Below are 62,039 nucleotides of genomic sequence, written 5' to 3' on the forward strand. Positions count from 1 at the left end.
TAAATAAAGTATTGACTTACATCAATTTACTTATGCACACAGATTCATAATGAAAAACATCAGGTTTAGTCTTAAAAATGAATTTAGAAACCAGGCCTGAAGTATATGTTGTTCATTTAAATTAAATACCTTTAACAAAAACATATAACCTGGTTATGCAGAGTAAGTGCCGGATATTGCTCTTAAATTTCCTTCGTTGAAGCTCTTTCGGAGATGATAAGCTTCCTTCCGTCAGCAAACGTGGCATTTAACCTATGCTGCAATGATTCAAAGTTAAAATTGAGCTTCTTTGATTCATTAATCATCATTCCTTGTGCATTTGAATGGAATGGTCTTCTCTTATTGGGGTCTTTCTAGCAGATATTTAGTTAAACCCCACATCAGAGAACTTTTCATCGGAATTTTAGTACTGGAGGATGTTTGGTCTGTCTTTTTTTCTTTTTCTTGCCTGTTCTTCTGGTAGATTGTCGTCAATCCTCCTCCTGCTGTTGTCAAATTTTGTTGTTATTATATCTTTTCCAATAAACCTGCAAAAAATGGTTAAAATAATAATGCATGTATATAAATATGTATATATATGTGGATTGCATTTCATAAAATAACCATTTTATTCTCAAATTTATTTATACTGAGAGTCAAAATGTTTCAAGCAATCATAGAATTTTTATACATGCATGATTATGAAAACGTTACTTTCTATGTATATCATACAAGTGAGAGGTTTAGCACTGTAAAACGAGGTTAAGTCCACTATTTTCAACATTCAAAAATGCCTGACTATGAATATGATAGTTGTTGTCCATTCATTTTTAATGTATTATGTCACTTTGATTTTGCCATGTGATTACAGATTTTCCGATTTAATTTTCCTGAGTTCAGTAATTTTGTGATTTTACTTTTTTTCTATAGACAGCGGGAGAGTGAACAAATGTTATACATAATGTGTAACTCTACCTGTAGTGCAGTAGGGTCATTAAATTTAAACAAGAGTGGAGCATCCCAGCTGTGTGATACTGATAATGCTCAGTATAGTTTTGTGAGTGATTGTTCTTCAGTATTTGTTTTGGCTTTTTTTTTTTAAAATATTTAGTACTTACCCTGACAGATGATGAAGACAAACATGTTTGAGAAGCCAAGTGCGGGTATTCTCTCAGGAGACCATCCACAATATGATTACATCATAATACATACTTGGTGAAGAGTACCTAAGAAAACAGTTCATTAATTAAAAGCAGATTAGGAGAGTATGCCAAGACTGTAGAAATTAAAAGGCTATACAGTAACCTTTAACATTGTGTATGGATGGAAAGTTGTATCATTGGCACAAGAACATCATCTTTTTACTTTTATATTTGTCACTTAATTAGTTTGTGTTACTCATTTATTTTGAATGATTTGATCCATTTACGTTTTATTTGACCATAACGTCATGTTAGGCTATTTTTTTATTTGGGATGTACAAGGTGGAAGACAATTAAAATTATCATGAGTAACACTTTTGCATTTGTTTTGATCAAGGTAACAGAGTTATATGACCAAACTAATAGTTTGAGGGGACGGGATATTTAAGTGGTAATTTACCTTTTTTAATTGTTGTATGTGTTTAATCATAACTTGTAAATTGTGAAAATGACTTTGAAAATGGAAAACCAAAACTGACACAAATGTCAAAAATCTGGCACACAGGAAATGTGCAACTAGATAGAACAAAGACTAAATACACGTAATGTACGTGAATTATTGTGATGTTTTCCAATTCGCATAATGCATTCTGCAACCACATTCATTCGTTTTTATTTTCATGGTTTGTTGTTTGTGTTGTGCACGTAGACTGGAACATCTGGATATGTGAGCGTTACAGATAAAGTACAGAGAACCAGTCTATGTAAATTCTTTATTGTCTTCTTTTTCGTATTTCCTCGCAATAAGGAACACCATAGCATATGACGTATCTATCGATAATCAAACATCGCGTGTTGGTTTTGTTCCGTGGGTTAGCGCACTTAATTTGTATAATTATTTGAAAAATATCAAATATTAGTTTACTTCATTTTTTGTTGTTTATTTTTGTTTTCAGAAAATAGGCTGATGCATTGTAAAATGTCAATTAATCTACTTATAATCATCAAGTTTACATTACGCAAATCCGACGAAGTCTGCGATTGTAATTTTCCTCTATTGCTATCTTTTGGGCCTTTCATAAAAAGTTTTATGTTAACAGTGCGATAATATTTATAAAAAATATACTTACTTTCTGTGTTTTATTTATGTTTGGTTCTTATATATTCGTCTTGTTTCGTGCATCTATTTCATGATCGTTGCGACTTCATCATGTCTGGAAATGCACGTGTGATGATGAAACTTGGGATAACAAAAAAAAAGCGATGTGGACGCGGGAATTTTCTTATCTCTGGTAACCTGGTTTTTTTATTCATTTACAAACTTGTTAGTCAATCCAACAAGCCTTATCAGTAAATTAATCGTTGACTGGTTTGGAGAACTGGTTGACGAGGCTAATTAGTCAAAATGACAAGTTATTTTTTCAGTGTACATTTAGGGAACCCAATTAAAATCAGCTGTTTAAACTTAATTGCAAACGAAATGTGACTTTCAAGATTAGCTTTAATTTAATATATTAAACGGATTCAAATGCAAAATTAGACTGTAGTTTATAAATATTTAATTCATTATGATATCCATTGTTATTTGTTTGTAGGGAAACGAATAAGTTATGTAAATACATGATAAGAAATCAATGGATCACATCAATCAGTAAGAGGAGATTAAAATTTTAAATTATAGGTCGTCATTTAAAATCCTTTTCCAAATAATTGTTCATTTTGTGAAAATTTGATACTCTTCGGGATTTCAGCTTACAGATAAAGTTGACAATGTATCCGGATGCACTTTGTTTTAAGAGAACAGACAATTGTCAACATTAATCGGTTCAGGCAACATCGAGTTATCACTACAACTTAATTACCGGTTTAACATAACAACTGAGTAATGAAAATAAGTAAATATATGAAGTCAACTAAACAAATGAAATCACCACATATATGAAAATTCATTTTAATTATTATTATACATGAAATGTGATTTTGTAGATTGATATTTAATAATCAAAACTCACTTAAATATCGATTTCGACTGACATTATACGATAATTCCAACTGGATATCAATATTTATTTCCTTAAAAATGCAATGCATTGTTTGCTTAGCATTCAATTTTGTACCACTATCAGAATTACTTCAAATGTTCCAAAATGATAACCCATTGTAAATATTGTTAACTTGTTCTCGTCCAGGACATGCATGACATATTTGCCACTGGACGTTAAGCAACCATCAATCAATCAATTCAAAATGTTTAGCCGTATCGTAGCGTTCAAACTGATTTAAATATAACTAAGACTGATTTATAAATGATTAATTCTTTAAATTTTAAAGCATTGTATGCTCAACATTCAATTTTGTATCACCACAAGATCCATTTCTAGTTTTCAAAAATGCTTAGCCGTTTTTAAGGCTTAAAAAATAACATGATGACAATATATTTCAATTGTTATTTGTTTCTAAAAAAAAACCGCATAAGTTACTATGGAACTACATGGAAATAATACATGGGTCCAATAGATTGGTAAGACGGGATTTGATTATTTGATGAATGGTGAAATTTGAGGTCAACAATATAAAAGCCGTGTTAAAGAAAGCTATTGTTCATTTTGTGAAAATTTTATACTCTTCGGGATTTCAGCTTACAGATGAAGTTGACAAGGTATCCGGATGCACTATTTTAATAGAACAGTCAATTGTCAACATTATTTGGTTCAGGCAACATCGAGTTGTCACTACAACTTAATGACCGGTTTAACATAACAACTGAGTAATGGAAATATTATTAAGTAAATATATGTAGTCAACAAAACAAATAAAATCACCACATATATGAAACAATATTAAAGCCGTGTTTCAAAAAGCAATTGTTCATTTTGAAAAACATTTGATACTCTTTGGGATTTCAGCTGAAGTTAAAGTTGACAACTTTCCTGTATCTGGACGGAAGTACATTGTATAAAATAAGTCAATAGTCAACATTATTCCGTTCAGGTAACATCTAGCTACGCCATAAATTTATAAACAATTCAACATTATATTCATTAATGACAAGCAGAACATTTGTATTGGTATAATATGTCAAAGATAATTACAAATGGAATGTGACTTTAAACATGTTCAAGTTTATTATACAATAATTAAAATGCACTTAAAATATCGATTTAAAGCGATTTTACACGATAAATTCCAACTACTTAATTACTTAATTCCGTAAAATATTGCATTGTCTGCTCAGCAATGAATTTAGTGTCACTATTAGATCCATTTTTAACGTCCCAAAATGTTAAGCCGTATCGGTGCGTTCACGACATAAACAGAGACATAGGTCACGACATAAAAAAAACCATAGTTCAGTTAAGTTTTCATGGGGAGCGTTCACGTCAAACAAAGACATAGTTCAGGTAGTATGTTTTCAGGGGGGAAACAAAAATCACTGTAATAACATGGATTTAAACTATGGATCACATAAATTAATTAGACGAGATTAAGATATTTTATATGTGATAATTGAGGTCAACAATATAAAATCTTGTATTCAGCAAAACAATCGTCATTTTGAGAAAATTTGATACTCTTCAGGATTGCACCTTAAGTTTAAGTTGGCAACTTTCCTGTATCCGGGCGGAAGTACATTGTATTAAAATAAGTCAATAGTCAACAGTTGTTCCGTTCAGATAACATCGATTTGCACTACACATTTATTAACAACTCGACTTTACAACTGAGTAATGACAATCTGTAAATACATTTAGGGAACCCAATTAAAATTAGTTGTTTAAACTTAATTACAAACAAAATGTGACTTTCAAGATTAGCTTTAATATAATATATCAAACGGATTTAAATGCAAAATTAAACTGTAATTTATAAATGTTTAATTCATTATGATATCCATTGTTATTTGTTTGTAGGGAAACGAATAAGTTATTATGTAAATACATGATAAAAATCAACGGATGGCATCAATTAGTTAAGAGGAGATTTAAATATGAAATTTTAGGTCGCGATATAAAATCCTTTTTCAAATATTTGTTCATGTTGTGAAAATTTGATACTCTTCGGGATTTCAGCTTACAGATTAAGTTGGCAATGTATCCGGATCTACTTTGTTTATAGTACAGTCACTAGTCGACAGTTTTCGGTTTAGGCAACATCGAGTTATCACTACAAATTAATAAGCGGTTTAACTTAACAACTGAGTAATGAAAAACAGTAAATATATGTAGTCAACACAACAAATGGAATATGATTTTCGAGATAGATATGTTATCATCAAAACTCACTTAAATATCGATTTCAACTGACGTTATACGATCAAGTGATAACCTATTATAAATAGTGTGAACTTGTACTCGTCCTGAACATGTACGACTTATTTGCCACTGGACATTAAGCAACCAGCAATCAATCTATCCAAATGGTTTAGCCGTATCGTAGCGTTCAAACTGATTTAAATATAAATAAAGATTAATTTATAAATGTTTAATTCTTTAAATTTTAAAGCATCTTCTGATCAGCATTCAGTTTTGTATCACTATAAGATCCATTTCTATATTTCAAAAAAGCTTAGCCGTTAACACTTAAAAAAACATGATAATAATATATTTCAATTATTATTTGTTTCTAGCAAAACGCATCAGTTATTATGCAAATACAGGGAATAAATACATGGGTCCCATAAATTAATACGACGAGATTTGGTTATGTGACGAAAAGTGAAATCTGAGGTCAACAATATTAAATCCGTGTTAAACAAAAGCATTTGTTAATTTTGAGAAAATTTGATACTCTTCAGGATTTCATCTTAAGTTTAAGTTGACAACTTTCCTGTATCCGGGCGGAAGTACATTATATTAACATAAGTCAAAAGTCAACATTATTCCGTTCAGATAACATCGAGCTACACTATTAAATAATAAACATTATTATATTCATTACTGACAAGCAGAAGATATATTTTGGTATCATATCAAATAAATCACAATATGTCAAAGATAATTACAAATGAAATGTGACTTTATACATGTTCAAGTTTATCATTTAATTAATAAAATGCACTTAAATATAGATTTTAAGTGATTTTAGACGATAAATGTCAACTACTTAATTCGGTAAAATTTCGATGCATTGTCTGCTCAGCATTCAATTTATTTCAACTATAAGTTCTATTTTATTAAAGTTCCCAACATGTTAAGCCGTATCTGAGAGTCCACGACTGAAACAAAGACATATTTCAGTTATTATGTTTTAAGGGGGAGAAACAAAAATTACTTCGTAATAACATGGTTTGAAACTACGGATCAAATAAATTAATTAGACGAGGTTGGGATAGTTTATGATATGTGATATTTGAGGTAAACAATATAAAATCTGTGTTAAAATCAATTAGATATAGGAAGATGTTCATTTTGAGAAAATTTGATACTCTTCAGGATTTCAGCTTAAATTTTAGTTGACAACTTTACTGTATCCGGGCGGAAGTATTGTCTATACAATAAGTCAATGTTATTCGATTCAGATAACAGCGAGCAACACTATATATTTATAAACAATTCAACATTATAGTCAGTAATGACAAGCAGAAAATATATTTTGGTATCACAAATAATAAATCACAATATTTCAAAAATAATAACAAATGAAATGTGACTTTAAACATATTCAAGTTTATCATTTAATAATTAAATGCACTTGAATATCGATTGTTCAAGTGATTTTATACGACAAATTCCATCAGTTGAATTGATAACTACTCAATTCCGTAAAATGTCAATGCATTAGATCTATTTTAATACTTCCCAAAATGTGAAGCCGTATCGGAGCGTTACATATTTCAGTTATTATGTTTTCATGGAGAGAAACATAAGTTACTATAAAATACATGGAATATGTCTATAGCTTCCATCAATTAATATGCCGAGATTGAGATATTTATGATATGTGACTTTCGCTGTCATCAATTAAAAATCCTTTTAAAATCTTTTGCATCTTTGAGAAAATTTTATGCTCTTCAGGATTTTAGCTTTCAGATTAAGTTCGACAATTTGCCAGTATCCGGATGGAAGTACACTGTTGAAAAAAATCAATAATCCAAATCGTCACGTACTGAGAACATCGAGTTACAATACAAATTTAATAGTTTTTGTCGAGCCTGCAACTTTTGTTGCAGAAAGCTCGACTTAGGGATAGTGATCCGGCGGCGGCGTTAGCTAACTTCTCAAAAGCTTTAAATTTTAGAAAGTGGAAGACCTGGATGCTCTTTACTTTGTATATAGATGCCTCATGTTCCGAAGTTTCCGTCAGTCACATGTCCAATGTCGTTGACCTCATTTTCATGGTTCAGTGACCACTTGAAAAAAAAGTTCAGATTTTTTGTAATGTTGAATTCTCTCTTATTATAAGTAATATGATAATTATATTTGGTATGTGCGTACCTTGCAAGGTCCTCATGCCCGTCAGACAGTTTTCACTTGACCTCGACCTCATTTCATGGATCAGTGAACAATGTTAAGTTTTGGTGGTCAAGTCCATATCTCAGATACTAAGCAATAGGGCTAGTATATTCAGTGTATGGAAGGACTGTAAGGTGTACATGTCTAACTGGCAAGTGTCATATGACCTTGACCTCATTTTCATGGTTCAGTGGTCAAAGTTTTTGAGTTTTGGTCTCTTTATATAATACTATAAGCCATAGGTCAACTATATTAGGTGTATAGAAATATTTTATGATCTATATGTTAGTGGCGCAGGTTTTCTTTGACCTTGATATCATTTTCACGGTTCATTGATCATGCAGTGTTAAGTTTTTGTGATTTGGTTTATTTTTCTTAAACTCTAAGTAATAGGTCAACTATAATTGTTGTATAGAAGCATTGTTAGCTGTATATGTCTGCCTGGCATGGATCATCTGACATTGACCTCATTCTCATGGTTCGTTGGTCTTTATTTAGTTATCTTGATTAATGTGAAGATTATGTGACAGTTGTAATAAAGCTTTATACTTGGGACTATCAACATAAAATCAATGATTAGTAAAGAAGGCGAGACATTTCAGCGTGTGCACTCTTGTTTAGATTTACAAATGTGACAGGCAATAAATATATATTAAGGGAAAACAATCTAAATCAAAACATATATCGTACTTTTTACAAATGAATTGAAATTTTCAAGTTTAACATTAAACAATTGAAACGCACTTAAGTATAAATATGTGTCTGTAGTTATACAAACAGCTAAAACTAGAATTAATATGTTATTCCTTAAAATGACATTACAATGTTTAATGGGCATTTTATTTTGTATCGCTTTAACATGTATAGTTTAAAATATTACAGCATCTTGTGAAAAGACAAATGCTTATTTGTCAAAACATCAATTAATTACCGGTAATTAAAACCGATAAGTCAACATAAAATAACAAAAAACGTGTAATTAAAAAGCTTTTATAATTTTGGATATAAATATCGATAGGAGTAGACGAAGAGTTTTTAATGACAGTTTTGAAAGATGGAATTTAAGATAATTAAGGAATGACTGCAATATTTTTTCTGTTTATTGTATCACTATAAGATCCATTTCTAGTTTTCAAAAATGCTTATCCGTTAAGACGTTTACAAAAACATGATAATGATACATTTCAATTTGTTTCTAGGAAAACGCATCAGTTATTATGTAAATACAAGGAATTAGTACATGGGTCCCATAAATTGATAAGACGAGATTTGATTATTTGATGAATAGTGAAATGTGAGGTCAACTTTATAAAATCCGTGTTAAAAAAAAGCAATTGTTCATTTTGAGAAAATTGATACTCTTCAGGATTTCAGCTGAAGTTAAAGTAGACACAACTGTCCTGTATCCGGGCGGAAGTACATTGTATGAAACAAGTCAATAGTCAACATTATTCCGTTCATATAACATCGAGCTACACTATAAATTTATAAACAATTCAACATTATATTCATTAATGAAAAGCAGAAAATATACTTTGGTATCACAATAGTTATCAAAGGTACCAGGACAAATAACAAATAAATCACAATATGTCAAAGATAATTACAAATGAAATAAACTCATCATATGTGAAATCTGACTTAATACATGTTCAAGTTTATCATTTAATGATTAAAATGCACTTAAATATCGATTTCAAGTGATTTTATATGATAAATTTCAACTACTTAATTCCGTAAAATATTTCAGTTATAATGTTTTCAGGGGGAAAACATAAGATTCAATAAAATACATGGAATATATCTATATTCCCATAAATTTATAAGACGAGATTTAGATATTAATAAATTGTGACTTTTGCTGTCAACAAATTAAAATCCTTTTAAAAATCTATTTCATCTTTTAGAAAGTTGATGCTCTTCAGGATTTTAGCTTTCAGATTAAGTTGGACAATTTCCTGTATCCGAACGGAAGTATTTTGTATTAAAATAAGTCAATAGTCAACATGATTCTGTTCAGATAACATCGAGTTACACTATGAATTTATAAATAATTCAACATTACAACTGAGTAATGACAACTCAATTAAAATCAGTTATTTTCAACTTAATAACAAATAAATTGTGACTTTCAAGGTTATCTTTTAATAATTCAAACAGATTTAAATGTAAATTTAGGTTGTAAAATTTATCAATTTTTAACTCATTAAATTGCAATGCATTGTCTGCTTAGCAATCAATTTAGTTCCACTATTAAATCTATTTTAAATGTCCCAAAATGTTAAGTCGTATCGGAGAGTTCACGACATAAACAAAAACATAGTTCAGTTATTATCTTTTCAGGGGGAGAAACAAAAATCACTATGTAATAACATGTATATAAACTATGGATCAAATAAATTACTTAGACGAGATTAAGATATTTTATGATATGAGATATTTGAGGTCAACAATATAAAATCTGTGTTAAAAAAACCAATTGTTCATTTTGAGGAAATTTGATACTCTTCAGGATTTCAGCTTAAGTTAAATATTTAAAAAGATTTTAGTATCAAAATTTGTCAAAGATAATTACAAATGAAATGTGGCTTTAAATATGTTCAAGTTTATTATATAATAATTAAAATGCACTTAAAATTTCGATTTCAAGTGATTTTATACAATAAATAAATAATGAATTGATAACGTCTGAATTCCGTAAAATTTCAATGCATTGTCTGCTCAGCATTCAATATAGTTCCACTATTAGATCCATTTTAAACTTCCCCAAATGTTAAGTCGTATCGGAGCGTTCACGACATATTTCAGTTATTCTGTTTTCACGGGGAGAAACATAAGTAACTATAAAATAAATGGAATATATCTATAATTTCCTTAAATTTATATGACGAGATAAAGATATTTATGATTTGTGACTTTCGCAGTCGTCTATTTAAAATCCTTTAAATATTTATTTCAACTTCGAGAACATTTGATGCTATTCAGGATTTAAGCTTTTAGATTAAGTTCGACAATTTGCCATTATCCGGACGGAAGTATACTGTTCAAAGTAATAATTCAATAATCAAAAGCATTACGTTTAGAGAACATCGAGTTACACTACACATGTGCTATGAGCGAAGCCTCTAGATGGTATATTCTGTCTCTGAGCTTTTCCACTTCTTCACGTAAGCTTATTGGACTTGAGTCACTTGTAATTTCCACTACTGTTTCCCACTCAATTTGCTATAGAGAGAAAATATAAAGAAAAACAATTACCCTAAATAAATTATTAAAAAAATATGAAACAAAAGGATTGGCTTGTGGATGGATAGCCGACGACTGAGAAAATGCTTGGTCGTAGTCCACGTACGAAATCGGCAACTGGGTGTGGACCTGGATAGCCCTTCTTGCTTGAATGGTTAGAAATCCCAACTGTGTCACGAGCAACGATTTATTAGGACAAGCTATTGACAGAAGACAGTTCGGGTACAAACTCACCCATCACACTAGCAGTGTCCTTCAATTTGTTGTATTTGGTGGGTCTCAAACAAATTCCGTTTTTGGTCGGTATGAAATCAGTTTTATTGTCCAAGGTCTACGCAGATTGAGTTATCTTGAACACGTGCATAGACGTTTCTTCCCAGGTGAGATTTATATTCCTTCTTTTTGGTTAGGGCCTGATCAATAAATTCGAGACTGTCGACCTACATGTTCCATTGAGTAAAGATGAGACTAATTACTTCTTTCGCTCTTGGAATCATACTCTCTGATGTCGATTCGTAGTAGTATTTCATTTTCCCACTCTTTGGCTTGGACGAATGCTATTTCCTAACTCAATATTGCAACGTACTGCCATGTCTACATATTTCGTTGCAAGTGAAAAGTTTGGGGATGTGCCTAGCTTTATATATATATGCAGAACGATGGGTCAAAATAAAAAGCAATAAACTGCAAACGTTTGCCTCATAATCTGAATAAGTAATAAACATGTCCTGAGAGTCCTGAAAGTGGTGTACGGTATCACAACCTAATATGAGAGTACATATACGTCTATTGTTGGAGTCTGGGTCTATTTTGAATTTTTTAACAATATATTGTGTATGTATAACGGTAAATTCATCAAGATTGAATTATATGTGATGAGTAAACCTTGAAAATATTAAATGTATTTCATTTGAATTGTCTTAAGTTATCATTTTCAGACCGTAATCTGTTTACACAACTTCAATTCAGTTGTGTACGTCATATCAATCACAGACGAAACTTTAAACATGACAGCACTTTTCTGATAATCCCTATATAAGAACGATTCAGTGAGAGATTTTTTTAAGTACCACTTACCCTGGTACAGTAATTGATAAATAATTACAATCCAATCGATCAATAATAAAAACAACATCACTAGAATCTCATGTTTTATATATATTTGATAAACCATATAACAAATGTCCCGCGTTATATTTACACACAAATTCAATTAACTTTTTGCATTCGCATTCATGTGCTATTAGCATAGCCTCCTGGTGGTATATTCTGTCTTATAGCTTTTCCACTTCTTCACGTAAGCTTATTGAACTAACGTCACTTGTATCCCACTTGTTATCTACTGTTTGCCACCCAATGCTCTATAGAAAGATATAATAAAGTTAAACAAATACCCTTATTACAAATAAAGACGAATAAAAATATTACAGCTTTTTTGTCAAAACAATAATTAAAATATTAATATACAAAATTATTCAAACGCATATGTAATTTTAGTAATTCATATGTTTTTCCATGTCTTCTTTTACTTATGAAACTTGGTATTTTAGGTTTCCTTTTTTAACACCAGTCAAATCGATTAGGTTAATTTCTAAAATTATACTTACATTTTTTTCTTGTTCATCCAGGCGGGTAACTTTTTGTCTATTTTCATTATCGAAGACAGGTCTCAGGCTGTCTAAAAAGAGCAGACTCTTACTTATTTCGGTTTTGAACTGATGAAGAGGCAAAAAGAATTTCATTTCGAGAATAAATGTGCAGATATTTCGATGATTAGATGAGGAGATATTACGAATTAAATTCGAGGTATACAATGTGTATTTTTCCCCAAGGGTGACTGTGGTATAGAAATATGGTCACTTGGTCTTCTCCCGACCGACAGTAAAACGCTTGCCGAAGTGGGGCGTCCGTTTGGCTGTGCGGGATGTATCAAGTTCGCAGTCACGTCCGGTCAGAAGGGGGACGTTAAATCCGATGCCTCATGTCAAGAGAGTGCCACGCTCTTTGCACGTTGAGGACCCTTGCAACAATTCTTTTTTTTTTTTTTATCTTTACCGGAAAAAATATATACACAACGAAAAATTCCACATCAATATACAAATTTATTCAATGAAATCTACATATATTTACACAAAATCCAATATTACTGTGTGAAACGTCCTTCAAGTTTTAATTTCCTTTCCATTAAATTATAAACACTCACTTTCATTTTTTCCCTTTAACAACAAGCTGTATTCGAGTATGTTTTCCTCTTTTCTTCACCACCACTTTTGCTGTTTCATCAGTTAAACACTCAATCTGTTTCTTGAATAACTCAGTATGCAAGTGAGCAAAGTCACGATCTCTGCTTTTGGTACATTCTGTCCGAAAAAACACCACTTTGTTTGAAGGTTTTCTGTGTTCATCCTCTCTGACATCTTAACTGTAATGTAACATCTGTACACTAATTCGACCGCAAGCTAATGCTGACATGAAAAGAGAACAAAATAAAGAATTACATTTTGGTATGAGATGGATAGACGGTCAACTGACACTCAGCTGGTTCAACACTACTAATAATGAACACCAAGTGAATGGACTCACCATCCTGTCCTAAGTTCAATGCTGACTATTATGAACAGAAAAAGTGGGGAACTTGCTGGCAGTTTACCTTAAAATGCATAGAAGAGGGACGAAAGAGGGTTTTATTGGAGACGGAATGAAATTGTACAAGGAAATAGCTAATGGCAAACCAGGACCCAACCCAGGACAAACAAATGTAGCCCTAGCATCTGCCTTGCAGGACTGCCCAATTGGAAATACGACAGTGCAGCAACTACATTTTGTACTTGCGGGAATGGACACACCACCACCATGTAGAAGCAATATGATCAGGAGGCGAGGTGTCCCAGAAAATAAAATTAACATAACTGTAGATGCACGATACAACATCAACACAATAGTTAGTAAAAAGAACCCTGGTCAGAATGCGACTCAAGTTTTTGCACTGGGAATAGAAACAATAACAGATAAAATGTTTATTGTAGCGGCTGTTGTACAGAATAAGATGTGTTGGAAAGGGGCTTGGCTTAGATGGACAGGCTTTCCAATAGAATGTCCTGGTCATGAGAATGCAGGTCATTGCCCTGCAAATGGTTAAAACAGACAATTTGTTACTTCAAGAAATCCTGAAAATGAATTTAACTACAGCAGCTATTTAAAGCATGAAACTTTATTACAATACCAACAAAAAGAAGGAGTTCATAGAGCACTTAGTGTTAATTTGCCTAAAAATGTAATTTACTCCAAAAATATGGAAGGATGACTTGTTTCAGGAATACACAGAAACAACAACAAAAAAAGGAGATAACAGCAAAATGCAGAAAAGCTGGCAGGGCACAAGACATAGAGAGAAATAAACAAAAAGCATGACTACTAGTACAATGTCAAGGCTACGCAATAAGTGCAGTGCACTTAGCGCAGGTTTAAACAAGGCCAATTTAGTACATGATGCATAAAATAAACTCTTTTTCTTGTTCATAATATTTTTTAAAAAAATGGGCCAATACTGATACATTTACAGTTGTGGTCTTGGAAATCTGGGATTCCCTAGAAAGGTATGTGTGTTTGAGTGCATAATTTCTGGTTCACGTTCCTTAAAATGGTTTACGAAAGGGACGAAAAGCATTTACATTTTGATTGTCATAATTTGTAGTTTGCTCATTATTTGTAGATAAAAAAAGATGTGGTATGACTGCCAATGAGACAACTATCCACAAAAGACCAAAATGACACAGACATTAACAACTAAAGGTCACCGTACGGCCTTCAACAATGAGCATAGCCCATACCGCATAGTCAGCTAAAAAGGGCACCGATGAGACAATGTAAAACAAGTCAAACGAGAAAACAAACGGCCTTATTTATGTAAAAAAATGAAAGAAATAAAAATATGTTAATTATACATCCGCTTTAACCAGGCTCGCCATGAACATTCAAAAAAGATTTTGACCCAAAGGTGCCGGCCTCTGATCTATTCTCCTCAATTGCCTCAGTTTTCTCGATGCATACTTTAAAATTTGTTGTGAAGTTTACAGGTTTTTTGGGGTTTCTGGTTGTTAAAAATCTGCAAGGCAAGTGAAAAACAATAACCATGTGGAATGTGGTCATTAGCAGTGTTATAACGCCTCTGAGATTGATAATCAACTTCACTCTGAACATCTGACTTTTTTGCATTGCCTTCAATCACAGTTCCTGATGCATGTTAGCCCAAGATACTCGTAGATGACATTAATATTTTTCTGAATAATTTATCATACTCCGGCCATTGCTACTCCAAAGGTGATTGGGGAAACGAAATATGGTCACTTGGTCTTCTCCTGGGCAGTAAAACGCTTGGGTGTCCGTCTGGTAGTGAGGTATGTATCAAGTTCGCAGTCACGTCCGGTCAGAATGGGGATGTTTAATCAGATGCCACGCCCTTAGCACGTTAAGAATCATTGCAAAAACTCTTAGAGGGGTCCGTAGGTGGGCTCAAAAATGCTTAGCCAAATCGTAGCGTTCACGAAACAAACATAATCATGATAATAATATACTTCAGTTGTTATTTGTTTGTAGGGAAACGCAAAAGTTACTATGTAAATACATGGAATAAATACATGGATCGCATCAATCGATTAGATAAGATTTAAATATTTTTTAATTGTGAAATTTGAGGTCGACAATTGAAAATCTGTTTTTAAATCATTTGCTCATATTTTTTAAATTTTATAATCTTCAGGATTTCAGCTTAAAGATGAAGTTGACAATTTTCCTGTATCCGGACGGAAGTACATTGTATTAAATAAGTCAATAGTCAACAGTGTTCCGTTCAGATAACATCGCTTTACACTAGAGATAGGAAGATGTGCTGACAGTGCCTATGAGACAACTCTCCATTCAAATATCAATTTAAAAAAGTAAACCATTAAAGGTCAATGTACGGCCTTCACCACGGTTATTACACATTTATTAACAATTCATCTTTACAACTGAGTAATTACAAGCTGTAAATGGGCGTTTTTCAATATTTTCTTGTCCTAGCCACTTTAAAAAAAATGTGTTTGATCTTTGCAATTAATGTTTTGTGTAGTCAGTACATTGAATTGGATTTAACATTTTTAAGGAAGGAAACAGTTAATTTTTAGAGGGATTGATAAGATATTGACTCTTGAATGGTCCAAAACAACCAAAATGGCATGTCCTTTAATCGCCTGTTCAACATTCATACTCTAAAATTTAATAAAAAAAAGGAAGAAATAAATGGGTTTTTTACTTTACATAAGTTCTTTAATAATTCAAAAGTATGTTCAGAGGGAAAATAAGTACAATACAATCGATCAATAATAAAAACAACAACACTATAATCAATCTATATATTTGATAAACCATGTAACATGTCCCGCGTTATATTTACACAAAATTTCAATTAACGTTTGCAGTCGCATTCATGTGCTATAAGCATAGCCTCCTGGTGGTGTATTCTGTCACTGAGCTTTTCCACTTCTTCACGCAAGCTTATTGGACTAACGTCACTTGTATCCCACTTGTCATCTACTGTTTGCCACCCAATGCTCTATAGAAAGATATAATAAAGTTAAACAAATACCCTTATTACAACTAAAAATAAATAAAAATATTACAGCTTTTTTGTCAAAACAATAATTAAAATATTAATATATACAAAATTATTCAAACGCATAATATGTAATTCTTAGTAATTCATATGTTTTTCCATGTTTTCTTTTACTTGGTATTTTAGGTTTCCCTTTTTAACACCAGTCAAATCGATTAGGTTAATTTCTATACTTACAATTCTTTCTTGTTCATCCAGGCGGGTAACTTTTTATCTATTTTCATTATCGAAGACAGGTCTCAGGCTGTCTAAAAAGAGCAGACTCTTACTTATTCGGGTTTTGAACTGATAAAGAAGCAAAAAGAATTTCATTTCGAGAATAAATGTATAGATATTTCGATGATTAGATGAGGAGATATTACGAATTAAATTCGAGGTATACAATTTGTATTTCTCGGTATTGATGTTGATACTGTTGTTGAATTCATCTTCTCTCTGTCTGAGCAAATCTGTGTTTATTTATCAGAGGGACTCTGTGAGGCAGAAAAACAGTCATTTCCTAACCGGCGAATTGAACTGGAAATAAATAAAAGATTCAGGCTTTCTTACATGTTTGAACATCTTCCTGGTTTGTTTCTTGTTGTTTCTTTAAACAATAACAAAATAACTTGTTTCTTACAGACATTTTATCTAATACAATCTCAGCATAAGAGTTTCTATCATAAAAAAAGAAGAAGAAAATAAGTTTGAAATATATTTACGATAATTGGTGTTGAGATGAGTTCGTTGGTATCAATTGACGTTGTCTTAGTACGGTTATAATCCATGATAGTATAAATTACTGAGAGGTAGAATAACAATGTTTCTTCCGAATGTAGTTAGATTGAAATGAAGATGAATAAAAGGAGGTAAACTAAACAATTATCGTTTTAGAGCTGATTAAATCATGAAAATTAGTTTTGATCAGGCATGCCCTTTATTGGTCAAGGCTTATAATGGTCTGCCTTTGAATGGACCAGCACATTTCTTTCTATAATTTGGACCACAGTGAGTATAACTTATATCAGGGTAACTTGTAACTACATCTCCCGAGAAATCCTCAACAACATTTATTTTCTATTATAAGCACTAGTTCTTCTATTTTTTCAATCCTTAGTTTCAATGTTTCTATTTCACGTCTCAATTCTTCGGGAATTTCTTCCAATACAACGCTCTATAAAAAATAAAACCAGTTATTCACAGGGTGAATTGAAAACCAAAAGAACAAACTGAAAGATATCATTGGCTTGATGAAGATATGCATGATATGTCGGCCCTTGTGTCTACCAAAGCTTTTGTTGTGATTCCATTGATTACAAGTTTTGTAGTGTTTTTATGTAATATTGCAGTGAGATTAAAATTTGCTCCATTGTGCCCATCCTTGAGAAACCCAGGGATAGGCCTGAATCCCTACCTTTGAAATGATCTTTGTTGTGCAGCCATATATTGTTGTCGTTTTGCTTTCGCGCATACATTCTCAAAGTGACCCTTCATATTGCAAAATCGACAAATTGAGTACCTTGCCGGGCACGATTCCTTATTTAAGCAATACCTACCACAGTAATTGCAGGAAGTTCTATGTTGGTGTGTTCTAAACTGGGTTAAGTTCAATATCGTAGCTGCTATCAATATTGATGTAGCAGCTAGTCTATAGCTACACGTTCAATGGTCAAAATCTACGTAGCAGCTACGATATTGAAAGCAGCCCTGATGATGTGTAGGTCTTGACGTCGACGGTCTGGGCGTTGATATTGACTGGACTGCAGCATTCAGTTTGATTGATAATGCGTCCATTAGTCTGTCTTCCATTTGTGACAAGTTTGCCACCTGAGCCGACAGTTGTGCAAATAAACGCATCATAGATACTAGGACTAAATTTGTATATACGCCAGACGCGCGCTTCGTCTACAAAGGACTCACCAGTGACGCGTGAATCCAAATAGGTTAAAAAGGCCCAATAAAGTACGAAGTTGAAGAGCATGGAGGACCAAAATTCCTAACAGTTTTAGTTCAAGTGGTTTATTTGTTGTTACTGCTTATTTTTTGTCGGCTACAGCCGCGATTGATCTCAGATGTTGGATTGATTTTGGCGTTTGTGGCATAACTATTCCTGCCAGGTCCGACCGAAGTCCGCCTGCCATCATCCTGGCGAGAATGTTCTCCGGCACTCCACTATCCCTGGATTCTCTTATTATCCTGTTTTTATAGTCTTCCTCCCCAAGGGTGACTGGGGTATAGAAATATGGTCACTTGGTCTTCTCCCTCCCGACCGGCAGTAAAACGCTTGCCGAAGTGGGGCGTCCGTTTGGCTGTGCGGGATGTATCAAGTTCGCAGTCACGTCCGGTCAGAAGGGGGACGTTAAATCCGATGCCTCGTGTAAAGAGAGTGCCACGCTCTTTGCACGTTAAGACCCCTTGCAACAACTCTCTGAGGGGTCCGTAGGTGGCCTGTTGCAAGGGAAAATTTCTGTCCCTATCCAATATACCCACTTTTTTCGGTGGCAGTCCAAATTTCTCCGACCATCATCCCAGGTGGCCTCTATTATATCAACCTACCTATTGTATTTATTTTGAATTTGTTCTCGTCCTGAATATGCATGAAATATTTGCCACTGGACGTTAAGCAACCAACAATCAATCAATTATATAGTCTTCCGTTGATTCCGTTGGTCTTTGTTAAATATCTTTCAGGTATATTCGAAATTACATTTCCGGTAGCGTTGAATGAAAGCCTCTTTTAGTTCCTGAAGATTGGAATTTACACTTTCTGCCAACGTCCCATACCATTCTGCCACCAGTTGTGAAATATGGAACGAAAAATATTTAACTATATCAACATATCAAAAACTGTAGAACAGTAAGGTTACTTAACTACTGAATTTCAACTAAGATACGGTGAAATCTGCCTAAAACGTGCCCTTCGGGAGTAAAGCTAGTGATCAATTAAGCCAGGTGATCGCTTTTCCATCATACAAAATACATTGAACCGACAGGAAATTTTCAGAACGTGTACATTTTAGAAAGGGTCGATTTAGACCGGTTTCACTGTATTTAAAACTCACTAATTGAAGAAAATGAACTCAACTAAGTGAAGGAATTTTCCACATTTTATAACAAGTAATATGTATATAACATCAATATTAGTCCTTTAAAATGTCTTGAAGTTTCAGTTTTAGATTTTTAAGTTTTTCTTTAGCACTCCTCAACTCCTCACGCAGTTTCCTGTTTTCTTCTATTAGTTCGGGGTTTTCTCATCAATATACAAATTTATTCAATGAAATCTACAAATATTTACACAAAATACAATATTACTGTGTGAAACGTCCTTCAAGTTTTAATTTCTTTTCCATTAAATTATAAACACTCACTTTCATTTTTTTCTGATCGAAGTGTGTCCATGAACAACACATGAAGAATGAAAAAGTTTAAAACGACACTATTTTCAAAGGTTAGTGTTCTCACATTTTCTCTCTATTTCCCGAGTATGTGACTGTATTTAAACTCACAGCCTATTCAAAATTTTTTCGAATTTATCTAGTTCACTATCCATCAAACATTCGTGTCTATGTTGTGATCCAAGTTCCACTTTGCATCCCTGACAAAACTTCTTTGATAATTGTTGCACCATTTCATCCAATAATTCAGCAAAAGAAAACAGTAATATAGTTGAAAGCAGTACTTTTTCCATACCGACTTTAATTGCCACCATTGTATTATCAGTGTTCGTCTATAAATGACTGGAGAAATAAGATGCTTTCCTTTAGATAACACAGTTTCGTCCAATTATCTTTAGTGATCAGAATTTTTTTTCCTTGAATAACAAGCTGTATTCGAGTATGTTTTCCTCTTTTCTTCACCATCACTTTTGTTGTTTCATCAATTAAACACTCAATCTGTTTCTTGAATAACTCAGTATGCAAGTGATCAAAGTCACAACCGCACACCTCCTTGGATAAATCAACCTGTGCCTGTGCCATTGATATAACTGTGTGCTTTTATAGTTGTGGAAGCAACTTGAACTGTTCATGATGATTCATTAAGAGATAAACGAAACGTATGGTGAACGTTTCAGTCACGTGGTTAGAAGGAGGTTTACTCGAATACTTTTTTTCCTCCCTTCTTTTTATGTGAATCCCATTTATATTTTATTTATAGAAGGGTGTGGTGAAATGTAACCAGGATAACCACTTAATAAACTAACCCATAGTTCTTTACTTCTATTTTGTGTTGATAAATTAACAATTGCCGCAATAACATTTATTAAAACTATTATCATCTGACAAAAATACACGATCTCTGCTTTTGGTACATTCGGTCCGAAAAAAACACCACTTTGTTTGAAGGTTTTCTGTGTTTATCCTCCCTGACATCTTAACTGTAATGTAACAAAGGTACACTTCGACCGCCAGCTAATTCTGACATGAAAAGAGAAGAAAATAAAGAATAACATTCTGGTATGAGATGGATAGACAGTCAACTGACACTCGGCTTGTTCAACATTACTAATGATGAACACCAAGTGGACTCACCATCCTGACCTAAGTTTAATGCTGACTATTATGAACAGAAAAAGTGGGGAACTTGCTGACAGTTTACCTTAAAATGCATAGAAGAGGGACGAAAGAGAGTTTTATTGGAGACAGAATGAAATTGTACGAGGAAATAGCTTATGGCAAACCAGGACCCAACCCAGGACAACCAAATGTAGCCTTAGCGTCTGCCTTGCAGGACTGCCCAATTGGAAATACAACAGTGCAGCAACTACTTGCGGGAATGGACACACCACCACCATGTAGAAGCAATATGATCAGGAGGCGAGGTGTCCCAGAAAATAAAATTAACATAACTGTAGATGCACGATACAACATCAACACAATAGTTAGTAAAAAGAACCCTGGTCAGAATGCGACTCAAGTTTTTGCACTGGGAATAGAAACAATAACAGATAAGAAGTTTATTGTAGCTGCTGTTGTACAGAATAAGATGTGTTGAAAAGGGGCTTGGCTTAGAGGGAAAGGCTTTCCCATAGAATGTCCTGGTCATGAAGAATGTACAGCAAATTTATACCGAGCTGCTGCCCTATCAGAGTACGAGCTATGAAAAGAGATGGGAAACCAGATAGGACTCCAGAAATGTCTGGTACGGTATGTGATCACAGATGGAGATTGACGTTCAGCTATGTGTATTGAAGAAGCCCTTACAGCTGTGGAACCAATGTGGAAAGTAGAAAGACTGGCAAACCATGTGCATTTGTGACAGTCTCAATTCAAGGTCTCGTTGCGAGCTCAATACAGCCCGGGAATGTTCCATGGTAAAACTAAAGAGGAAAATAAACAACTAAAGAAGTGTTTAGCAAAGAAGCTCCATAATATTACAGAAACTGATGGAGAAATATGACAAAATCATTAATGAAATAAGCAAAGACTTACAAAAAGTGCTTAATGCTACTCTCAGCTGTTATGATGGTGATTGTACCCAGTGTCCTGAATATCCATTGTCTGCAAAGGTGATGATGCACTCAACTGGTGGAGTCGTTCACATTACTTGTCAACATACCAGGTCATTGCCCTGCAAATGGTTAAAACAGACAATTTTTAAAAGCAGTGCTTTAAGGCCTGACTTTCAAGTCATGAGGTTCATCTTTCCTTACGCAAATCTTTGCTGGGGTTCATTTTGCAAGAAATAGATCCGGAAATGTTTAAATTTCTCCTCTACTTTTTGTGGTATGAGATGGTTTTTGTTCCTTTCATTTACATTGGGAAATCAAGAAACGATCCGTGTGTATTGTTCGTTTTAAAAATCTGTTTATTAATGTGTCTTTTGCATTATAAGCAGTCAATCTAATTACAAACTATCATTATTCGAATTCCGTTTGGAAAGAGGTCCGTTCAATTTCGAGTACTATTTGCGATCTAAAGATATTTTAAAATCATTTCACTTGTTGATAAAACATGATATTACAATTAAAAGTCGACTGACCGTGAATTATATTGCATAATATACAATTTAAAGTATTTCTGTACGTGAAGCCGTATGACGTTATAGGTATTTCGGTCTCAGTTATGTAAAATATGAAATTATCGTTCCTGAATAGGGTTCCACTAATTAAAGACAAGAAGCGTCAAAAAGTGATAAGAAGCGACAATAAAATTAAAATAGCGATAAGAAGCGACACTATAATTAATTTAGCGAGAAGAATCGTCAAGAAGACTATAAAGCGACTATACATAAATAAAAAAAATGTCATTGCAACAACTTATTCGCAATAGATATTAAAAAAACATGCAGTATTTTTTATTATAGGGGCGGTTATAAAACATATTTTTTATATTACTGTACATTGATAGATAAAAATATGTTTTTATTATTAAGAATAATAAGAAAGGGATTGTACAGTTTTTATTAGATATAAAAAAAAAATATGTTTGATGCACACGCTAAAAATTGGCCATCAAAACAAAAAATTTCCAATTTCCTTTTAAAGAATTTATTGAATCAAAACCATGCAATATTATTTCCTTTCTAACAGTGAAATTCTTCTTTTTCATAGGGACATATTTGATAGGTGTAGCTTCACCCTATAACATCAAATGAGAATAGCCTCGTGAGAGAATTACGATTCGCTTGTCCCTTGTTAGTTATTGTCGCTTCGTCACTAAATTAATCTTGTTGTCGCTGTTTGTCTCTAAAATTCTTTTTGTCTCTTATTAGTGAGACCAGTCAGTTCCGTCCTTAACTTCCGTTTTTGCACTGCAAAACAACCACACAATTAACGATGCCTAGTCCTTGTTGGTGTGTACCTAAGTATCATTTAAGAGGAGGACTTGCATTTCTTAATGACTTAATAAGAAGGAAAAGTTGGACCAACGCCATGGCTCAAACGTAGATTGTCACGTGCGATGCAATCGTAGAACCCATATCAATCAGCTGTTGTGTGCAAGGCACATTTTACTGAAAACGACTACGTTCAGGAAACTATTCATGGTAAAACTTTATTTTCTTTAAGAAATATATACTGTTATTTATATAATCGCCATGCAAGTAAACCAAAGTCTGTTTGCAACCGCAATTATCGTTTTAGAATAAAAGGGGGGTGTATTCAAGACGTCATAACTATTGGGATTACGATTCAATATCATCTGTTTGACATTTTTTGGTTAATACTACAATTGTATGGTTTTTCTACAAGAGATATATTATACTGATAATTATTTTAGCAGTAATTATGTTAATTTAGGTTATAATAACACGAATTCATCAGCTATGCCGCGGGCTTTCTTGAAAAATATCAATGACAATGTAAACAGGAACAAAACATTGACAGGAATGATGCTCTCCACCTATGTTAAAGTTATTTAGGTATGTGTGTTGCACAAGTCTTTCACAAGTTTCAAAAAAGCTAATGTTATAAAACTTATTACAGGGCACAAACCCACTTTAAAGAGACTTGTCAACTGCCATTCCCATCATGTTTCCATGCACCATTTGTAAGCGAGAGACTGAATGGTTTACAAAATTAAAACTCAGGACGGTTTCCCGTTAAACTAAAAGAACTAAACTGGATGAATATGGTAGGAGAATTCTAGAGGAAAGTTTTGATTTGTGAAATTGGTTTTCCTGAACAGACATTCATCCTGCAGGAAAGATTTATAACTGTCCACAACCAACTGACGAGCTAATGTTGACCTTCACAGATGAAATAACTCAAACACCATCAATGCTGATGTTTTCAGCACAGATTTCACAAATCATGACACAGCTGTGCATTTTTTTATACCTGTTAAGAGTCAAAAACTAAATTCTATTTTTATATAAATAAACATATATTGTGTCATTTTAGAACTTGTATTTTGCCAAATTTAAAGGATGCATGAATGAAAGTAGTGAAATTCAATTTGCTTTTATATATAAATTTGAATTACAATTGTTCATGTTATTGTAATGCATATAAAAATAAGGAGATGTGGCACAATGTAAATATATGATACTCTTTGAGTTTATCAAACTAAAGGGAATAAGAAATAGGTATAGGCAGTTACAGGACTGTACTACTGTACAATCTCCAACAACGAGAATAACTCATACTGTAAAGAGAATTTCATATTTACAAGTAAGTTTTGTTTTTGCATTGAATAATTTTCTTCTATTGTCTTAAAAGCAAATATGGGAAGTGGTTAAAATGCTAATGAGACAGCTATTATGGCCACCAGATGTCATTGTTACCTTGATTAAAAACTCCTGTTTAGCTCACCTGACCTGACTCATCACTTGGTTTCGTCGTCCATAAACTTTTACAAAAAATCTTCTCTGAAACTACTGTGCCAAATTTAACCAAACTTAGCCAAAATCATCATTGCGGTATCTAATTTAAAAAATGTGTGGTTTGACCCGGTCAACCAACTGAGATGGCCACTATGGCCAAAAATAAACATACTGGTAAAATGTAGATTTTGGCTTATAACTTTGAAACCAAAGCATTTAGAGCAAATCTGACATAGGGTAAAATTGTCTCTTCAGTGAAGATTTATCTGCTCAGGAATTTTCAGACAAATCTGACAACCCATTGATGGATTGCTGAACCCCAAATCAGTAATTTGAAGGAAATTTTGCAGAGTTTGGTTATTATCTTAAATATTATTATAGATAAACTGTAAACAGCAATAATGTTCTGCAAAGTAATATCTACAAATAAGTCAACATGACAAAAATGTTAAGTTGAGCCCTTAAAGAGTTTTTGCCCTTTATAGTCAACTTTTAACACTTTTCATAAATTTTGGTATTTTTTGATAATTTTAAAAAAATATTTTCAACTGTAAATACTTGGCCATGTTTATTATAGATAGAGATAATTGTAGCACCAAGAATGTTCAGTAAAGAAAGATCTACAAACACGTCCCCATCACCAAAAACACAATTTTGTCATTTTATATGTGTCCGTTGTTTAATATGCACATAGACCGTCCAAGGTGAGCGACACAGGCTCTTGAGAGTCTCTGGGTCATTAATACCGGTAGATAACTTTATCATGTTTATACTGAAAAATAATTTTGCTTGGAGGGAGAATTTTAAAAAAGTTCTGTCTTCAAAAGAGTTGACATGTTACTTAGTACATTTACCATTATGTTACTTGATGTTCTAGCATACACACAGTATGGAGACTAGTCAATCTTTGTGAATTATTTTTCATAGGATAAGAGTAATTGAATATGTGTATATAATCAATAATTAAAAATAGTTTTATTTACATTAAAAAGGAAAAGTTCTTATGTCTTAAAAATGCATTTCATGGCGAGGTACAGAAAATATACTGTAAACAGTAGACTATAGATATAGGTGAGCTAGGTACAAGAGAACTCTAAATCTTAAATACTACAAACCACCTCTGTTCTATGGAAGATAATGATATAACTGGACTAGAAATACACACAACCTGTAATTAACTGCCTTTACAGCACTTTCGCGCTTTGATTTACTTCAAGGAATCCTGAAAATGAATTTAACTACAGCAGCTATTTAAAGCATGAAACTTTATTACAATACCAACAAAAAGAAGGAGTTCATAGAGCACTGAGTGTTAATTTGCCTAAAAATGTAATTTGCTCCAAAAATATGGAAGGATGACTTGCTTCAGGAATACACAGAAACAACAACATGCCAGTACCTCTACACATCTTGAATGTACGAATATAGGAGTAGAACTTTCAGAACGAAGTAAACGTTACCTCTAGAAAATGGACACTGACTTTAAATGCAACCAAGATTGCATACTAAGACAAGAAGTTCAAAAAAGAATTACAGTAGAATGCAGAAAAGCTGGCAGAGCACAAGACATAGAGAGAAATGAACAAAAAGCATGACTACTACTACAATGTCAAGGCTTCGCAACAAGTGCAGTGCAGATTTAAACAAGGCACATATAGTACATGATGCATATTGTGCAAGTGGGAACACTAGTGAAAGTGTTGAACACTATATATTATATTGTAATAACTTTGCATCGCAAATAAATGTTACCTAATGACAACATAGACAATTTTGTAATATTTTCTGCAGTACATAAATATATAAAAGAAACTCAACGTTTCTCAATCTGATAACAACCTTACTGGTTATTGTTTTATTTACTAGTCTACAGTACAGACGATGCATTGTTCGAATGATTGATTTGTTGTTCATAACGGTTAATACAATGTTTCGCCTCAATGGATTTCAATTATTGAAGTTAATACAAAAACGATACTTACATTAAATCTATGTTCTTGGCATCCCTTTATCCGCATTTTTAAAGTCAGAATATAATGTCCGTATCACAATTATATATATTCACAATATTGCATGTTACTTTTACAACTGATACAGGTAAATATTATAGAAAGTCATTTAAAACACACTAGTTACAGTTGGTGTTTTCCCTTTAGACCGATCGTTTGGGTGTGTTTGATTATTCAAAAGAAGAACGTTTGATATCCATCGAGTAGCAACAACACTTTTTTTTTAAATCATTTTCTCATATAAAACATTGTATTATTCTACCCCAAACAAGGTGTTCGAAGCCCAAATTTCTAGTCAGTTTCTTTCTATCTCTTAGAAAAACAATCTGGACTATTTTAATGGCATGGTAATGTACTTTAAAAATCAAACATTTTTACAAAATTCAGAAAAAAGTGACCCTATTTGAATAAAAACAGAAAACAAGAAATAGAATTGTTTTAATTACCTACAAATGTTAAATCAGCCTTCCTCTTTCCAAATATGGCAAGATTTTAACTGTAAGTTGAATATAAGTGTTGTAAAAATAGTCACATATAAGGTTACCCCCTTGGCGGAAATGGTCTGAAATGAGAAAAAAATCATTGTATTACAACACCATACAAGTTTATATAATAAAATCAAGTTAAAATAGCTATGACATTATCACAATGATAAAACAACAGTATTTTTTCCAAGAATTTAGACAAAAATTAAGATGGAAAATGTAAAAATAATGTAAAAATATTAATTATTAAATATTCTATTTCATAAAATTTCTACAAAACAATTGACATTAATTATATAAAGCTATCAGTTTTTTTTCACCAAAACCTGTACATTTTTATTGTATCCCTCAACAAATCTAAGTATCCTCTTAAAACTAATTTATATTTTATAAATAAATATATGATCTAACTATTTATCTTTTATCATGCATGAATGTTGCCACAGAAAGTGGAAATAAACAGATTCAGACCAAAAAAAACCCTGAGTAATTCCATTTCAGTCACAAGAAATGATATGTGCTATCTTAATTAAAAACCCTTTCTTCTTCTTCAAAGTCTGGGGAATAGAAATATGGTCACTTGGTCTTCTCCCGACCGGCAGTAAAACGCTTGCTGAAGTGGGGCGTCCGTTTGGCTGTGCGGGATGTATCAAGTTCGCAGTCACGTCCGGTCAGAAGGGGGACGTTAAATCCGATGCCTCGTGTAAAGAGAGTGCCACGCTCTTTGTACGTTAAGAACCCTTGCAACAACTCTTTGAGGGGTCCGTAGGTGGCCTGTTGCAAGGCCAAATTTCTGTCCCTATCCAATATACCCTCTTTTTCCGGTGGCAGTCCAAATTTCTCCGACCATCATCCCAGATGGCCTCTATTGTATCAACCTACCTATTGTATTTATTGTGAACTTGTTCTCGTCCTGAATATGCATGAAATATTTGCCACTGGACGTTAAGCAACCAACAATCAATCAATTCTTCTTCAAAGTAAAATAATCTCTAGATTTTAATAAAATAATGGCAATTGGTTATTGAATTGGAATTACTCGGAACAAAAATGCATGTCTATTTCAAATTCAGAAATTATTGTGTTAATTTGTTATTGTGATTTTGAAATACCGATGAAACCTGAATTTGTGTATGCAATTTCCTTGTGACTTGCATTAAAATAAAAGTATACAGGTTGAAGATTGAGGAAAACAGATTTTAATCAAAGAATAATCCTGTCGTAGTATTTGTAATGAATCATCACATTAATTTCTGAATTTTTATTTCGAAAATCAAAACAATGCAACAAATCAATCGGGTTTTTTGGCTTACATTTAAAAACATATATGTTTGCTGTTGGTTCCAGTCTGAAAAGATCTTAAAAACTCTTTGTAACCTATAAGTATAAACATAAAAGAGGGGTTAAAGATACCAGAGGAACAGTCAAACTCATAAATCGAAAATAAACTGACAACCCCATCGCAATAATATTAAACAAACAGACAAATAATAGTACATAAAAAACAACATATAAAACTTAAGACTGAGCAACACAAACCCCACCAAAAACGGGGGATGGTCTCAGGTGCTCCAGAATGGTAAGCAGATCATGCTCCACATGTGGCACCCGTCGTAATCCAGTAACTAGTCTAATCAGAACAATATTTAAATGATTCACTGATTAAAATGGTCCTATTTCAAAATTAGCACAATTCAAAAGAGGAAATCTCTTAAAAAATATTTATTGATGAAATATAAAGATTCAAACAGATACTATTTATTTCTTAAGGCGATATTACATATACATATACTGATTTTAAATCTAATATTAGAGAATATGTTTTTATTATATTGAAAAATAAATGGAGTAAAAAAGATGATAATAAATTGCATGAAATTAAACTAATTTAGGCAAACCTTTTTATAATATTATGTGCAGAAGAGATTAGTGTGTTATTACTAGATGTCGTATTGGTCACACTAGAATAACACACGAGTATCTTTTAAAAAATGAAGATGAACCACAATGTGTTCCTTGCAACTGCAAGTATTATATTTAACATGTTTTAATTAATTGTATTGACTCTGATGATATTCGTAAGAAGCATTTCAATGTCAATACTATGTATGATTTATTCAATAATGTTCCATTAACAAATATTGTTGCATTTTTAAATGAAATTGGAATTTATTATAGAATATAATATTGATATTATATTTAAATCGTTTTTTATTTTTATCACGTTATTTTATTGTTCATTTTTATTTGTATATAATCAATTGGCTTTAGTCAATCATTTTAGTATATTAAAGGACTGTTTGTCTTATTTTAAAAATATGCTATAAATTGTAAAAATATTCGAATTAGCTCTCGCCGCGATATAGCCTTTTTGTGCTAGTGCGGCATAAAGCAACCAACAATCAATCAATCAATGATTGCTATTTTAGCAAAATTCTGTCCCTATCCACTATAACCTCATTTTGAAGTGGCAGCCCAAATTTCCCCGACCATCATCCAAAATTGCCTCTATTATGACAAGACCTACCTATTGTATTTATTGTGAACTTGTTTTCGTCCTGAATGTGCATGAAATATTTGCTACTGGACGTTAAGCAACCAACAATCAATCAATCGTCCTGAATATGCGTAACATATTTTCTACAGGACGTTAAGCAACCGACAATCAATCAATCAATCTTTATAAGAAACTGTATATAAGATATCTTTTAAGGTATATACGATATCTTATTTACTTTTTTTAATAAGATATCTTTTAAAGTATATAATATATCTTATTTACTTTTTTTAATAAGATATCTTTTAAAGTATATAAGATATCTTATTTACTTTTTTTAATAAGATATCTTCTTTACTTTATAAGATATGTTATTAACTACATGATATATCTCATCAATTTAATAAGATATCTTTAACCAGTTTAATAAGATATCTTATTTAATCAAGATATCTCAATTAGTTTATACGAATTTTATTTATGTAATCAGATATCTTTTTTAAGGGAGTTCGCTTCTCAGTTTCAAAGTAATTAACTTTTCAAAACACTAGTTTATTCTGATAGGGAATTAATAAAGGAATCCAAAGAAAAAAAAATATATAGGTCACCGTGCTTGTTTTCAAGATATAAGCCATTACAATTTTGGCGGGAAAAAAGCCTCTCTTGACTTTTCATAGCTTTATCATTGACAAGATAACGTTTTGAAAAACGTTAAAAAGTAATTAAAATTTTATAAGACTTTTACAGACAGCTTATCATTATACATGTAAAAGATTTATAAAAAAAAAATGGGGGTCACCGGACAATTTTTTTTCAAGGCATTAGCAGTGTTATAACGCCTCTGAGATTGATAATCAACTTCACTCTGAACAGCTGACTTTTTTTGCATTGCCTTCAGTCACAGTTCCTGATGCATGTTAGCCCAAGATACTCGTAGATGACATTAATATTTTTCTGAATTATTTATCATACTCACATTGCTACCCCAAGGGTGATTGGGGAAACGAAATATGATCACGTGGTCTTCTCCTGGGCAGTAAAACGCTTGCCGAAGTTGGTTGTCCGGCTGGTAGTGAGGTATGTATCAAGTTCGCAGTCACGTCCGGTCAGAATGGGGATGTTTAATCAGATGCCTCGTGTCAAATTGCCACGCTCTTAGCACGTTAAGAATCATTGCAAAAACTCTTTGAGGGGTCCGTAGGTGGGCTGTTGCAAGGCAAAATTTCTTCCTTATCCAATATACCCTCATTTTCTAGTGGCAGTCCAAATTTCCCCGATCATCATTCCTTATGGCTTCTATAATGACAAGACTATTAGATCTACTTTTGTTCTCAAAAATACTTAGCCAAATCGTAGCGTTCACGAAACACACAATCATGATAATAATATATTTCAGTTGTTATATGTTTGTAGGGAAACGCAAAAGTTACTATGTAAATACATGGAATAAATACATGGATCGCATCAATCTATTAGATAAGATTTAAATATTTTTTAATTATGAAATTTGAAGTCGACAATTTAAAATCTGTTTTTAAAAACCATTTGCTCATAAAAAAAATTAAACTTTATAATCTTCAGGATTTCAGCTTAAAGATGAAGTTGACAATTTTCCTGTATCCGGACGGAAGTACATTGTATTAAATAAGTCATATAGTCAACAGTGTTCCGTTCAGATAACATCGATTTACGCTAGATATAGGAAGATGTGCTGACAGTGCCTATGAGACAACTCTCCATCCAAATAACAATTTTAAAAAGTAAACCATTAAAGGTCAATGTACGGCCTTCAACACGGTTATTACACATTAATTAACAATTCATCTTTACAACTGAGTAATAACAAGCTGTAAATACATTTAGGGAACCCAATTAAAATCAGTTGTTTAAGCTTAATTACAATGAAATTGTAACTTTCAAGATTAGCTTTAAAATAATAAAACAAACGGATTTAAATGCAAAATTAGACTGTTATTTATAAATGTTTAATTTATTATGATATCCATTGTTATTTTTTTGCAGGGAAACGAATAAGTTACCATGTAAATACATGATAAAAATCAACGGATCGCATCAATCAGTTAGAGGAGATTTAAATGTGAAATTAAAGATCGCCATTTAAAATCCTTTATTAAATATTTGTTCATTTTGTGAAAATGTGATACTATTCAGGATTTTAGCTTACAGATTAAGTTGAAAATATATCCGGATGTACTATGTTTATAGTACAGTCAATAGCCAACATTATTCGGTTCAGGCAACATCGAGTTATCACTACAAATTAATTAGCAGTTTAGCTTAACAACTGAGTAATGATAAACAATAACACAACAATTTAAATCACAATACATATGAAAATTAATTTTTTTTTCGAGATTGATATTTAATAATCAAAACTCACTTAAATATCGATTTCGAAAAACGTTATACGATCAAGTCCAACTGGAGATAAATATCTAATTCCTTAAAAATTCAATGCATTGTCTGCTAAGCATTTAATTTTGTATCACTATTAGATGTACTTCAAATGTTCCAAAATGATAACCTATTGTAAATATAGTTAACTTGTTCTCGTCCTGAACATGCATGACATATTTGCAAAGGACGTTAAACGATCAGCAATCAATCAATCTAAAAGGTTAGCCGTATCGTAGCGTTCAAACTGATTTAAATATAAATTAAATATTAAAAAGTAAGATCACAAAAATACTGAACTCAGAGGAAAGTCAATTAGGAAAGTCCATAATCACATGGCAAAATCAAATAACAAAACGACTAATTTATATATGTTAAATTCTTTAAATTTTAAAGCATTGTCTGATCAACATTCAAATTGTATCACTATAAGATCCATTTCTAGTTTTCAAAAATGCTTATCCGTTAAGACGTTAACAAAAACATGATAATGATACATTTCAATTTGTTTCTAGGAAAACGCATCAGTTATTATGTAAATACAAAGAATTAATACATGGGTCCAATACATTGATAAGACGAGATTTAATAATTTGGTGAATAGTGAAATGTGAGGTCAACTTTATAAAATCCGTGTTAAAAAAAAGCAATTGTTCATTTTGAGAAAATTGATACTCTTCAGGATTTCAGCTGAAGTTTAAGTAGACACAACTGTCCTGTATCCGGGCGGAAGTACATTGTATAAAACAAGTCAATAGTCAACATTATTCCGTTCATATAACATCGAGCTACACTATAAATTTATAAACAATTCAACTTTATATTCATTAATGAAAAGCAGAAAATATACTTTGGTATCACAATAGTTATCAAAGGTACCAGGACAAATAACAAATAAATCACAATATGTCAAAGATAATTACAAATGAAATAAACTCATCATAGGTGAAATGTGACTTAATACATGTTAAAGTTTATTATTTAATGATTAAAATGCACTTAAATATCGATTTCAAGTGATTTTATACGATAAATTTCAACTACTTAATTCCGTAAAATATTTCAGTTATAATGTTTTCAAAGGGAAAACATAAGATTCAATAAAATACATGGAATATAACTATATTCCCATAAATTAATAAGACGAGATTTAGATATTAATAAATTGTGACTTTTGCTGTCAACAAATTAAAATCCTTTTAAAAATCTATTTCATCTTTTAGAAAGTTGATGCTCTTCAGGATTTTAGCTTTCAGATTAAAAGTTGGACAATTTCCTGTATCCGAACGGAAGTATTTTGTATTAAAATAAGTCAATAGTCAACATGATTCTGTTCAGATAACATCGAGTTACACTATGAATTTATAAATAATTCAACATTACAACTGAGTAATGACAACTCAATTAAAATCAGTTATTTTCAACTTAATAACAAATAAATTGTGACTTTCAAGGTTATCTTTTAATAATTCAAACGGATTAAAATGTAAATTTAGGTTGTAAAATTTATCAATTTTTAACTCATTAAATTGCAATGCATTGTCTGCTTAGCAATCAATTTAGTTCCACTATTAAATCTATTTTAAATGTCCCAAAATGTTAAGTCGTCTCGGAGAGTTCACGACATAAACAAAAACATAGTTCAGATTTTATCTTTTCAGGGGGAGAAACAAAAATCACTATGTAATAACATGTATATAAACTATGGATCAAATAAATTACTTAGACGAGATTAAGATATTTTATGATATGAGATATTTGAGGTCAACAATATAAAATCTGTGTTAAAAAAAACAAGTGTTCATTTTGAGGAAATTTGATACTCTTCAGGATTTCAGCTAAAGTTTAGTATTTAAAAAGATTTTAGTATCAAAATTTGTCAAAGATAATTACAAATGAAATGTTGCTTTAAACATGTTCAAGTTTATTATATAATAATTAAAATGCACTTAAAATTTCGATTTCAAGTGATTTTATACAATAAATAAATAATGAATTGATAACGTCTGAATTCCGTAAAATTTCAATGCATTGTCTGCTCAGCATTCACTATAGTTCCACTATTAGATCCATTTTAAACTTCCCCAAATGTTAAGTCGTATCGGAGCGTTCACGACATATTTCAGTTATTCTGTTTTCACGGGGAGAAACATAAGTAACTATAAAATACATGGAATATATCTATAACTTCCTTAAATTAATATGACGAGATAAAGATATTTATGATTTGTGACTTTCGATTTGTGACTTTCGCTGTCGTCTATTTAAAATCCTTTAAATATCTATTTCAACTTCGAGAAAATTTGATGCTCTTCAGGATTTAAGCTTTTAGATTAAGTTCGACAATTTGCCATTATCCGGACGGAAGTATACTGTTAAAAGTAATAATTCAATAATCAAAAGCATTACGTTTAGAGAACATCGAGTTACACTACACATGTGCTATGAGCGAAGCCTCTAGATGGTATATTCTGTCTCTGAGCTTTTCCACTTCTTCACGTAAGCTTATTGGACTTGCGTCACTTGTAATTTCCACTACTGTTTCCCACTCAATTTGCTATAGAGAGAAAATATAAAGAAAAACAATTACCCTAAATAAATTATTAAAAAAATATGAAACAAAAGGATTGGCTTGTGGATGGATAGCCGACGACTGAGAAAATGCTTGGTCGTCGTCCACGTACGAAATCGGCAACTGGGTGTGGACCTGGATAGCCCTTCATTCTTGAAAGGTTAGAAATCCCAACTGTGTCACGAGCAACGATTTATTAGGACAAGCTATCGACAGAAGACAGTTCGGGTACAAACTCACCCATCACACTAGCAGTGTCCTTCAATTTGTTGTATTTGGTGGGTCTCAAACAAATTCCGTTTTTGGTCGGTATGACATCAGTTTTATTGTCCAAGGTCTACGCAGATTGAGTTATCTTGAACACGTGCATAGACGTTTCTTCCCAGGTGAGATTTATATTCCTTCTTTTTGGTTAGGGCCTGATCAATAAATTCGAGACTGTCGACCTACATGTTCCATTGAGTAAAGATGAGACTAATTACTTCTTTCGCTCTTGGAATCATACTCTCTGATGTCGATTCGTAGTAGTATCTCATTTTCCCACTCTTTGGCTTGGACGAATGCTATTTCCTAATTCAATATTGCAACGTACTGCCATGTCTACATATTTCGTTGCAAGTGAAAAGTTTGGGGATGTGCCTAGCTTTATATATATATGCAGAACGATGGGTCAAAATAAAAAGGAATAAACTGCAAACGTTTGCCTCATAATCTGAATAAGTAATTAACATGTCCTGAGAGTCCTGAAAGTGGTGTACGGTATCACAACCTTATATGAGAGTACATATACGTCTATTGTTGGAGTCTGGGTCTTGAATTTTTTAACAATATATTGTGTATGTATAACGGTAAATTCATCAAGATTGAATTATATGTGATGAGTAAACCTTGCAAATATTAAATGTATTTCATTTGAATTGTCTTAAGTTATCATTTTCAGACCGTAATCTGTTTACACAACTTCAATTCAGTTGTGTACGTCATATCAATCACAGAAGAAACTTTAAACATGACAGCACTTTTCTGATAATCCCTATATAAGAACGATTCAGTGAGAGATTTTTTTAAGTACCACTTACCCTGGTACAGTAATTGATAAATAATTACAATCCAATCGATCAATAATAAAAACAACATCACTAGAATCCCATGTTTTATATATATTTGATAAACCATATAACAAATGTCCCGCGTTATATTTACACACAAATGCAATTAATTTTTGCATTCGCATTCATGTGCTATTAGCATAGCCTCCTGGTGGTATATTCTGTCTCTGAGCTTTTCCACTTCTTCACGTAAGCTTGTTGGACCTACGTCACTTGTATCCCTCTTGTTATCTACTGTTTGCAACTCAATGCTCTACAGAAAGAAATAATAAAAAACAAATATCCTGATTACAAATAAAAAAAAAAAATATATATCAGCTTTTTTGGAAAAAAAAACCATAATTAAACTTTTAGTATAAAAAAATATTCAAACACATATGTAATTCCTAAATGTTTTTCCATGCTTTCTTTAACCTATCAAATTTGGTATTTTAGGTTTCCTTTTTTTAACAACAGTCAACTCGATTAGATTAATTTCTTAAATTATACTTACAATTCTTTCTTGTTCATCCAAGCGGGTAACTTTTTGTCTATTTTCATTATCGAAGAGGGCTATAGCTGTCTAAAAAGAGCAGACTCTTACTTGTTCGGGTTTCGAACTGATAGAGAGGAAAAATGAATTTCATTTCGAGAATAAATGTGCAGATATTTCGATGATTAAATGAGGAGATATTACGAAATAGATTCGAGGTATATAATTTGTATTCCTCAGTGTTGATACTGTTGTTGAATTCATCTTCTCTCTGTCTGAGCGATTCTGTGTTCTTTATCAGAGAGACTCTGTGAAGCAGAAAAAAAAATCGTTTCCTAACAGGCGAATTGAACTGGAAAGGAAAGATTCAGGCTTTCTAACATCTTCCTGGTTTGTTTCTTGTTTCCCAAAATAACTGTTTCTAACAGACGTTTTATCTCATACAATATCAGCATAAGAGCTCCTACAAAAAAGAAGAAGAAAAGAAATTTAAAATATATTTACGATAGTTGGTGTTGAGATGAGTTCGTTGGTATCAATTGGCGTTGTCTTAGCACTGTTAGAAGCCATGGTAGTTTAAATGACTGAGAGGTGGAATAACAATGTTTCTTCCGAAGATAGATTGATTGAAATGATGAAGATGAATAAAAGGAGGTAAACTAAACGATTATCCTTTTCGAGCAGATAAAATCATGAAAACCAATACATTTATATTAAATTTTAGAATTTTCACAATAAACAAAATTTCGGCTATCAAATTAAAACAAAAAAAACCCAAACATCCTTGTTTGTATCAAGGATATAACTGATAATCCCGTATTAATAAGTAGTGGGAATTGAGCTTTATTAGGATACCGTAAAAAAGTAAGGTTCTAAGGTTCCAAGATGGCGGCCAAAATGGACTTCCCCGAACTTTAAAATAGACCCAAACTCCAACAATAGACGTATATGTACTTCCATATAAGGTCATGATACCGTAAATTAATTTTAAGGACATGTTAATTACTTAATCGGATTATGAGGCAAACGTTAGCAGTTCATTGCGTTATATTTCAACCAATGAAATACCAGAACTATATATCCTAATAAGATGGTTAATTCCTTGCATTAAAAGTCCTTTTAAGGACATGTAGATTACTTCATCGGATTATGATGCAAACCTTTCCAGTTCATTGCGTTTTATTTTGACCAATGAAAAAACCCATCGTTCTGCATATATAAAAGCTAGGCACACCTTGAAACTTTTCATTTACAACGAAATACGTCGACATGGCAGTATGTTGCAATATCGAATTGGGAAATAACAGATATTCGTCCAAGCCAAAGAGTGGAAAGCTGATATACGAATCGACATCAGAGAGTGGGATTCCCAGAAAAATATGATTCCCAGGAAAAAAGGAATTAGTCTACCCTTAACTCGATGGAAAATGTTGGTCGACAGTCTCGACTTTATTGACCAGGCCTTAACGGAAAAGAGGGAGTATAAATCTCGCCTGGGGGGAAACGTCTACGCCACTGTTCAAGACAACTCAATCTGTGTAGACCTTAGACAATATTGGGTACCCCCAAATCAAACCGATGTCATACCGACCAAAAAAGGAATTTGTTTGAGACCTTCCGAATATAGCAAGTTGAAGAACACTACCAGTGTGATGGGTGACTTTGTACCGGAACTGTCTTCTGTCGTACCGTGTCCTTATAGATCGGACCACATGAATCAGTTGGGATTTCTAACATGTCCAGAGTGCAATCCAAACAATTTTACAGAGTGGTGAATGAAACAAACGAAGGACAGATAATTGTTACTTTTTGTTTAACTGTGGTCATTATATTCACTTGAAATATAACAATATATTGTGTATTAATAACGGTAAATTAATAAGGAATGTAATCCATTGGAATTGTCTTAAGTTGTCATTTTAAACCGTAATCTGTTGAAACAAGTTCAATCAGCTCGTGTACGTCATATCGATCGCTGAAGTAACTTGCATAATCTTTTAACAATATATCATTACAACACTTTTCTGATAAACCCTGTTGTATAAGAACGGTTCAGTGAGATTTTTTTTTTAGTTACACTTACCATGGTTTAATAATGAAAAAATAATTACACTCCAATCGATCAATAATAAAAACAACATCACTAGAATCCCATGTTTTATATATATTTGAAAAACTATATAACCAATGTCCCGCGTTATGTTTACACACAAATGCAATTAACACTTGTATTTGCATACATGTGCTATCAGCATAACCTCCAGATGGTATAGTCTGGCTCTGAGCTTGTTCACTTCCTCAAACAAGCTTACTGGACTATCGTCAATTGTATCCTCCTTAGTATCTTCTGTTTCCCATTCAATGCTCTACAGAAAGACAAAAAAAGTTAAAATACTCTAATAACAAAACAAAAACAAAATAAAAATTAATAAATAAATAAAAAATATATTACAGGTTTTTTGTCAAAACAAAAATCAAACTTTTAGTATAAAAAATCATTCAAAATGCATATGTATTTCATATATATTTTCCATGTTTTCTTTAAGTTATGAATCAAATATGGTATTCTAGGTTTCCCTTTTTTTTAACACCAGTCAACTCTATAAGATTAATTTCTTGAATTTTACTTCCAATTATTTCTTGATCATTCAGGCGGGCCACTTTTTGTCTACTTTCGAAGACAGGGCTCAAACTCTGAAAAGAAAAGCCTTTTCCTTGTTGGAGTTTTGAACTGAAAGAGAGTAAAAATGATTTTACATTTCGATAATAAATTAGCAGATATTACGATAATAAGATGTGGAGATATATTTTTCTGTAAAATGGAGTAACATTAATAGTTTTTGTTTTTCACCTTTCAGTCTGATGAGGAAGATATTGCAAAAGGTGGACCAGGATCAAGCGGACATGACATTTGTGGCACCATTGTGGATCACTCAGAACTGGTTTCCACAAATACTTCATCAGATTGTGACACAGTCATTTATAATAAACAGTCGAAAAAATCTTCTTTATCAACACCATAATCCAACAAAGCAGCATCATTAGTGAAATTACGATTAGCAGTTTTCAGGATATTGGGGAAATCTTGCAAAATTATGGATTATCAAAAGAATCTTCCGAAATCATCATTGCATCTTCGAAAGCAGCTACTCGACAACAATATTGGACATATTTCAAAGGATGGTTGTTATTTTGCAGTGAACGAAAAATTAATTCATTTAAAGCCACCGAGTTAAATGTTTTAGAATTTTTAACTTCGTTATATAAAATACGTTTTTGTTACAGTGCTTTTAATACTGCCAGAAGTATGTTATCATTTATGTCTGTAAATCAAGAGAGACTGTTGGACAATGACCATTGGTGAAGCGATTTCTAAAAGGCATATTCAATCTTAAGCCATCATTACCCAGATATAAAAAAACCTATGATGTTGAAGTCGTGCTTAAATATATGAAGACATTAACACCATTATATCACGTACCTCTTATGGATTCATCAAACTCCACCTTTAAAATTTTTCCAGGTTGGGGTTGAAGCAGTTGATTTAATTTCCATATTCATCTTCCAAATGTATGTGCGTCGAATGATTGATCAGGTCACCGATTTTAAGTTAATAAATGACGGATTAGACTTATAAATTCTCGATGATTTTTTTTTTAGTTACACTTACCATGGTTTAATAATGAAAAAATAATTACACTCCAATCGATCAATAATAAAAACAACATCACTAGAATCCCATGTTTTATATATATTTGAAAAACTATATAACCAATGTCCCGCGTTATGTTTACACACAAATGCAATTAACACTTGCATTTGCATACATGTGCTATCAGCATAACCTCCAGATGGTATAGTCTGGCTCTGAGCTTGTTCACTTCCTCAAACAAGCTTACTGGACTATCGTCAATTGTATCCTCCTTAGTATCTTCTGTTTCCCATTCAATGCTCTATAGAAAGAAAAAAAAGTTAAAATACTCTAATAACAAAACAAAAACAAAATAAAAATTAATAAATAAATAAAAAATATATTACAGGTTTTTTGTCAAAACAAAAATCAAACTTTTAGTATAAAAATTTATTCAAAATGCATATGTAATTCATATATATTTTCCATGTTTTCTTTAAGTTATGAATCAAATTTGGTATTCTAGGTTTCCCTTTTTTTAACACCAGTCAACTCTATAAGATTAATTTCTTGAATTTTACTTCCAATTATTTCTTGATCATTCAGGCGGGCCACTTTTTGTCTTCTTTCGAAGACAGGGCTCAAACTCTCTGAAAAGAAAAGCCTTTTCCTTGTTGGAGTTTTGAACTGAAAGATAGTAAAAATGATTTTACATTTCGATAATAAATTAGCAGATATTACGATAATAAAATGTGGAGATATATTTTTCTGTAAAATTGAGTAACATTAATAGTTTTTGTTTTTCACCTTTCAGTCTGATGAGGAAGATATTGCAAAAGGTGGACCAGGATCAAGCGGACATGACATTTGTGGCACCATTGTGGATCACTCAGAACTGGTTTCCACAAATACTTCATCAGATTGTGGCACAGTCATTTATAATAAACAGTCGAAAAAATCTTCTTTATCAACACCATAATCCAACAAAGCAGCATCATTAGTGAAATTACGATTAGCAGTTTTCAGGATATTGGGGAAATCTTGCAAAATTATGGATTATCAAAAGAATCTTCCGAAATCATCATTGCATCTTCGAAAGCAGCTACTCGACAACAATATTGGACATATTTCAAAGGATGGTTGTTATTTTGCAGTGAACGAAAAATTAATTCATTTAAAGCCACCGAGTTAAATGTTTTAGAACTTTTAACTTCGTTATATAAAATACGTTTTTGTTACAGTGCTTTTAATACTGCCAGAAGTATGTTATCATTTATGTCTGTAAATCAAGAGAGACTGTTGGACAATGACCATTGGTGAAGCGATTTCTAAAAGGCATATTCAATCTTAAGCCATCATTACCCAGATATAAAAAAAACCTATGATGTTGAAGTCGTGCTTAAATATTTGAAGACATTAACACCATTATATCACGTACCTCTTATGGATTCATCAAACTCCACCTTTAAAATTTTTCCAGGTTGGGGTTGAAGCAGTTGATTTAATTTCCATATTCATCTTCCAAATGTATGTGCGTCGAATGATTGATCAGGTCACAGATTTTAAGTTAATAAATGACGGATTAGACTAATAAATTCTCCTCTTAACAACACTTTCTCCGACTCCATACTTAATTAGAATATGGTCTATTGTGAACATTAGAATGAATGACATAATACGAATTCAATATTATGCGATGAGCGATATAACCGTCAATTTGAAAAAAAAGTAAAAACCAATGTATGAATAAATCGTAATTAAGAGATAAGATTAAGAAAAAGAAAATATAAAGAAACACAGAGTTATTCTATTTTTATATCTGTGTTCGTATATTTGAAATAGCCCTCACCGCAATATAGCCTTTTCTGCTGATGCGGCGAAAACTAATCACCAATAAATCTTGTGGTCTGAAAGAGTGCGAACAAAGCAAGGTAAGACGAAAAATTACTTCTGATAATTATGTAGTATTTCCTATAAACTGAATGAAACAAATAATACAAACGTTTTTCATTTCATAATTTAATTCGTTTGAAGAAGTAAATAAAAGAAGTGTTGGCAAGATTTATAAAACATTTCATATGTCACAAATTTTTAATTGTATTTTCAGAGTTTAATATGGTTCCTGACATTTAAGTTTGTATCAATATATCAATCACCTGTGTGTCCGCTTTTTTTCTCTCATACTTTCTTCTATTGAACAGCTTTATTCATCATTTCCTAAACGCATAATTAACATTTACATAAGCACATTCAGAAATAAGGCGCTTGTTTTTCAAATCGTTTTTGTTGAGAGTAACAACTGGCATACAATTAAACTGTTTTAAACCAGCTTTTGTCGTCGCTGTGGGGAACTAAATTACTTTTTAATATATTTGGAATGACTTCCCATTCATACGATTCTACATAAATTTTCAGCATATCAATAGGTCTCTGAAATATAAAAAAAATGCAATGTTTACATATTCAAATAAATACATTACATGCAGGTTTTTATTATAATTCGTTATTATGGTTGGCTAACAACAATCTCGCGTCATTCTGAAATCAACCTTCATTTCAAAATGAATATAACTTTCATGATGACACGAGCTTCTACAATGAAGTACACAGATAAATAAAAGAAAAACAATGTCCTATAGGTTTAGGCTCATATGTGCCTCTTGTTTTTAATAACACCAACAAAAACTATTTCTTACTAGTAATGTTTTTTTTATATTTTATTCTAATATGACGTGCTTCTTTAGCTTTGTAAAGAAACCATACTTTATTATCCAATAAAATTAGTTTGCACATGCGTATATTGACTACGGCAGAAAAATGAATTTCGTCAAAATGGTATGCATTTAATGTATTTCCTTAAATTAAAACACTTTCAAACACTAAAATGATACACATTTTGTTACTAATACTTTAACAATGACAACAATGTGTTACAATTCGTAATTGAAAATAGTTGAACTAGATACAGCAACGTCCATGTTGGCTGTTCTAACTTCAAAACCCCTCCCCCTAAAAACACGTTTCATCTCTCCTGTTAAAAAGGCATGTCATTGTATATTAATTTCATTGAAACATATGTTCCGACGATAAAATATAAAATAAAGAATATGTTACTATTACTGTTGTACTGAAATGACAAAATTGTTTCATATTTCTGATAAAATGGATTGACCCTAGCAGGGAATAAACGTATTTACACTTTTGATATGTAGCTGTATCTTGCCTCCGAATGACCTTACATCACCTCCAAATAACCTTTTGACGTCAAGCAACAATCACTTTTTAGTTGTGACGTCATATGTTTTGAATTGTGAAGTCAAAGTTTACGGGAACCTGTGTGATGTTATGTAATGGCGGACAAATTTGCACACAAGTGTAAATACGTCTATCGAACCCCATTCTCCTATAAAAACAAATAGGCGTAATTACCAATATACCACCAAGGTTTCCAATCCATTTTACAAACGCAACAAGATTGTCACCCAGTATTAATTTTAATCTCATGTATAAATACAGCATTTGAAATCGTCAGATGCACAAAGGCGTGCCCTTTGATCAACTTTAAAAGGTGTAGCCACCGCAAGTATAAATGGATTTCTGTCAAAGGGCCCCTCCTGCCAAGTCTCGAATGTCAGCACAACTTTATCAAGAAATCCTCTATCAGATATGAACATATTTACCAATGCTACAATATTAACCGGCGGAATATTTACGATTAATTTAGTAAATAAAGACCTACCCGATTCTCCTTGTGCGTCCACCGCCATTGACGACTGACTTGAAAATGTGCGTGTCAGAAATTGACTTCAAAGGAAAAGACTGTTGAATTATAACTTTTCTGTTATATTGTGACACAAATATTGTTTTAGTTAATAAATTAATTTATTAATATCTGTTTCAATTTTGAATTTTAGAAATTTATACAACTTTGCCAAATTAAACTGGTATGAACTAGTTGGATAAAAATCGACAGGAAGGTTGATGGAAGAGCCTACACAAATACCGTACACTTTATACACAGCGAACATAGATATTACCGTAATTGTCCTAATCAGAATCGAAATAATTGATGCCAGCTATACTTTATTGTAGTTTTAACATGGGTAGGCATTATATTCGTGTTATTTTAGCCCTCGCTATCGCTCTGGCAAAAATAATCACGAATATAATGCCTACCCATGTTAAAACTACAATGAAGTATAGCTGGCATCAATTATTTCTTAAATATCCATAACATAATATTTGGATTTTTTTCGAATTTATAAATTTGTTGTATTACATGAATTAGTTTTCAATGATTTTTAGTTTTTATCAAGATATCTTATTGATGATATTTTATTTGTAAATATAAGTAATTTCGCTTTAAAACTCCAGTTTTAGTAAATTGAAAAATTTTGGCTGATTTAATAAAAAAAAAAGAACGTCTTGTTATAATATTTAAAATAGCTCTCGCCACGATATAACCTTTTTGTGCTCATGAGGCGTAAAGCAAATACCAATCTATCAATCAATCAGAACAATATGTAAAAAGTGTTGGCAAGATTCATAAATTTTTTCAGATGTCACAAAGTTTTAATTGTATTTAAAGAGTTTAATATGGTTTCCTGACATTTAAGTTTGTATCAATATATCAATGATCATTTCAAATTTCCTGTGTGTCCGCTTTTTTTCTCTCATACTTTCTTCTATCGAACAGCTTTATTCATCATTTCCTAAACGCATAATTAACATTTACATAAGCACATTCAGAAATCAGGCGCTTGTTTTTCAAATCTTTTTTGTTGAGAGTAGCAACTGGCATACAATTAAACTGTTTGAAACCAGCTTTTGTCGTCGCTTTGCACACATTTAGAAAATGTGAAACTCTTTCCGATGGCGTGTTCTCGCAAATTAGAAACTCAATGTTCATTTGCTTTATCCGGGGAACTAAACTACTTTATAATATATTTGGAATGACTTCCCATTCATACGATTCTACATCAATTTTCAGCATATGAATAGGTCTCTGAAATATAAAAAAATGGCAATGTTTACATATTCAAATAAATACATTACATGCAGGTTTTTATTATAATTCGTTATTATGGTTGGCAAACATCAATCTCGCGTCATTCTGAAATCAACCTTAATTTCAAAATGTAACTTTCATGATGGCACGAGCTTCCACATTAAAGTGCACAGGTAAATAAAAGAAAAACAATGTTCTATAGGTTTAGGCTTTCATATGCCTTAAGTTTTTAATAACACAAAAACAAATAATGTTGCTTATACTAGTTATGTGTTTTTATATTTTAATATTTATAACATAATAATTGGAATTTATTCCAAAACATAAATTTGTTGTATTACATGTATTAGTTTAAAATGATTTTTAGTTTTTATCATATCTTATTGATGATATATTTTGTAAATATAATTAATTATTTAAAAAAAAAAGAACGTGTTGTTATAATATTTCAAATAGCTCTCGCCGCCATACATCCTTTTTGTGCTCATATGCGGCGTAAAGCAAATACCAATCAATCAATAAATCAGAACAATATGTAAAAAGTGTTGGCAAGATTCATAATTTTTACAGAAGTGACAAAATTTTAATTGTATTTTAAAAGTTTAATAAGGTTTTCTGACATTTAAGTTTATATCATGCAGCTCCTGTATTCTCAGATGTCCTTCTGTCCTCATTTAGGGACAAGATCGCTCTGGCTTCTATCAGTTCATTCCTTTGTCGGTCCATTTCATCTTGCAAAGCCTAGTTTTGATGTCTTTGCTTTTCCATTTCTCTGAACATCGACTCCTCCTTATCGTTCATATGTCTTTTTTTTCCCTTCTAGTTGTGTTTGAAGCGTTTTGATGACAGTTTGTAGGGCTTCACGAGCGGCTCCATATTTTTCTATTGGTCTTCTAGGAGAACCAAACCCGCCAGCTGCTCTTGAGCGCAGATCCTGGTCATGCTCAGTGGTTTGTAATTTTCAGGTCTCGACATTGGGATTTTTGTGTCCTCCTCCAGTTATCATGCAGCTCTTTTGGGTCAATCAAGATTTTGTAATTAATGTTCAATAACGTTGGGGAATCTAGCTCTGTGCTGCTTGATACAGCGAGTCTCCTCCAAAAGTGTCGATACCGACAATTGACCACAGTGGTTTTGGGTGGGAATGGTTCACTGTAAAAATAGACACGAGACTAGAATGATATATAGTTTTATTGCACACCGGAAGTATAAAACCTGGCTGCAACGATTTCTTATATACCACCCTACGTCCGTCTCTGTTTACAAGTTCTTTATCCTTATTTATCCTTTTATTCTTTATCCTTGTTTCTTATCCTGCTTAATTGTGCACATCCTTTAGCTCTAAGCCTGTTATATATTTGTTTTATACTTTAATTTTGTTATTGTATTATTATTTATGAAACTCAGTTTGATATGTATTTTAACACGTTTCTCTTTCTAAAACCTCAAAATATAAAATGTAGAAAAATAATGTCTTACAGATATATGATTATTCTTTGCAGTACTAGCATTGCTTTCCTTAAAACAGTGTTTTATATGAATGTAGTTATTGGTTAAAACAAATATAAATATGAACAAAATCAAGTACACCTTTTAGGGTGCGCTCGACTTTAGTGACTCAACACGAGGTGTTTTGGAATTTACAGGTTGTTAAGAACTCTTTGTAAACCATAAACGCTAGCACATCATAGAAAAGCAAGTGAGTAATCTATGTTTCAAATTTTATAACATTAATCTCTGTAATAAAGGCTGTGGATTTTCTATACAAATCTTGTTTTATTTGCCTCATAGTCATCTATTTTTATTAAATGTAATGCAACCGTTAATAATAATGCTTTGCATAAAGTTTCCCCTTGGTTAAGTTCAAATTGGTCTATCTCTATTATTCATTATATCCGTAGTTTTTATACTCTTGAAGTTTGAAAAGTTCGTACAAAAAATGGCTATGAAAGGGGTCATATACCTTACAAGACATCCTGATAGATAGAATCAAAAAGTTCAAAATACTTACAGATCACTTCCCGCCCAAGAGTGCTGTTCCCCTCTCAAATCGGCCCAGGATGGGACCTCATTATCCTTGTTTATTGGGCTAATCGACCCAAACCTCAGTTGTTTTCTAACTGGGCTTTTGGACTGAAACTTCAAATAACATCACTATATAAAAAATAAGATGTGGTATGATTGCCAATGAGAAAACTATCCACAAAAGACCAAAATGACACAAACATTAACAATTATAGGTCACCGTATGGCCTTCAACAATGAGCAAAGCCCATACTGCATATAGTCAGCTATTAAAGGCCCCGATAAGACAATGTAAAACAATTCAAGCGAGAAAACTAACGGCCTTATTTATGTAAAAAAATGAACGAAAAACAAATATGTAACACATAAATACTTTGTTAAAAATGAATTAAAACGATTTTCACAGACTAATTGAACTGAAAAGAAGAAAAAAAGGGAGTCAGGATTTTTTTACATTTTCTAACATCTTTGTAGTTGAAAAAACCCAAGAAAAAACGATGATGTGTGAAAGTATCGGAATTTTACCGTCTGAACCGTCGACACCGGCCGTAACGTTATTCCTTTCTTGGTTGGTACGACGTCTGTTTGGTTTGGTGGTAGCCAGTGCTGTCTAAGGTCTACACTTATATTGTTCGAACCTATTGTGGGATAGATGTGTCTTCCCAGGTGAGATTTGTACTCCCTATTTTTCTGAAAAAGCATGGTCTAGAAACTATGCAAAGGGAGACTGATTCCCTTTCTCGCGGGAACTTTTTTTTTTAACTCCCATTCTCTGACGTCAATTCTGATTTCTGTGGCTTGAACAAATTTTTTTTTTTCCAAATCAATGATACAATGTGTTTTCATTTCGATTGTCTTTGTTGTAAATCACCTTATTAGGTTATAAATACAATTGTGGTCTTGTCTTTCATTCATATCCAGAAATCAACGCCACTTTGCTTATTTGAATATTATACTAAAGAAATCGGATACGGGTCACGCAAATTACATTAAAATGATAGAGATTTTTTTTTAAATTGTCTGTTTTAATTTTCATTTAAGTGATAGACAGGTTGCCGGGGCAGAAAATGAATATACACAACAATATACACCATTTGAACGAAACATAATGCCTGTTGTTGCAAAAATACAGGTTCCTGAGCTATTTTAAAAATCGAAGCGAGAGGCCTTTAACATTGCAGTGTAAAATACAGGCTAAAATGGCTGAAACGTCAAATTTACAAACTTCGTGTTGAAAATTGGCTTACAAGGTCATTACAAACACAGGTTGCCGGGTGGAATTTGAAACTTGAATTTCCAAAGAATAAGCAATTCCAAATTTTGTATGTGTAGTCGTTGAACTCTAGGTTCCCACGTAAAATTAAATGTCACTATTTCAAGAAGAATAAACTCACGAAAGCACGAAAAATTCACTAAATTCGCGTTCATTGTTTTGATTTTGACCGCCTGACAACTTTACGGAAATATCAAAGTGATTGTAAATAAGGACTCCGTGACGGGCAACTTATAATATCCGTGTTTTAAAGATTTTAATCATGTCAAGCCTATTAAGCCAGTCCAGTTCAAACTACTAACACGTGGTACAATTCTCATTTACATATTATGAATATCAATTAGCAAAACCACTACTAATTTCTGGCTATGTGGTTGAAACATGACACAATGAACTGCAAACGTTTGACTCATAATCCGATTACGTAATCGACATATCCGGTATTTACGGTATCATGACCTTATATGTACTTACATAATATGTCTTTTGTTGGAGTTTGGTTATATTTTTGGAGTTTGAGGAATCACCTATTGACCGCAATCTTGCCAACTAACGTTTTTACGGAGACTGTAACTTAATATTTTGCGACAACTTAATCTTATTAACACGATTCCGTATTTTAGCCTGATCATATTATACAATGCAACTTATTTCCCTAATCGTAAACAAAAGTAAAATAAAATATTCATCTGTCAATTTCGAAAATACTGGTGTAAGTTAACATAAGTATATACAATGAAATAATGTTTATTAAACCTATATGCTGAGAGTACCATGAAATGAGCACGATCTTCGTAGAGGTCACTAGCATATTTGGTCTTATGATGTCAAGTCATGGTATTTATCCCTCTTAGGCCTAAAAATAAAAATGTTGTGTTTCCGGTCACCCGACCGACCGTCCTTCAGACCCCAGACAAAATTGTATACCTACGATCTTTTTATCGCCTCAAAAGAAAACAACGCTAATTTAAACTCGAGGCTTATTTTTAGAAGGTACTGGAATTTGGAATCTTCTTGGCTAATTATATATGCGGGAGCATGCGCAGTAGTTATTTTCGTTTGTCAGTGTTTGAACATGACAACACAACGCGTCCTATTTAATGTTCAACGCGGAAAGTGTGACCATTTCGCGGAGAAAAAATATTTCTAAATTTTACAGAAAGTAACACCTTTTTTGACATTAGCAATGAAATTCATCCAATGTCTAACATCGATGAAAAAAAAATACACAGCACAACATTTGTGCTCGGCCACCGGCAAAAATGACTGGACCGAGATTGATGACAATAACACAACTGTTGGAACAATGCAATCTTTTGGAATTAAATTTATCAAATTTTCATGCCAGACCCTTCTTCAAAATGAACCTGATAATTCAAGTGCTGCCCAATTTTGTTTAGGTTTGGACTTTTGATATATATAAGAAAAATCCCTACCTACCGTCGCTTCAACATTTCAAGGGAGTGATCGGCCTTCTGTTTATTTGAAAGTAATTGCTATCCTATTTGTTTTAACTGGAAATTACTATATTTCTGACATTTGGAATACAAACTTTACGATTCGATATAGTTTTTGGATTGGTTAATATTCTAACGATGTAGCTTGTGACGGATAATTTGTCATGTTGTCAGGGAACATTTGTTAATAAAATGGCTGCACATTCGAGCATTGACTCGGTATCGGAACTTTCTGACACAGCAAACTAGTTCTAAAAGTGATAATATATTTAGCATAATGAATGACCACAGGCAACTCATTTCGCCAGGTTATGATAAAAATATTAGTGGGTTTCAAGAAAGCATTGAAAACATAAATGTAGGAGAAGTAGCAATGAGAAATGATCCTGTTACTCATACTGAAGTAAGCATACCGGATATTTACAATATGCTACTGCAAATTCAATTGTATATCCAAACTATCTCTGTCCTGCCTTTTTATTTTTCACTCTATCCAGTCCTGCTTTTTTTTTTTAGTTTATTCTGACTTTTTTTTTACATAAATTGTCATCCTGACTTTTTTTTTTGCAATTGTCTCATCCTGCCTTTTTTTTACTCAAAACTCCTGTCCTGCCTATTTTTTTTACTCAAAACTCCTGTCCTGCCTATTTTTTTAAAATTTCATCCCAGCCCCCCCCCCCCCCCCCTCCCCCCCCTAAAAATCAAATGGTAGCTCCCTAAATTGGCCAATATGGAAATATGAATTGATGTATATTTAAACTTACATCCAGTTGTACTGTCAGCTGTTTAGACTGACTAGTTACAGCACTAGTTGCTGCCAACTTGGAAATGCTTCTTTGGTAGTATGGTATGAGCACACTCTCCAAGTAATCTGTCACCTCATCGAACAGGTCTCCCCGGTCTACTAGGTTGGTGATCTACAATATAAAGATATTGTTATTAATAGTTCTTCATTTCATATTCCACACATTGCAGCTGTTGTTCTATGAGTGATAATTCTTTTGTACATAAGTTTACCTTATGGAACACCATACATTACTGATTTTAATATTACACCTACACATTATTTGGGGAGGTAACCTAATGTATTATTTTTTTATTAATACATGTATATGACAGTGCACAATTACTGACCTTGTTCAAGGTTAGTTCAAGAATATAATGACAAAAAACAGTGTCCTCCATTTGTTAATGTCTGTGTTATTTGGTCTCTTGTTGGGTTGCCTCATTGCCAATCATACTATAACTTCAATTTTTATATTCTATGGGTTAATATATGCGTACAAACCTCATATCATAAGCTGTGATTGTTATTTTATTTTTGACCATATCTGTAGCAAAAGTGTCATAGTGGTATATAACTGATTTTTGTGAGAATTTTATAGTAGGTACCATTTATGATTGATTGATGATTGATGGTTGCTTAACGTCCAGTGGCAAATATTTCATGCATATTCAGGACGAGAACAAGTTCACAATAAATACAATAGGTAGGTTGATACAATAGAGGCCACCTGGGATGATGGTCGGAGAAATTTGGAATGCCACCGGAAAAAGAGGGTATATTGGATAGGGACAGTAATTTTGCCTTGCAACAGGCCACCTACGGACCCCTCAGAGAGTTGTTGCAAGGGTTCTTAACGTGCAAAGAGCGTGACACTCTCTTTACACGAGGCATCGGATTTAACGTCCCCTTTCTGACCGGACGTGACTGCGAACTTGATACATCCCGCACAGTCAAACGGACGCCCCACTTCGGCAAGCGTTTTACTGCCGGTCGGGAGAAGACCAAGTGACCATATTTTTATACCCCAGTCACCCTTGGGGAAGGTACCATTTATTACAAGTCTTCTAGACAATAACAAATCATTACTCTCTTTGCTTTCAAAATTCGAATAGTAATTAAAATATTCATGGTTATTTTTGTATGGCTTCCTAATGTATGGCACATACGCTTCCTTAAAAATTAAAACTTTTGAAAATATAATGCTTTGGTTACATAGCGCCATAATGTCTATCTATGTTTTGTATAATCGAGGGAAAAAAAAGGGCAATATGCTAGTTGCTGTCAGCGGCTTTTTAAACATCCATCTATAATATAGCTTAACATGTGACTATCCCAGACCGACCTAATCAAAGAAGTTAAAGACATGAAATAATAACAAAGATGAAATAAAAATACTGTACAATTTGGATATAATTTATTTTTTTTACCACTTTAACCACAGACAGAGGGTATGCTATCCCCTCCAGTATCCTCAGGTCTGCTGCTGGAATTTTTGTCTGCATGTTCACTGTTTTCTGGTGCACCTGCTCCACAGTGATGGTTTAAAGGGCATTCAGCACTATGGGGAATGCAGCTGATGCCAACTTGGAATGGTCTTCCAAGACCTTCGCATCACCAGGCCTCTTTTCTTTGGTTGGAGGTTCCATCTTAATTACAAGGACACGGCTGAAATATCTGTAATTAAAACAAAATAGATGCATGAATAAAATTGCATATTATAGTAAAACTAGATCCATTTCATTATTCCTAACACGTTCATTACATTACAGATATGGGTTGCTGTTTTCAAATATGGTTGTAATTCATAATTGAATATCAAAAAAATTAATCATTAATTCATTAATGACAAATGATATAATTCAGAAAGTGGGACAAAACTCAGGGGTATCTCATGTACAATAAGAACTCCATCCCTGACATCAGACAGACCAAATTAGGCACGGACCTTAATCTTACAATGGAACAACTGTACAATCTCATGGAAGAAACCATTCCGTCTGAATAATCAACAATAATACTCAGCATAAGTTTCCAGAAATGTCATATCTATCAATCAGGTCTTTTAGTGAGTCAGTTTTAGTATGGGATGTTAATTAAATTAATATTATATTTATGTTTCATTAATGCCATTTCCCAATTCCTGTAATGGACCCTGTTATTAGAGATCCCCTGGCCTTTGGTTGTCTCACTTATGAGAGACAATGACAGTTACGGGAGTTACGGAAAAAAGCAAATTAACCTGTGTGTTTTGTGAGTAGGATCAAAGTTTTTCAACTCCTCTAATTATAATAATTGGTTGTTCAGCTTAATAATTTTGTCACCAAAAGTTAATTTGCATGAAAAACTAGTTCGACGGCCGATACAACACTATTAACATTTCATGCTTTGCATTTGAAAACGCCATTTTTCCAATATGGCACTAGTATCAGATTGACAAAGGGAAGTAATTTGTTTAAAAAGTGTTTAACATAATCCAATTTGAAATTGCATTAGACTATAGTGACTAGACATGCAATTGTAAAATTGATCCCTGTCTCTCAGATTAATGTGTCCACTAAGAATGTGTGCACATGCAAGTACTTACTTCATAAAGTTGTTCAAATCAAAATTGGCAGTCACTATGCAGCCAGTTAGAGGGGTCTTGGTAGACTGGTCTGTTGATTTGCCACGTACACAGCCATTATACACGTCTACTGCAACCTGACTGACATATTCTGCTGTTGTAGGATCATCCCAGATGAATGGCAGGGTTGACTTGGTCAACCATGAATTTACAAAGGCTAAGGTACACCTGTCAAAACAAGAAATTCAATATAGTACTTCACAAATTATCGGATTATCCTTTAATTGTTTTCCAGTAGAAGAAAGGGTATTATTGTATCAACTGTAACGGTATTGTTGTGTTTTGTACAATCTTTCAACAAATACTTCTTTCCATGATCAAACATTTTCTGTGAGCAAAGCAGAATATGTATTATACCTTTAAAAAGGCATGCAGGAATTTCTCGCTACATTGAAGACCTGTTGGTGACCTTCTGCTGTTGTTTTTTTATTTGGTCGGGTTGTTTTCTCTTGGACACATTCCCTATTTCCATTCCCAATTTTATTCATTTAAACATCAATTCATATGTCTGCTTAGCACTCTCACCATATCTCATCTAAATTATTATACATTGGTTTCACTGAATATCATTTGAAAATATACAACTTCCCTTTTAATAAGCGAATAGGTTATTAAATACAACTTTTGGTGTAAAACCAAAGTCATGGAATGGTTTAATACCTACATTATAAAGCATACAAACTGATTTATAACTCATACCTTTAAGGATGTACTTAGGTGATGTAAGGTAAAATAAAATAAATCAAGAATTCAAAATTGACATTTAAATATGAAAGAGTACTTGTTAACATGGTTAAGGGTCAAAATAAGCTAACATTTTTAATAGGTCATAGAGGTCCTTTTCAAGATATTTGATTTATAAAATATGATGAGAACAGGATGCGTGAATCAGACGTTTACCATATATTTCCATTGAAATTATATGGGTCTCAAATAATGGGAAAGAAAAGCAAAACCCTGTTTAAATTTTGGGGAATGACCTTCTATAAAGTATTATGTTGAAAGATAAATATGTGTTATGGGGCAAAATACCTTGTATCCTATGGAAAAACACTAAGGAGTCTGATCATTTGACACTTATTCCAAAACCACACCTAAGTACATCCTTACTTAAATAGTAAAATAATGTTTACCTGGAGGATATGCGAGTCTCCTTGCACCCAGTAAGCCAGGCAGCACACATAGCAATTAGGGTTTTCCCCACCATCGGCTCTCCATACAGGATAGGGATGTTGAAGTGCCTGGTGTTGGCACTAAGCCATTCGTACTGGTGCAGGCCATAAAAGGAAGCCCAGGCCAACAGTGCTGGACCAATGTTGGACCCAAAAATGTCATCAGCAACATCAAACAAATTCCTCAGGGGCTGCAAGTTTGGTGCTGAAGTGCAGATGGACCTGCAGAGCTCTTCCTTTGGTAGTCCAGATATGTTTATGTTGGGCAACCATACATAAGAGCATGTATCTGGATCAACCCGAAATTGTAATTTAATAAGTAAAACTATCGATTACCTGGAAATGCATAACTGAAACTTATTTTACAAATGTTTTAAACAAAAAAATATCTTTATAGTACCTTATTCCTATGGTGATATCAGTAATTGTCAATCTTGTAATTAGTGGTTTGTTAAAAGAAATTGGAAAGAAAGCATTTTATTCTTGGCATATGCTGTTACAAGGTTTCATCGGCCCTATCAGATTCTCCACAGCCCTTTATCACACACAGTTTCCATTATTTTGTACAAATTCAGTCTTTGTATGAGGTCTATACAGGGATATATTCACTGCTGACAAAGTCTGGGGTGGGTATTCTTCTTAGGTCGCAAGATCCTAATTTGACCTCATATAAAAGGCTATGATTGTTAAAATATTATTATCCGCACATAATTGTATCAAAATCGTGAGCTCAAATTTATTTGATCATTGATTTTTTGGTGTTTTTTTTTTTTTATAGAAATCGTATTTGTCTCATAACTAATAACAACATATTTGTTGTAATTATTTCATATTTAAAAAAAAAAAAAATTCTGGTACATTTTATGTATATGAAGTTTTTTTAGTAGATTAGGAAAAAAAAAACAGGTTGGTTACTGCATTCAAAATTATTCAAACCAGTGATATTGTTTGCCTTAAATTAGTGGAGAATAAAGGGTTTTCCCCCTGGAGATAAATCCCAATTTGAAAGAAAATTGGCCTAAAATTTTTCCAAGAAAAAAAACTTTTTCCAAAAGAAGGTCAGTCGGACCCAATAATAATTGTGCATGAATATAAACTGAAAAACACTCATTTCAACAATTTTCTTGCCTAAATTTACCATATGTGCACAATTGAGGGTCTATTCATATATCATCAATGACAAAATGGGGGTATCATTTAAAAGCAGGGTTTGACCCTTGAAAATGGGTTGGTAAATTTGAGTTTCAGTCAAATTCAGTTTATTTTAAATTCCCCAAAATAAGGGTAGAGGCAGTTCTGAAAAATGGAAACAATATCACTGCAAACTATTGTACTAGAAAAGTAATTGTTACATACCATATTCCCTGTGGACACGTCAATGATGCACTTTGGGCTTAAGAAGCACAATGTTGTGCTTGGTTGTAATCCAGCATTGGTAATGTGGTTCCAGGGAAACACGTAGCCATTGTGGTCAGCCTGCTCTGTCTGGCGTTTCACCATAGCCAGCTCACTAACGAGGTCACCTGACTCCCTTTTGGCTAAGAGACACATCAAACCACCCCAATGGAAGGATGAATTTAATGCATGCTCAAATTATTTTGTGCTATGTCAGTCTCTTGCAGTGAAGTGGGCAGTACTAAAAAAAAAATCATCAAATTAGTTATGTTTAAAAGACTCTGATCCAATGAAAAAATTGGATATACTAAATTATAAACCTATGAGTAAGTCAAACTGGCTGTTACTACATGTGTAAATCAAGATAACAGAGCTTACTGTTGAGCCTGGGACCTTACTTCCTTAAATGTATTGATTCTTGAATTTTGAGGGTTTTTGGGAGTAAAACAAACAACTCTTTAAAGGAGTTTTCATATCTTTTCTCAAGCCGAAATCTAGATCCCATTATTTTTCAAAAATGGTCACACTCCTTTTTAATTGCCATTTCATGGTCCCCGATTTGACTCAAATTCTGTTACTTGATTGATAACAATGTAAAAAATTTATCCAAACTACCAAAAGTGTAAAACGAACAGTATACAGAGCATGGTGTAGATAATAGTATGTAGGTTTGATTCGTGTGTATCTTAGTCCAGATACCATCTAATTAACTATTGGTTTGACATCAGATTACCATATAAGCGGTGTAAACATAAGTAACAATCTGAATAGATAAACCAACACCCGGAATTGGATTCTTATAGGTCTATTTGATTTTAATATTAAATTAAAATTTAGGTTTATCATTTTTTTTAACCATATAAGAATCAGACTTTATATAGATAGAATCAGTAATCAAATGATTTACCCTAGTTTCGCTTCCATTGTTGACATTCTTTATCTTTAAATAACCTGTACACATATAATGTATGTGTTGTCAATCTGTAGCTAGGGGTTAGATTGAAGTTCACATGAATACGGATTAAATGAGGTCGACTAATTCACTCGCCAGTGAATCAGTAATAATTAGCTTAATTTGACGAAATTGAACCATTTTGGCTGCTAAAGTGATACATTATTTGACTTTGTCACTTTCATTATTGAATGAACATAAAAAAACAAACTTACTTAAGATTTTTTATATATTTGGTAGGTAGTTCCCCTGTTTAATTCAATGATGAACTGAAAATCTGGGTCAGTTTTGAGCTACTTTCCTTGGTGAATCATTTGTTAAGAGTGGCTGTTATGGACTGACCTAAACTGTAACATTATATTTACACATTAAAGTACATGTATCATAAGGGAAGTAACTGAGTAATCTCATTCTGAACATCTATTGAAAGTTCAAAAACTTTTCCCCAAGTTAAATGAAAGGACTTCAATTAGCCTGCTAAAAGCATTTAAAGTACTGAAATATTGTTTTGGGGTTCCCTGAAGTGTTGCCCGACACTCGGGGTGCTGGAATTTCTCTCTACATTTAGAACCTGTTGTTGACCTTTGGCTGGGTTTTTTTCTAGTGCGGGGGGGGGGGGGGGGGGTAGGGGTGTGTCTTTTACCTATTGCCCATTTCCACTCACACTTTTTTTGAGGTGATGTTGACATATAATTCATATGAATGATTAATAATTGTTGATGACCACTTCTATCAGCATATTTTTTTTTTATGTTTTTCAGGTTGTGAAACCTTGAGAGTGATTGATGGGTGCTGGAAAGTGTGCATGCCCCATTGTATGTTTGCCATGGAGATGGAAGTTCAAGGATTTCCCCTTCTGAATTTCCCAGATGTGTGCACCTCTGAGCCAAAGCCTGGATCTGTGTTTTGTGCAGACCACTATAAGATACTGGAAGAGAAGAACATCCCCACACAGAAAGAAGAATTTCTTCAATTAATTGGCTGTAAGAGTAAGTAATTTTCGCTTAAAGAACATGTATTTTTAAACAGTTGCTTTTCTTGTTGTTGGTCAGGTGTTGACTGTTGAAGTGGTGATATTTTTGCAATGAAACACTCATTTATATGTTACTTATATTTTACCTGAAAGGGGGCTCGTGGGTATGAGGAGGTTTTTCTTCTTAATGTAAGTTTTGCTATATTTTTCTGTAAATGAACTTTTCCTAACTTAATAGAAAATGACAGGAAATGGGGTAACCTTTCATTTACAATATAAATCTGTCTTCAAAAGAAGCATACATTTTTGTAAAAGTACTCTTTGTTCTGTAAATAAGAGAAAAAGAGTTAATATAAAAAAAAATTTTTTACAATAGTTTAATTTAAGTACAGCTGATTTGAACACAGAAATGCAGATGAACTGTAGATTTGAAAGGGTTAATAAAATTCTAATTTCAAGATATGGCATTTTTGCACCAAAAGGAAATAATTTGGAGCTGTTTCAATGATACCTACATCTTAAAATTGATATGGGTCCAATACAAATTGATTTATTTGAATGATTTTTGTACCATATGATAGATTGACAACTATTAAAGTAATAATTGAAATTAGAATTGAAAAAAAAAGGCCATTTTGGTTTCTAAAATTTATATACCCTCAAGTCCAGAGAATCCAAGTTCAAGTGAAGACATTAAGGCTGTTGATGATAAGATAAAAGAATTTTCAAAGCAGTTAGCATCAACAACAGCAGAAATGTCATCACTGAATTACCAGAGTAAGTTGAATGTGCAGTTTTGTGAATAAGACATATCATCTGAATTATAACTAAGAATTTCGAACTCACTGCCAACTTCAGACTTAATACCTGAATCATTAATTGGTGTTAAACAGACGAATGTAAGGATAGGGTTGTAGTTGAAATGGGAATGTTGAAATTCTTTGTAACTGAGATTCATACGGTCCAAATACTCATATGGTATGTAACGTATATGCAGTATATTGTGATTTGAATATTTCTATATTATACCAGTAATAACAATTGGCCTGGGTTAAATGTATATTAATTTGAAATGTAAATATTTATCAAAGGTTCCCCGAATTATAATTTCACCATAAACATTTAATGGAATATTATTCACCATGAACATTTAGGAATTTTATACATTGGCTAGAGGTATAGGAGGAGGGTTGAGATCTTACAAAAATGTTTAACCCTGCAGCATTTTTGCACCTGTCAGGAGCCTCTGGCCTATGTTAGTATTGTATTATTTTAATCTTATAAGTTATACCTATTGTATTTCTTTTAGACACGGAACAAATTGTTAGCCAGGTGAGCCCTCCCGACTGGCAATCAACCTCCACAGACACCATATTCAACAAAGACACTGGTGAGAAGGCACGACTAAGACAAAGGAGCCGTGGCCATTTTGTATGTGTCACTGGAGGAGGGCACATTCAATATTTTGAACCTTTATTCAAGTAAGTTAATAACATTAAAAGTTAATTATTGTAATCAGTACAGAAATTCAAAAACTATAACATTGCACACAATTCCATTTTTTATGGTGAAGATAGACCTCATTGATATCTTGAGCCTTAAGAAAAACCGGAGGAGGAAAATGCAATTTCAAGCCAATGACTTATTTCGGGAGCGGTTTTTTTTACACAATAGAAACATTTGGCATTGTAACATGTTGCAATTATAAATAATTTATAAAATTTATAAATGCTAGTAAGACATTTTTTCTCAACCGATATATTTACGAAAGTAATTGTTTATGGTGGACATTGGCAAGGCAGTTTCCAGGACTAACTTTTAAAGTAAAAGAAATGTATGAATTATAACTCCCAACTATTAAATATAATTATGAGTGGAAATTCTATGGTCTGTATGTATGGCATTGTAAGAACATATGGTCATTTAGGAGAAATGCATGACATAGTTTATTGATTTACAGTATTAAAAAATTGTTAGATTGGTATTGGACTTAAATGAAGAGCAAAACGTAAGTGCACTTTGTTAAAAAATATGAATTTAAATGTCTTGGACTAAGCACTATCATTTGGTTTTCTGGAGACGTATATAATATTTTGATTCCTTTTGTATTATTTGAACAAGGCATGAAACATTTGTATTACACAATTATGTTTACAATATGTACATTATGTTATGTAATTTATTTAACTTATTTCTAGGTCAGAAGGACCTTGCCAGGTATTCATGATAACCAATCGCAGTTTGTTACTGGAGCTGAGTAAAGTGCCAGAAGACCAGCTTGAGGCAAGGATGAAATCATTGATTTTAGCCTATGACAACATGTGCAACCTTGATTGTATTAAAGCAGCTAAGGAAGACTTGCCATTTCCAGCTGCTCTAAACAAACTGTGGAAGACGATTAAAAAGATTGTTGACAGATTACATCTGCAAAACCACAAGGATGTCCGATGTAAAGTCACTTATGATCCGTCAACAATACCAGAAAGTTATAACACCCTGATCGCAGAGCAGACCTTTTCCTGGTTTTCAAGGTATAAGAAAATTGCAAATTCAATGACACAAACGCACCATCTGTTGTATATCCACAGACAAATACAAAGGCGGAATAAGTACTCGGGATCATGTCGTCTACGTGGGAAATCACCACTCTTGCCTGGTATCAATATAACATTACAGAAGAAAGCGGTTAAAGACTGAACTATGTTATAAAATTACTGTGTAGATAGTTTCAGTTAGTTGAACACTTAACGGACAACATAAAAGGTCGACGTAGGCTAAAAAACTTAATTCAAATAGTTTTGGGGTGAGGGAGGGGGTCTACATTGCTGCAAGTTTTATTAATAGAAGATCAATTTTACATATATCCATATAGGTAAGTTTTTTTCCTGCATTGAATTTTGATTTTGTCCCTTATTAATTCACTTAGGTTACTAATCAAAGACTGTCTCCTCTTGCTTATATGAAGGTCTAAATATACCATGGCAATTGGTCTTATCCATTTATTGTTAAGAACTGTGTGCCACTAATTTATATATTTTCCCTCCGGTTTATATGATCCGTTCATCCTATATATTGACTCTTAAAATTCAAGAGTTAATCTAAAAATGAGGGTACTTTTTATATGGCCTTCCAAATACCGTTTCGATCCCTAACATCACTGAAGAGACATTTATTGTCGAAATCCGGATATGGTGTACTAAAGAAATATTGACACCGAATGTTTGTGGCACAACATCCTGTCCACAAGTTAAACATTTTTTTTCTTTCTGTGACGTATTAAATTTATATGAGAATCCATTTTGTTACATCTTGTGATCAATTTTATTTGGCAATCGCCAATGGCAGTCAGCAGGGTAAAAGAACATCAGTTGTTCGACCTGTTAGTCAAATGCGTTTTGTTTAAATATACTTTTTCACTCTTTTGGTCTTTTGGAAAATGTTGTCTGTGCTGTTTTTAGACCCTTCTACAACGAAATTTGTTTGACATGCACACGTACAAAAATTGCGGTTTTTATCCAACGCAGTCATAGGTTTGAACGTAGTTTTCAATTTAGACTCGTTTATATAGACGTGGAAAGGTAACACATGCCCACCGAAAGCTCTTTTTTTGAGAGCCCAGGTGGTCGTGTGGTCTAGCGGGACGGCTGCAGTGCAGGCGATTTGGTGTCACGATATCACAGTAGCATGGGTTCGAATCCCGGCGAGGGAAGAACCATAAATTTGCGAAAGCAAATTTACAGATCTAACATTGTTGGGTTGATGTTTAGACGAGTTGTATATATATATATATATATATATATTTGTATATCTCAATATACTGTATTTCTTATGCAAAAGAATTATATAAGTGGTACATCAATGTCCCTTGTGCAGTTATAGAAAAAGTTATTGTCCTCGTATTTTAATATATTATATTCTAGTCATTGTATTCTTGAATTTACTTGTAAGCCTTGCTTTAATTGAAGGAAAGTGTTTGTCTTTGCAGTGGGGTGCTCTACATAGTTATTTTGATACATGTAGGTATTTAAGATATGGCTTCCCAGTACATCTCAATCGTATTCCTTAATGCATTAACATTTTTAGACAAGGTTATTCCTATCTGCAGGTTCATTCAAAATATGATACTCATATATATGAGATCTGAAATTGATATAATCACGCTGATATAGAAGGAAGTTGCATACATTTTGTTTTGTTGCTGTAAATTTTTGAAGGAGCTACTGGTAGTTTCCAAGATGAAGTGTAGGTGCTAACATGAATGTTTTAATTAACTGAAGATAAGTTTTGATGAATGAATGAACAATATTCTATCTAAACTATTGAATGTTTTTTAAATATTTTATTATTTAATTACCATATCTATGAAGCAATTCTAATATGAAGATTTGTGTCAAAATTATAACAATATGTGTCTTGTTTTTAGTTAAGGTGGTATCCAACTCTTTCAGTGAAATTGATTTGGCTTAATTTT

The 62,039-nt window shown here is 32.7% G+C and overlaps 1 protein-coding gene across 1 annotated transcript; it reads left to right on the forward strand.

The window, feature by feature from the left end:
* The first annotated feature begins 56,668 nt into the window (after positions 1-56,668).
* LOC134717993 (uncharacterized) lies at positions 56,669-60,265 on the forward strand. Its single transcript, XM_063580491.1, has 5 exons — positions 56,669-56,701; positions 57,332-57,584; positions 58,238-58,345; positions 58,878-59,049; positions 59,767-60,265. The coding sequence occupies exons 1-5, from the start codon at positions 56,669-56,671 to the stop codon at positions 60,263-60,265; spliced, it is 1,065 nt and encodes a 354-aa protein (XP_063436561.1).
* Positions 60,266-62,039: the final 1,774 nt, after the last annotated feature.

This window comes from Mytilus trossulus, chromosome 5 (assembly GCF_036588685.1).
Source record: "Mytilus trossulus isolate FHL-02 chromosome 5, PNRI_Mtr1.1.1.hap1, whole genome shotgun sequence".
Classification (NCBI taxonomy): domain Eukaryota; kingdom Metazoa; phylum Mollusca; class Bivalvia; order Mytilida; family Mytilidae; genus Mytilus; species Mytilus trossulus.

Bases quoted from the DNA above. Each gene is read 5' to 3' on its own strand.
- LOC134717993 (XM_063580491.1), top strand. From the start codon at position 56,669: ATGAGGTCGACTAATTCACTCGCCAGTGAATCA. The intron at 56,702-57,331 runs GTAATAATTAGC...CACTTCTATCAG, and splicing joins ATTCACTCGCCAGTGAATCA to CATATTTTTTTTTTATGTTT. The intron at 57,585-58,237 runs GTAAGTAATTTT...CCTCAAGTCCAG, and splicing joins TCAATTAATTGGCTGTAAGA to AGAATCCAAGTTCAAGTGAA.